Source organism: Quercus lobata, chromosome 11 (genome assembly GCF_001633185.2).
Source record: "Quercus lobata isolate SW786 chromosome 11, ValleyOak3.0 Primary Assembly, whole genome shotgun sequence".
Lineage (NCBI taxonomy): Eukaryota > Viridiplantae > Streptophyta > Magnoliopsida > Fagales > Fagaceae > Quercus > Quercus lobata.
The window spans coordinates 37,352,712-37,424,800 of NC_044914.1; the positions used below are offsets into that span (position 1 = coordinate 37,352,712).

General features: G+C 33.5%; 4 protein-coding genes and 2 long non-coding RNA genes across 13 annotated transcripts; 4 read left to right on the forward strand and 2 right to left on the reverse strand.

Annotated features, from left to right (window-relative positions):
* The first annotated feature begins 1,537 nt into the window (after positions 1-1,537).
* Positions 1,538-10,755, forward strand: LOC115968239. 7 transcript variants are annotated; one of them, XR_004086712.1, is made up of 7 exons: positions 1,548-2,146; positions 2,925-3,046; positions 3,202-3,285; positions 7,668-7,841; positions 8,597-8,684; positions 8,804-8,859; positions 9,910-10,219. It is a non-coding gene; the product is annotated as an uncharacterized LOC115968239 (long non-coding RNA). The 7 variants fall into 7 exon arrangements; XR_004086711.1 differs by adding an exon at positions 10,550-10,755 and having other exon boundaries at positions 1,549-3,046; positions 9,910-9,985; XR_004086713.1 differs by having other exon boundaries at positions 1,538-3,046; positions 7,651-7,841.
* Positions 10,756-20,967: 10,212 nt separating this feature from the next.
* On the forward strand, positions 20,968-22,329 carry LOC115966804. Its single transcript, XM_031085959.1, has 2 exons — positions 20,968-21,226; positions 22,067-22,329. The coding sequence occupies exons 1-2, from the start codon at positions 20,968-20,970 to the stop codon at positions 22,327-22,329; spliced, it is 522 nt and encodes a 173-aa protein (XP_030941819.1).
* Positions 22,330-28,044: 5,715 nt separating this feature from the next.
* LOC115967880 lies at positions 28,045-33,227 on the forward strand. Its single transcript, XR_004086578.1, has 3 exons — positions 28,045-28,161; positions 28,351-28,434; positions 32,812-33,227. It is a non-coding gene; the product is annotated as an uncharacterized LOC115967880 (long non-coding RNA).
* Positions 33,228-41,545: 8,318 nt separating this feature from the next.
* Positions 41,546-42,898, forward strand: LOC115966805. Its single transcript, XM_031085960.1, has 2 exons — positions 41,546-41,804; positions 42,636-42,898. The coding sequence occupies exons 1-2, from the start codon at positions 41,546-41,548 to the stop codon at positions 42,896-42,898; spliced, it is 522 nt and encodes a 173-aa protein (XP_030941820.1).
* A 3,298-nt stretch (positions 42,899-46,196) lies between these two features.
* On the reverse strand, positions 46,197-48,818 carry LOC115967878 (pentatricopeptide repeat-containing protein At5g39710). Its single transcript, XM_031087029.1, has one exon. It carries the CDS (start codon positions 48,678-48,680, stop codon positions 46,416-46,418), a length of 2,265 nt encoding a protein of 754 aa, XP_030942889.1. The 5' UTR covers positions 48,681-48,818; the 3' UTR covers positions 46,197-46,415.
* Positions 48,819-50,586: 1,768 nt separating this feature from the next.
* On the reverse strand, positions 50,587-59,120 carry LOC115967879 (CDPK-related kinase 5-like). Of its 2 annotated transcripts, XM_031087030.1 has the most exons (11): positions 58,356-59,117; positions 55,456-55,586; positions 55,120-55,161; positions 54,894-55,002; positions 53,395-53,473; positions 52,997-53,293; positions 52,735-52,847; positions 51,963-52,070; positions 51,817-51,879; positions 51,559-51,726; positions 50,587-51,069 (listed from the first exon to the last, which is right to left on the reverse strand). In XM_031087030.1, exons 1-11 carry the CDS (start codon positions 58,899-58,901, stop codon positions 50,929-50,931), a joined length of 1,797 nt encoding a protein of 598 aa, XP_030942890.1. In that variant the 5' UTR covers positions 58,902-59,117; the 3' UTR covers positions 50,587-50,928. The 2 variants fall into 2 exon arrangements, with proteins under 2 accessions (XP_030942890.1, XP_030942891.1); XM_031087031.1 differs by lacking the exon at positions 50,587-51,069 and having other exon boundaries at positions 51,595-51,706; positions 58,356-59,120.
* Positions 59,121-72,089: the final 12,969 nt, after the last annotated feature.

Consider the following 72,089-nt stretch of genomic DNA (forward strand, 5'->3'; position numbering starts at 1 on the left):
AAACAACTTCAAGGTATCTCTAATGAAGCTCCATTCAAGACGATCGTATGCTTTCTCCAAATCAAGTTTAATTGCCATATATCCAACTTTGCCTTTCTTCTTCAACATCGTATGAATAAGCTCTTAGACTATGATGGCATTATCAAGACTCTTCACCCTAGGAATAAAGGCTGATTGGAGCAGAGATATTAGATCAGGCAAAAAAGGCCGGATTCTACCAACTTTGATCTTGGTTACTATCTTATAGATGGTATTACTATCTGTGTTAAGCTTTTATTGCAGTAATTAAATGATCATCAAGCTCTCAATGAAATCTCTGTCTTGATAATCCTAAGCATGTGTGAAGGCAACCACCTCTTAGATCTCACAAGAAATTCACACACACAGCAAATAGAGCAACCTCAAAAACGTGGCTAGGGTTTCCCTTTTATACCTAGGGTAAAACATTAAACCATACACATCATATGGGCTTAGGACTGAGTTGGAAATTCTACATAAAAAATATTCTGCACTACTTTTGATCGGTCGAGCCTAATTCTCAATCGATCAAGCTAGACCGAATTGCACAATGAATTCTGCAGCAGCTTGATTCCAACTTTACATAAAACACATACTTTGAGCAAGTCTAAACAAGACTATAAAACTTGTTTTGATCATGGTTTGCCAACAATACAAATTAGAGTTCTAATACATTAGTTCCTAAGTACTTAGAACCTAACACAAATAATCTGGAACTACCCCTGAATTAAAAATGTTTTTAACCTCCTTCCTCACAGATTCACCAACAACCAGACAGAAACGGTGAAAGAAACCTGCATGAAGACCGTCTGGGCCAGGGGCTTTAAAGGGTTTAAAAGCCCAAAGACCCTCGGATATCTCTTTGTCTGTGACTGGGGATTCTAAGATACCTAAGGCTTCATCATTGAGATGGTTGTTCCAAGCAAGGGGGTCCCAGGCAGCCAAGGGAGCACTGGTGTGACCCGAGGTGAAGAGGTCCAAGAAACCCTATCTGATAAAACTTGCAATCTCCCTTTCCCCATTTAGCCAATTACCCATTCTATCCTTCATACATAAGATACGGTTCCGCTTGCAGTGCACAAGAGTTGAGGTGTGGTAAAAGGAGGTATTTCTATCTCCCTCAACCAGCCAAAGAATACGAGCTTTCATAACCCAGAACTCCTCTTCGAGTTTTACCACTTCCGCGTATTCCAATCTAAGCTTACCTTCTAATTCAATCAAGAATGAGTTGGGTCTTAGAGACAAGCAATTTTGAATTCCTTTAAGTCTGGCCAGAATTTTGTTTTTTCTCTGGAAACAAGTTGCCAAATTGGCTTTTGTTCCAGCTGATTGCCTTGGAAGAGAAGTTAGACACTGCTTGATGAAGGGAGGCAGAATTTGTCCAGGCATCTCGGACAACTTCCGGGAAAGTTGGGTGCGAAAGCCACATAGGTTGGAAACGGAAAGGCCTAGGGAGCTGAACCCCACCAATTTTCTCAAAGCACAATTTAATTGGGCAGTGATCTGAGTGGGGTTTTTCCAAATGCTGGACAGCTGCTTCGGGAAAGATAGAATTCCATTCAGCATTCATAAACACCCTGTCTATTCTCTCCTGAACCAACTGAGAAAGAGGACGGCCGTTAGACTAGGTATAGTGAGGCCTAGAGAAACCGATGCCAATCATTCTACAAGTGTTTAAGTAGTCTTGGAACTGAAGGGCTCTGTGGATATTGACAGAATTACCTCTAAACTTATCCTTCCCCATGAGCACTTCATTAAAGTCACCTACTATAACCCATGGCATTGAGTGAAGGCTTGCCACAGATTCCAGATTCTCCCACAGCAGCCATTTTTCGGCAAAGCGAGGACTGACATAAATTGCTGAGACGAGACAGGGGGTCTTGAAGAGGAATTAACAATCACGTGGATTTCTTGCTCAGTGGATGCTACTTCCAAAATTTCAACTTGGTCAGAATCCCAGAGAATCCACAACCCTCCAGAGAGGCCAATGGAATTCGCAAAAATAGCCCTATCCAAATTTATTCTTCCTGAGATCCTATTAGCTCTTTCACCACAAAATTTAGTCTCACCAACAACCATGATAGCAGGGGAGTGCATTTGAATCAGATCATTAACAACATCACAAAAGGTGGGGTTTAGGGCCCCTCGACAATTCCATATTAGCATATTCATTGATAATAAAACAATCATACAATCAACAGAAAATTAGCAAGAGGGGGAAGAAACAGCACCTCCTTGCTCAATTTGCATGGATGCCTCTGTTGCTTCATTCTCCTCAGAGCTGATTAGCCCATTACTCTCCTTCAGCTGACTCTGAACCTCCAAATCATAATCCCCTCCCTCTTCATCTGCCTTACCCGATTTTTTTGGTCGGAGAGACGGATCGATTCTTTTCAGAAACCTCGTAGAAATCTGTAAGACTTCTGTCTTCATGCTAGATGTGGTTTTCCCTTCAGTGGATGTACTGCACTTGGAGATTTCAAAGGGTGGCCGCCGCTCATGTTCAAACAGTTACTGGGATTGCGTCACAAATACCTGATTACCTGAGCTAGAGCAACCCATCTCCACATCCCCGTTAACTCTCCTCACATCCTGCATATCAAGCAAAGCCGTGGTTGCTAGATCTGCCGACGATTGTTTCTCCGAACAAGAGAGTGCTTTGTTTGCTTCTCATTTGCTAATTGGATGTTTCTTCAAGTTTTTATTTTTATTTTTTGTTTGTTAAAAAAATATCATTTTCTGTGTTATTGTTTGTGTTCTTTTGCTTCTATTTTTATTATTTATTTCTTTCCATTTGATCAAAGCTTGAGCTATGAATTCTGATGGAAGACTGCGAGGCTGCTACTAACATTTTGATTTTATTGTTTATGTGTTTATTTTTCTTTTGTTTTATCTTCTATTTCCAGTATTGGGTTAGCCAGGGCAACAAATGGTGTGACTTCTACAAAATCTTCATATCAAATAATCCTTCCAGCATCAGAATTCATGAGCTTGGTAAGCAGACTGCGCCCATGAGCAAATTGAAGCAGTGAGTTTTAAGAACAACATTTGCTTATATTAATATGGTAAAAATATATGCACATAGTTACATCATTTTCGATGATGGTGATTCGATTTATCATGGTTTTTTATATGCTGCAAATCTTGCTGATATTAATTTACTTTTTTCCTTCATATCTTCAGAAAGCAAAGCGTAGCAATCAGAAGGATATAGCAAAACTTCAAGAGGTCAGAGATATGCCCAAGCATTGAATGATCAAGATGAAGGTAATGAGATTAATTGTTGAGATGAGATCTGCTATATATATACGTGTGTGTAAACTGCATATGCTTGGGCTCAAAACATTTGAAATTAGAGTAGTTGTTGTACAACTGTTCATCATTGCAAGTTACTTGTCAAAAAAAATCTGCTCATCATTGCAAGTTGTAGTGATAGGCAAATTATGTTCACCAATATTGGAAGAGAAATGTATATTTCATTCAATTTATTTATATAGACCTTTTACTCACTTAGGAGAACCCTACCTCTAAAGATGTCCTTGACAATTTGATCAAGTAAAAGGTCTGGTTTTATTCATTAGCTGTCAAGTTGTATTGTCCTGCATAGTTTTTAGTTGGGCGTAAGGCTATTAAATGAACTAAACTTTGAGACTACTCAACTACTTGAGCTAACTCACGATGAAGCTATTAGGCAAGTATGGTGGTTGGAGTTTGGACAAGATCAAGCTGTGGAACAAGTTTGACTGGTTAACAAGCCAAGCATGATAATTACTAGTTTCATCCTAATAAAGATCCTAAATAGTTGAGTATACCTATGAGACAGTAAACCATAGCAAGCGAGAGTTATATAGCCGATTCATTATTAAGCTGGTGAGATTCTGAGGTGTGTTCAATATTTAATATGTAGTGACAAGTGTAGGAGCAGAAGAATGAATGCAGGAGCTGGCTCATTTATTTTAGACTACCGAGCTAGATTTGGCATGGTTCAAATGTCAACAAGCTGAGCTAGAAGCCTAGAACAGCCTTTTTTCTGAGGTTGTCTCAGCCGTAGGTAGGTATATCTATTTCCTCTCTTCTCTGGTAGCTTAGCAAATATAGGCACTGTATAGGTGTGTGAACATTCAACCAGTAATGTACCTCAAGGGCAGAACAGTCAGTTGGGAACCACTCATTAAGTAGAGGTCACTAGTTTGAATCTCCTGTATCTCATCTCCAGCTCTTTCAAACCATTTTCCTATTTTGTTGGAGGGTGGAAGTGTGCAAATAGGTAGAATTCCTTTCCGTTTTGAAAAAACGTGGTTGAGCGTGGATAATTTTGTCGATAAAGTGAAGACATGGTGGGCTTCCTATTTGTTCCAAGGAACCCTAAGTTTTATTCTAGCTAAGAAGTTGGTTGCCTTGAAGTTGGATTTAAAAAAGTGGAACAAGACGGAGTTTGGCAATGTAACATTTAAGAAGTAGGACCTTTGGAGCAAGTTGAATGTTTTAGATGCTAAAGAGGAGACCGATAGATTAACAGCTGAGGAGAAGTTAGTACAAGTTAATCTTCGTACAGATATTGAAAAGTTGACTCTTTTAGAAGAGATTAGTTTGAGACAAAAGTCTAGGGTGTTGCATTTGAAGGAAGGCGACGCCAATACCAGATTTTTTCATAGAATGGCTAATTCTAACAGAAAAAATAATGGTATTGAAAGCCTAATGGTTAATGGTATCTTGTCTTCTAACCAAGGTATGATTGCAGACTGCATTACTCATTTCTTCATGAATTTGTATTTCGAGCACCAGGTTGTTTGGCCTTTTCCAAATGTGTTAGTTTTTCCAATGATATCCGGTGATAATGCGGACTGGTTAGAGAGACCTTTTGAAGAGGCAGAAATCTTTGATGTTGTTCAGAGTTTTCATGGTGATAAATCTCTTGGTCCAGATGGCTTCCCAATGGCATTTTTCCAAACTTGCTGGGGGATTGTCAAGCTTGATCTTATGGCTGTCTTTCACCACTTTTTTGCTAAAGGTCAGTTTGAGAAAAGCTTAAACGATACTTTTATTACTCTCATCCCTAAAATACATGCAACAAGTGAGATTAGGGATTTTCGTCCCATTAGTCTTGTTGGGGGGGGGGGGTCTATAAAATTATTGCTAAAGTCTTGGCTAACCGACTTCGCATGGTTATGGGGGATATAATCTCAGCATCTCAGAATGATTTTGTGAGGGATAGACAGATCCTTGACCCTGTTCTTATTGCTAATGAATATCTTGACAGTAGATCAAAGTCTGGGGTGCTGGGGCTGATTTGTAAACTGGATGTTGGGAAGGCTTTTGACCATGTAAATTGGAGTTTTCTTTTGCAAATGTTAGAAAGAAGTGGGTTCTCAGCCAAGTGGAGACTATGGATTTTCTTTTGCCTATCTATTGTCCGCTTCTCTATCTTGATTAATGGCTCTCCTTGTGGGTTTTTTGGTAGCTCTAGAGGTTTGAGACAAGGTGACCTGTTGTCTCCTTTGTTGTTTGTGTTGGTGATGGAAGCTCTGGGAAGAATGTTGGATAAAGCAGTTCATGAAGGCCGCTTGTCAAGATTTAGTGTGGGTAACTCGAAGGGAAGATCCTTGGCAGTGTCTCATCTCCTTTTTGCGGATGACACTCTTATTTTTTATGATGTTGATCTAGAACAGATTTTTGATTTTCCGTATGATTCTTATTTGGCTTAAGGCAGTGTCGGGGCTAAAAATTAATTTAGGCAAGTTTGAATTGGTTCCGGTGGAGTAGTGCATAATATTGACTTATTGTTAAATGTCCTTAGATGCAAGTAGAGCTCTCTGCCAATGAAATATCTGGGTCTTCCTTTGGGTGCTAATTTCAAGGATAAGACTATATGGAATCCGATTTTGGAGAAAACGGAAAGGAAATTGGCAGGTTGGAAACGCTTGTATTTATCAAAGGGAGGTAGAGTCCCTCTAATCAAAAGTACCCTTTCTAATTTACCCACTTACTTTCTATCTCTATTTCCTATACCTACTAGTGTGGCTAATTGAATTGAGAAGCTTCAGCAGAATTTCTTATGGGGCAGTTTTGGTGATGAACCTAAAATTCATTTGGTTAAATGGGTTATTGTATGTGCTCCTATTTCTTCGGGTGGATTAGGGATAAGGAAGATAAGACTTTTCAATATAGCTCTACTTGGGAAGTGGTTATGGAGATTTGGGATTGAGAAGGATGCCCTTTGGAGACAAGTGATAGAGTTGAAATATGGATGTCTGTGGGGGGGATGGTGTACCAAATCTGTTAATGGTCCTTACGGTGTTGGTTTATGGAAGAGTATCAGTTAGGGATGGCCTTCTTTCTCATGCCATATTCTATATGATATTGGTGATGGGTCTAGGGAGTTTTGGCAAGACCGTTGGTGTGGAGAGACACCTTGCAGTTAGCTACCCTGACTTGTTCAGATTTTGCAAGAATAAGGAGGCTAGTGTGGTTGAGCTTATGAAATCCCCCAATGGAGTCCTTTTTTGGGATGTGAGCTTCTTTAGGGGTGTGCACATTCAGGAATTAAAGGCTTTGTCAAGTTTCATGGAAACCATATACGGTTCTTCAATAAGGGGGTTTGGTGGGGATAGGATGTGTTGGATTCCCAGCAAAGATAAGGGTTTCTTGGTGAAAGATTATTATAGAATTTTAGCTGGTCTTACTATCTTTGGTTTTCCTTGGAGAAGTATTTGGAAGCAGAAGATTCCCTTTAGAGTAGCTTTCTTTGTATGGTCTGCTGCCTTAGGGAAATGCTTGACGATTAATAATTTGCAAAAAAGGAAGGTGTGGATTTTGGATTGGTGCTCTATGTGCAAGAGTAATGGTGAATCGGTTGACCATCTCTTCCTTCACTGTCCCGTTGCTATGAATCTATGGTCTATGGTTTTGGGTTTATTTGGAGTATCTTGGGTTATGCCGCATACTATTTTGGGACTGTTAGTGTGTTGGCAAGGTAGCTTTGGTCGTCATTGAAATGATTATATATGGTCCACCATTCCTCATGGCTTAATGTGGTGTCTTTGGAGGGAGAGAAATAGTTGTTGTTTTGAAGATATTGAGAGATCTATTTCAGACCTCAAGCTATTCTTTTTTAGAACTTTGTTGGATTGGTTGTTTGCTTTGCAAAACCAATCATTCCTTCTTTTATTGATTTCCTAGATTCTTGCAATTTTTGTTTTTGATTTGTTGTCCCCTTGTTCACTCCCTGTGGACTAAGGTGTTTCCTTTTTGATATCAATATATCTTATTACTTATCAATATATATATATATATATATATATTTAGAGTTGTTATTTCATCATCACTCAAAAAAGCCAGCAAAATTATGCTTAACTTTGCAGTTGCTTTACAAATGTGTGAACCAAATAGATATGTTCTTGAACAAAATTCCATCCCCCTCCACCTCTAGTCCTATATTCTGTTTTAGTTTACCAGATAAGCCCTTAATCATACAATTAGATACTTTACTTAGTTCTCTATCTTTCCCCTTTCCTTTAAAATCTATTTAGGCTATATTATGTTAAATTTATATCTTTATCCTTCTCCTTTCCTCTAATATCTATTTAGGCTATATGCTGTTGAATTTATGTTTATGGAGAGAGAATGTAATAGGGAAGTGGGTGACACAGGAAGAGGCATATGCCACACCTCAGTTTTCCTCAAACTCTAAACATCAAGTGCCCACTTTGAAAAAGTTGTTGTCAGCTTCAGAGGCAGCACCAGTTACAGAAAATAAAGTTCAAAGTGGACCAGCACCTGGACTGTTGTTTCAGCTTCTTTAAATCCCATGAGATCCATTAAAGGTACTCCATCTTCAGTTGCTATTGGCAAGACAAAGAGGCAATCCATTAAAGGTACTCCATCGTCAGTTGCTTTTGGCAAGAGAAGAGGCAAGATGAGAAGCTAAAGGTTATATCCAAAGAAGAAGCAACTGACCTCAAAGCGAGGGAAGCGGCAAAGAAGAGAGTTGAAGAAAGGGAAAAACTATTGCTTGGCCTCTACAGGCCCTTTTTAATCTATATATATATATATATATATATATATATAAAACCGAAGCCTTTTCTAACTCCACAATTTTCCACGTCACCTTTTTTTTTTTTTTTTTTTTTTTTTTTTTTTTAACGTTTTGTTATGTTAGAATTTGTCAATTTAACTCTCCCAACAGTATACAATAATACAACTCTCCCATTAGCCTTCACGTCACTTTTTTTTTTTCTTTTTTTTTTTAAATTCTTTTTAACGTTTTATTATCTATATATATATATATAATATATATATATATATAAAACCCTACCCATACCAAGTAAATTTTTTCTTCCTACTCTCTCAACACTATCTCTCAAACGCAAACTCAGCCCTAACAAAACCCTCGATCAAACTCACTCCATCTCCTTCTTCTTCTTTAACTCTCTTATTCAATGCAGCTCCCTCATGCTTTTCTCAGCCACAATTCCTTTGGCTAATGTCAATTTTGATTCATGGTTATTTTGTTCTTGAGTTTTTATCATTTGGGGATTGATTATTTTTTGACCCCCTTTCTGGGCATTTAATTTTCAAGATTGACTTGAAGAATTTGGATCCTTTTCCGTTTCTGATGTTGGACGAATTTGGATCCTTTTTCGTTTTTGATGTTGGACAATTTTCAGGTATGAAGAATTCTAATCTGATCTTTTTCAAGTTTCAATTTTATTTGATTGATATGGGTTAAAATTCAGATTGAAATTGGTTTAAAGGGAATAGAGCCTCAAAGTTATTTGATTTTCAGGACTGACTTGAAAAATTTGGATCATTTTCCGTTTCTGATGTTGGACGATTTTTCAGGTATGAAGAATTCCAATCTAATCTTTTTCAAGTTTCAATTTTATTTGATTGATATGGGTTAAAATTCATATTGAAATTGGTTTAAAAGGAGCAAGGCCTCAAAGTTATGTTTTAATTATATGTCTTCAATTAGGTTTTCTATCGATTTAGGGATTTCAAATTCTACAGGTTTTGTAAGAATTAATGGTTTTTTTGTTTTTTTTTGTTTTTTTTGTTTGTGTTTTTGTGTTTTTAAAAGGCCTAAGAGTCGGCCTGATGATTGATGTAGATTGTGGTTTCAGAATTTTCAGTGATATGTATGGGCTATGTGTTGCAGATAGTTATGGGGTTTAATAATAATTTTAGGCACGGTTGATTTGATGCTATATAGTTATTGGGTTTTGTTTTAGAAAATCTTCTGTTTTGAAAGACTCTTATTGAGTGGGTACAAGTTGTGACCTCAAATTCTCCTTTGAGTTTTCATGGATTCACAGATATCATAAGTTAGATTTTAGGAGTTAACATTTTGAATTTGTATTTTTGGATTTATTCTTCCATAAGGTAAAACCATTTTCCTTTTTGTTTCAATGAATTTTTATAACCTATATATAAAAAAAGAAGTAAGGAACTATGTAGGGCAGTATATATACTGATAGTTGCCACTGTTACTCCCAAATTCTATGGAACTATGTTTTGAACTCTTGATTGAAGCTTTTAGGTAACTGCTAGGCTCCCTTTGATTTAATTGAAGTCGTGATTATTTATTTGATATTTGGTTTTTCAAATGGGAGTTTTTTTAATTTTTTTTGGTTTCTGTTTTCTGCTTAAGTATCATGCTTGGTGTGAGCAGAGTGTTCTTGCTGTCTCCACTATTACTGTCAATTCTTTCATCTCTCTCTCTCTCTCACACACACACACACACACACACATATTTATATATTATTTTTTCACCGGGAAATTGATATTATTATCCTGAGGACTTAATTGGGATTTATGTATTCTTTTTCAATCTAATTAGTGGTTCCATGTTTCATAGTCTAATTTGTTTTCGTCATATCCTCTATTGTTTAGGCTGTTTCTGCACAAGCATTGCAGGGGAACCACTATGGACTGTGGTTCAATGCTCACCCATTCAACACTAAAAATGGTTTGCTTTGTTCTCTCCAATCATATTTATGATTCATGTATAAATTCAGATATCTTTTAAAGTTTTATCTAGGAGAATTGTATCAATGATGAGTTCAAAGCTAAGTGTGTAAATTACATGATATGTCGTGTGTGTAGTTAGTGAGAATATTATTTCCTTAGGAATTTTTAGATATTGATGTGAAAGCCATCTTAGTAGTTGTGTCTCTATTTAATGCTGCTTTTATTTGCTTATCCCACTTTGAAGACCATTTTTAAAAAAAAAATTAGTTTATTACATACCATGTGTTGGTTTTAAAACTAATGCTTGACGGGTAGTTTTATGTTATTAATATGTTACCTAAACTTTTGATGATGGATGTGTCTATTTCAACAAACAGTTTCTAATAGATAACAAAGTATACTTGGATTAGCAACCTATATACATCTCTTTATATGTTTGTGATCGGTGACATTAAGTAACAACCATATCTTAATATCAATTATATACCATTTTATTTTGAGTTGTCTTTCTTTGTAGTTGGATTGTCATCTCTTTTACCTCATTGAATGTTAGATGTTGCAGGTTCTTTCTATTGTTATGATCCAAGGGGAAACGGTGTTTATTATCATCCCAAATTATTGTCTACAATAGCCAGGATTTCAGTGTAGAGCATATTTAAAGAGTCCAAATTGAAGTGTTTCAATTATAGGAGAGAGTCCCTTTTTTTTAATATTCTAAACTGCATTCAAATAAAATTCAATAAATTGATTGATATGCTTTTTTATTGCTATTTTTTTTCCTAATAAGTAAAAGAAAGAAGAAACATAATGGAAAACTTTCATTTGTTATATATTTTTGTTCTTTTACCATTTTTGCAATAGTTGATATTGTTCAATTTTCCTTTAATCAAACGTGATTCCAGTTTTTAAGTATGTTGAGTCATATTATGAGTAGAAAGCCAGCCTATTCATTTTAAAGTGAGTTTTTAAGCAAAGAAAATATATATTATTTTTCTCAAATTATTCCATGCATTGCACGGGTTAGCGACTATGTACAATCAAAGTGGAAGAGACAAATAGTTGTTAACATCTACTTACACAATAGTTTTCCCGTGCATTGCACAGGTTAGCGATTAGTTTGAATTCATCTCGGAACAAGGGGTATGTTTTTAGCGTTTTTTATTTTTATTTATTTATTTATTTATTTATCCCAACGTAGAAGTTGATGTGCTACTCCACACAATAGATAAAATAACCAAAATGATTGCTTCCATTCAGCTACCTATTTCCTCCTCATAATTAACCCCATATGATTATGAGCGTGTTATGTAGTGCACAATCATGTTGTGAGCTAGGATTTAGGGTCTGATAATGCAATGTTGGCCTATCATTTGCTTATCATTTGCTTACTAGTCAGAATAAGTAAACTGTGACTATTTCTTGCACTGCGTAATTATTATTATATTGAAACATTAATATTAATATAAATCTTGTGAGGACATAAGATGGCAAATGAAATGGCTTGAGAGGAAAAAAAATGAAAAAGATGTGATGGAGAGGTGTGCATTTGCATTTGGCGTGCCATCTGTTGTGCATAACATTATAGAGATAGTTGAGTGACTTGGGTCACAAAGGTTGTGTACAATGCTTTTGTGGGATGTGGGGTCTAGGAGAGATTGTTAGTAGGCAACATTTCCCTAATTTTGGAGAGGTTGGTTCTTGGACTTGATTCAAGATGTATAACAGATATTTATCTTGATTGTAAAATACATCACTGAAATCATACGGAATGTATCCTTAATTTATTTTTGAAAAGTTCATTTGTAGAAGTTTCCTTGCAAATGAACACCATTCTTAGAAAATCCAAAGCAATTGATTAACTTCATTCCTGTTTTGGAAAGAGTTTTCCAAAGTGAAACATTTTACATATTTCCAACAACCATAAAATAAACAAATAAAAAAAAAATAAAAAAAAACAAACAAACAAACACAAACACAAAGCAGATATTCTACCTCTACCCCTATTATCCCAAGGCATCCAAAATATAATTCCCATAATAAAAAACAAAAAGTTGGAAGTTTTTCCCATAAGAAAAAGGTTGGAAGTTTTATGGACTTGCTCAAAGGGTGAGCTCGAAACCACACCCAACTTATGATAGCCGCGTCATGGTGGTGCATGACCTACATTGCCGCACAATTGACTGCACATCCTCGCGCAATCGACCCATGTCTCACTGAATGTTCTTGCGCAATCGATCCATGTCCTTGTGCAATCGATCCATGTCTTGCTGCACATCCTCTCGCAATTGCTGCACGTCCTCTCTCAATCGACCCATGTCTTGATGTAAACGATCCATGTCTTGTTGCACATCCTCTCGCAATTGCTGCACGTCCTCTCGCAATCAACCCATGTCTTGATGTAAACAAAGCATGGCACGCTGTGCGTCCTCCATCAACATAACCAATCTAGTAGCATGATTCTTTCGTTTGTTTTGGGTATTAGCAATAGCAAGATCTTCTTATAACCAAAAAATATATATATATATATATATATACTAAATTAAATTATAGGCTTGATTGTTCAAATTGAATCTCAAAATCGCAAAATTATATACCTTCATAGGCTTGATTGTTCCCTAAATCAAAAGATATGCAGCTTCCCTCATCAAATTCCTTCGAGTCTGGAAACTTGCAAACGCAAACATACATAAAAGATGCGGTTTAGTTTTATGTGGAATTAGTTTTCAAGGCTTTCTAACATGAACCAACCAAATGGTATAAGAGATGGAGGGAAAACGTCTGCATGATTCACCGTCACTGTTGGAGAAGACAATAATATACAGGCACAGCCCCATGGGAGGAGTTTTACTTTTATATTGTTACCTATGTCCACGAAGGGGAGTTTATATGGTTGGCTTGGCTACTATAGAGACTAGGGGATAGACTCACTTGCTCCCAAATCTACAGCTTTTTAATCCTAATAGATCCTTCTTGAAATTTTTCAAGCCATAGTAGCCAAACTCAACCCTAAGAAGCCCATCACAAAGTAAAATTAATATCTTGTAAATAATTATTAGTCTATATATCACATGGCAAAATTTATAATATTCTACAATATAAAAATTAAATAAATAATAGAAGAAGAGGAAGAATGAAGAATTACTCACATTGATATGTGCTCACATGGCATAATTTATAATATTCTTCCATAAAAAAATTAAATAAATAAATAAATAATAAAAGAAGAGGGAGAATCAAGGATTACTCACATTGTTATTGTTATGAATTTCTCGGTAGCAATAGCGCAAACTGAAAATTATGATTTTCTTGGTAGCAATAGCACAAACTATGAAAATTATAAAGATGACTTCCGTAGTAAGAGATTGGGAGTCTAAAGTCTAAAGTCTAAACCCACTAAGAGAGAAATTTGTGGGAGAGGTGTGTGTGTGGATTTTCTTTTTATAGACAAACAAATTGGATTTTTACCAAGAGGGAGAGAGACGTGTGTGAAGATAAACAAAGAGAATTCCGAATTTTTGATAAGTGATAGAGTTTTTACGTAAGTTAAAAATTATCCATAAATCAATTTGGTTTGAGAAAATGTATCTAATAATTAATAATAAGAAAAAATAATTTAATAAAATGAAGTGTTGGTAATCAACAATTAATTAAATTTTTGTGTCTATATAAAGAATTGATAAAGCAGTGGAGGAAAAGTTGATGTGAAAAAAAAAAGTTTACCTATCAAATATGAACAAAATAATAATAATAATAATAATAATAATAATAATAATAATAATAATAATAATAATAATAAGAAATTGATAGGAATAAAAAGAAGATGTTTAAGTAAAAATCAAATACGAAAAATTTATAATAAAAAAAAAGTGATAAAACAATAGAGAATTTTATCTTTAAAAAATTACTACAATTTACAATTTAGTGTAAATACAGATTTTCAGTTCAATTTTTAATTAAGTAGAGCGCTATTGATAAGAACAAAAGACTCGTCTACAATTAAATGAAAAATTTTCTTATTAAAATATCTTTTACTAAAAATTTGATAACAACAGTTCAATAAATAATATATTTTTAAATGTTGTGAAAATATATTAAGATCATGTTAACGGATACCTTAGAGTAATTATTAATAAACCATAATAAAAAAGTTTTAACACCACTTTCATGAAAAATATAAAAAGATGTCGACAACATTTATTATTTTATTATTGTCCTAATAAAATATTTCTAAAGATAGTTCCTAAACATTTCCCAATATATTAAACAATTCATTTGCACCACAGATGCCATGATGAAATCTCAAAATCAAAGGTTAATAACTCTAATTGTATGATACCGAGATGAATTAAAGTTAGTAATCCAATTGGTTTGACACACCTAACGATGTCATAATCTATTAGTAGTATTTTGTTTTGTAAAAGTCCTAACTTTTATAAAAACTTATTGGCTATTGCACAATAGGACTTGTGCTGTATGAAAGGGGTGATTATAGAATACTCTTGGAGTACTATAAATGCATACTTCTCCCTTTCACATAATTGTAGGTCCCACTAATTAAATTTATGGTGAGACCCACAATTCATGTGAGAGGAATGAGTATTTATGGTACTCTCGAAGTATTTAATAATTTTCCGTATGAAAGAAGAAATAGAGTTGGGAACAAGAATAACTATTAGTTAACGATAAGACTGCCGTGCACCCTTGATGCGGTGGTCACTACACAACTATAAATGCTTGTGGGGTATTGAGGGTAAGGGTCAAGGTTTAAATCTCTAGGGGGGAGCTTCACATACATATACACTTAAATTATGTTAGAGTAGAAATTCTATTTTGTATAAAAAAAATAATAATAAAAAATCAATGATAAGAACAAATAAGTAGTAAAATTGTTTATATAAAATTAAAAAAAAAAAAATTTAACTCGTGCGAAGCTCCATATAGTTAGCAAATATTAAATATTTTCACTTATTTCTAAAAATATAATAGAAAAAAAAAATCTTCACTTTATTCAATGCTACAATTAATTAAAAATGAATTAAAGAAATCTTCACTTTATTCCTGGATCTGTCCCTTAAAGCATCAGTACCCGTACTGCCATATGGTATATGTGGTATATTTTAGTATCAAAGCATAAAAACGTCCCATTACCTGGTCTTACGATTTTAAAAAATTTACAATTGTGCAACAATATCATCCTAAATTTATGATAGTACTGTAACAACGTTCTAAACCTAAATAATATTTTTTTTATTCCCTACCTAAACATATTTGCCTCTTTCTCTCTCTTCATTGTCTCATCTCCTTTCTCTTTCTCCATAACAATTTGGCCTCTCTCTCTCTCTCTCTCAAGGTGGTGGGCAAATTCTGGCATGGGTTTAACATGGGTCTGGTGGTGGTGCAAGTCTGGTGGCGACGGCGTGGATTTGGTGGCGCAGTGGGTCTAGTGGTTTCAATGGCATGGTCCTCTGATGGAGGCACTCAACCTTGCCTCTGATGATGGGATGCTCAACCTCGTCGATGGTGGGTTGCTCAACCTTGCCGATTACTGGGTTGTGATTTTTTTGGTGTGGGCTCGGTGGTGGGTTATGGTGTGTGGGTGGTTTGAAGGGCTATAGGTTACTTGGATTTGTGTTTTATGGTGCGGTAGTGGAGGCATTGATCTAGTGGCAGTGGTGGTTCGATGTGGCAGTGAGGCATGGATGGGTTGCTAGGTTTTTTTTAGCGATCTATTTCCTATCTACCACTCAAAAAAAAAAAAAAAAAAAAAAAAAAAAAAGTGCTGTAGCTGCTAAAAACACAAGTATAGGTCCTAAAAACTCGGCTATAGGTTAGCTATAGTCGCGTTTATTTTAAAAACAGCTAAAAAAATATGGCTATAGAGCGCGTTTTTAGTAGTGACCATAAATCATCCTTTTCCAGCGGTGATGGGCATATTTATGGTGGTACCCAATTTAAATATCTTATTCAACCCCTTTTTTATAGTGATGAGTACAAAAAATGAAATTTTAGGAGGAAAAAACCATGGTTTTAAAAATCAAACCGAATTGGCCGGTTCTATTAGAAACGGACCTTAATCTAGTCTGGTTATTATTAAAAACCCAAAAATAAGGGAAACCACATAACTAGAAAACAGTGCACTTAAACTAGTTTTAAGCTTTTCTTCATAAATACTTTAGTTGTTGTGTTTTTTAAATAAAAAATAAAAAATTAAAAATTAAAAATAGAGATCTTGAAAATGTTCTCAAGCATGAAGTTGTGAAGCCTGAGACACCCACAGTGACCCAAAAACATCAAAGTTACTATATTTGTGTTGAGGTAGAACCGAAGAAGCCCAAAGATAAGCAAATTTGTAATGATATGGTTTATTTGCTTTAGTTGAGGCCTTTTATTTTTGCTACTCTTGCCTCTTGCACATGCACATATTGACACGAGAGAGAGAGAGAGAGAGAGAGAGAGAGAGAGAGAGAGAGAGAGAGAGAGAGAGAGAGAGAGAGAGAGAGAGAGAGAGAGAGAGATGAAAATTTAGCAAAAAGTGAGATGGGAAAATTATATGTACATTGTTGAATCAAACATATGCATGTATGGATTTCAAAATGTCTGGTAGTTGGGATTAATGAGTAGGATATGTGGTGGGAAAAAAAGACACAGAAAGAGTGATAGAGCTGAAACTAGAAACTAGAAACTACTTTTAGTATTGTACCATAAGTCCTATCTCAAAAACAGAAAAAAGGGACTACTTGTCATTGTAGTACAACTAGTAGTGGGCTCAGCGGCGGGCTTTTTTTTTTTTTTTTTTTTTGATTAGAAACTCTGGAATTTTCATTAGAATGAAACAGCATTCATGCTTGATACATCTTTTGAGACCTGCATAGCTATAACGGGTGGGATATCCTCAACCCATACAAGACTATCTACAACTATAATGGCATTTTTTGCCATGAGATGGGCAGCCACGTTCCCACTACGACGAACATGGACTGTAGACCAAGTATTGAAGCACTTGAGGTCTTGCTTGGTTCCTTCAATCACCTTTTGGATCGACCAAGGTGGGGGAGTATCGCTTAAGAGGGCTGAGATTACTGTTGATGAGTCGCTTTCAAACACAACATCCTTCAATCCCAGGTCCCACGCAAATTGAATCCCCACCTGCATTGCTATAGCTTCAGTTTCCAAGGCCTTAAGTGGAAGCGCCAGCCTTTTACTCATTGCCCCCATCAGCTGCCCCTCTGCATTCCTAATCACTACACCCATACCACAGCAGCCCCTCTCCTTACAGACAGCCCCTCTCCTTACAGACAACCCCGTCCACATTAGCTTTATACCAGCCCTGTTTTGGCGGTTTCCAAGAGGGAGTAAATGGTCTAGATGACTTACATGGGGGGGGGGGGATTTTCATAACGAAACTCCTTCACATATTCCTCCATATCACAGCAAAGTCTATGAGCGAGTTTGCGTTGTCCCCCAAACTTGACCGTATTCCTTTGATTCCATAATCCCCATGCCGTGGCCACAAACAGCTCCCAGTCAATCTCAGGCTTTCTGTTCCCACACAACCTCCAAAAACTCATCCGTTGGGTAAGGCAAGAGAGGTAAGTTGAGTCTTGATTCTCCCCAAACATCAACAGCAAATTTACATCCCCATAGAACATGTTCAACAGATTCACATTACCCGCAATAGTCACACCCCACCTCAATATCAACACCCCTTGATTTTAATCGGTGTTTTGTTGGAAGAATATTCCTACATGAGCGCCACATGAACTGTTTCAGTTTGTTTGGACAGTTTAGACTCCAAACCAGCCTCCATAATGCACACATCCGCGTGTTGTCTGAAGTACTTCCCCTATCCGCTTTGTGGTTTTGGGTTTTTAGCCACTGTTGATCTACCCTATAAGCACTTTTCACTGAGAATTAGCCGTTTATGGTCCATGCCCATATCACAGAATCTTCAACAGGCTGAGGGCTTACTGTCATTCCCAGAATCGCATTTGCTTCATGAGGCAAGAAAACCCCCCCCCCCCCCCTTAGGGGCAGGCTTTTAATCACCTATAGACCTCAATTTGACGGACCTGAAATGTGAGCCCAACCCTACCAAATTCATGAGGATTGAACCCAAAAATAAAAAGGACCAACTGGTGAAATTGTGGCATATCGTAAGAGTATTCACATAAGCTCATATAGAAATTTCAGTTTATTTTTATAGAAAACCTTTTTTTTCTTTTTTACATAATTATTTTTCAAAAACATTTATATCAAATTATTTATTTTACACTATAATTTATTAAAATATTATTTCCTTGTAAAATTTTTACTATTCTCTGTGTATATGAGTAAAGAAGCATATTTGTATGTGAATAGTAACTGTATAACTCATCTTATTTTACACAAGTTTACATAAATTGATGTGAACTAAGAGAACCTGATTAGTTTCCCTCCCCACTAATTATAAGGGGAAAAAGTGTTTCAAGAGCTTTAAACATTTTTTGGCAAAAATTGCCAAACGATAGGAATTTCTCTAAAGTTATTTCAAGGGCCCTTTAAGCTGAAAAAAACTTTAAGATTAAAGTTAAATTTTGAAACGGTTAGGAAAAACTGTAAGACTTTAAAACTTATAATTTCAAAACTTTTTTAAAAAACTATTCACTGTAATATGTTATACACTTAAAAGAGTCCGGATTTAGTAAAGATGGGGTATAAATTTATGTTTTACACCATCTAATAAAAAATTATCATATCAGTTTTTACTTAAAACTCAATTTATTTTATCATATCTAAAAATATCTCAATAAACTCTTAATTGGATTGAATTTTCAAATAAGTACTAGAATTGATTAGGTGTGATTGTATTTATTCTTTAACAGGTGATAAGATGATGTAGTATGTTAGGATTAAAAAAGGTAAAACTTGAGTTTTACATTACATCTTCATAGTATTTAATATACTAAAAAAAAAAAAAATCCCTTTTCATTTAAAATTCTAATTTCTAAAACAATACGAAATGAGCACATAGTATACAGTAAGAGCTTGAAATGAATTAGCGATACAGTATTGGTTTGGTGGCTTTGGTCTATCTAATCCAAAATTTAAACCCAAAATATGGGTCATAACTCATTGAATTTAAAATACTCTCACGAACTGGGAGTCTTATAAATCAAAAACATATTTAAATTCTATTTGCAAAAATAATTTGCATCAAATCCCCCCCCCCCTATTTCAGTTGTAAAAAAATAAAAATAAAAATAAAATAAAATTTACTCCAAAAGGAACGAATTATTTTCCAAAAGTTGAAGCAAAGAGCCCTAATCTTCGAGGCCCAAATATATTTGTAACAATTTTTTTTTTTTTTTTTTTTGAGAGAGAGTTTCACAACCTATGGCTTCCGCTCCTAATAATAACTCTTTATCATCAAATTAAAACACCAATCGGTTTTTGACGTAGGCAGAGATTGAACCTACAATAATAAAGTTGTTGATGTTGGTTTTTTTTTTTAATTTATTTTATGAATCACTAATAAGGTTGTTGAATTTTATTTTATTTTTATTTTTTTTAGAAATTGGTTGTTGAAACTTGAATTAAACACGAAAGAATGAATCCATTTTTCATGATAATTTTACCGAACAAATGATAATATTGTATGCGCTATAAAACCATCATCACCATCACCACGTCACCCCCAAAGTATAATCAGTTGTTTAGACTTTTTTTGATAACCAGTTCTTTAAGACTTTAGTTTTCAGTTCTCACCCACGTTTCTCAGTGCATTTCAGTTAAAGCCGCAATCCTTCCCTGAATTTGCATTTAGCATTGACTTTTCCTAGGTCAAATTTCTTACCTTAGAAAGATTAATTCATAATGGAAAAACGTTTGTTGCATTTCTGGGTTGCCACTTTTTTTGTTGAAAGAATTTCCTTCCATTTTCACCAACCCAATTGCAGATTTGCAGCTCTTAGGATATTTGCTTATTGGGTAGTTGAGTGCTTTAATAATATTTTTTAATTCTATAGGATAGTAAAGAAGGATCTATTTGGACCTAAAAAATGTTTAATTTAAGAATAAGGATCACGATAATTCATATAAAGTTATTTTCATATTGAACTTCTTTTTATTATAAAAGAAATTATATCACGTTATCAATCCACTAATATCACTAAAATAATGGTTGAATAGGAAATTTAGGGTTCAATCCCCACCTACAAAAAAAAAAAAAAAATCAATTAGTGTTTTGGTTTGATTATAAATAGAAAAAAATCACAATAGCAGATGTCATAGATTAAAATTCTATTAAAAAAAATCAAAAGAAAATCTCGCAAACCCAAAAGGAGGCAAAGAATCCCAAAGGTCTTTCTAACCAAACTTCATATTTAGAATCATTCAAAAATATTCCCTAATTAGGAGAAATTATTAGGTTGAATTCCACCTGAAAGACCTAATAATTCCTTTTAAAAAGTTATTTTCATCTTAACCTACTTTTTATTCTAAAAGAAATTATGTTATGTTATAAATCCACTAATAATATCACTAAAATAATGGTTCAAATCAAAAGAAAATCTTGCAAGCTAGGTTGACCCCATTTCCAAAAGGAGGTAAAGAATCCCAAAGGTCTTCCTCAACCAAACTTCATATCTAGAATCATTCAAAAATATTCTCTAAATAGGAGAAATTATTAGGTCGAACTTCATCCAGAAGATCTAATAATTTCTCATAAAAGAGCTTAGCTCAATGCTTAGAATATTTAACCTACCCAATCTTGAAAAATGTCAATTTGGCCATTTTGCACAATCCCTTTCTCACTACTCTCCCTTCCTTCAATTCCTAGGGGTAAGTGCTCACTACCTTCCTCTCTAGTCTTCCTTCCATGGCTATAAATTCCAATGAACTCATCATCTTGTCAATGCCAACATCTATTTTTACACCATCTCCTTTATAGTATCACCCTATAATTTCACCCCTTGAGTTGCAGCTAGCACTCTAGTAGAAGTTATGGGTGATTCAACTTTTTCATTGAGCCTCATCTTGATGCTAACTGCTTCCATGTTGGCTGTTAGTATGGCCAACAAAGATTGGCATTTTGGCTTTAACTATACCAATTGGCCTTTCAAAGGAGGCCCTCCCCAAAGCCAAAATGATATACCAGGACCCAGAAAGATCGTTGTAGGTGGCTCAGAGAACTGGCAATTAAACTTTAACTACACCGATTGGGCTCTTAAAAATGGCCCCTTTTACCTAAATGATACTCTAGGTGAGTTGCCATTCCTTGTTTATTATTATTGTTTGTCAAAGTGCCATCTAGGTTTTATCATCAACTCATGCTCTTTTAACAAGTGTCCTAAAGACGTCAATTAAGAAATACTAATAAATATTCATGTATGAGTTGTGAGTTTTTTAGAAAGAAAAATACTTGTGTTAATAATGTGTTGGTTTACATGAACAAATTCACTATGATTGTTTGTACTTTTCCTAATAGTAGGTGCGTAAAATTTAACTTTTCTAGATAAAGGGGAAAAAAAAAAGGCTAAGGTACAAAACACATTCCTAAAGTTTGGAGGGTTTTGAACTTTATACCCTAAAATTTATGAATTTAGATTTTATCCTCTAAATTTATTTTTTATTTGTATTAGCAACCTTTCTATCTATATTCTGTTAAATACCACATAAGCTTGTTATATGTGTTTAATTATTTCAATAAAATTACTTTACATCATTTTTATAATGCCATGTCATTTTTATTATGCCACATGGCATTGTTTTATTAGACGAACAAACACAAGTGGCAAATGGAAATATGGACACATTGATTGTTGATGCAAACGGAATATAATTTCAGGGGGTAAAATTAAAATTCTGAAACTTTAGAATATAAAATTTAAAACCCTCCAAACTTCAAGAATGTGTTTTGCACCTTAGACTTTTTTGTTTTATTTTTTATTTTTTATTTTTTATTTTTATTTATTTAGAAAAGTTAAATTTTACACACCCTAAAACTTCAAGGGGTAAAATTCAAATGCGGTGGCTCCCCATATCATATGCTATAACTTCTTCTTTTTTTACATTTTTATATGATGCAATGTGGTTGTTGCAGTGTTCAAGTATGATCCACCAACGAACGACTCCACAATTCCTCACAGTGTATACTGGCTACCAAACCTCTGGAGCTTCTTAACGTGCGATTTAAGAAGGGCAACAATGGTGGCCAATACAACACAAGGAGGGGGCGAGGGATTTGAATTTGTGCTGAAAAAGTGGCAACCCCACTATTTTGCTTGTGGTGAGCGTAATGGCTATCATTGCAAGGCTGGGCAGATGAAGTTCTTTGTCATGCCACTGTTTCGCCAATGGCATTGATGACGAAGTAGCTAAGGATGTTTTATTGCTACGTGCTACCTACTACCTAGCTAGGGTTTTTTCCCCCATATTTACTTTCTAAAGTTGTTGGGAGCAAGATTTGTTTTTAGATTATTTCCTTAAGATAAGCAATGAGTGCTAAATAAATCTATGAGATGAGAGTGAATAAGTGTACTTCTATATGGTGATAGTCTGATAGTCCTGCATTGATGCGATGCTTTGATGTAATATTGACTTCATATAGAAAAGCTTTTGAATTTTATGCAATTGGAAAGATTGATCATGTTTGGAGATTAAATTCAATAAAAATTCAGCGTAAATGCTTTATTTATGCTCTACAATAAAATTGTGCCACATAAGAATATATATATATATATATATATATATATATTTCAAATAAAAGAATAGAGACTAATGCATGTACGAGCACATGAGTTTCTAAATTTTTTTTTTTTTTTTTTTTTTTTTTGAGTAGTAGTTTCTAAAAATTTATTCAATCAATATAATTTGAATAATTGAATATTAAAAACAAGACAATTACTGTAACATTTTCTAAAGACTTAACTGAAGAAACACCAGAGGAAGAAAGCTATCAAATTAAGATGTTGATGGAAACAGCTGGAAGAAAGGGCCGCTGAAAAAGCTAACATCGACTGAGAACCTTCCATGCCGATTTGATTCATAGTCAAGAATAGAGATGACATCAATGCCACCAGTGGCCAAACCGAGTTAAGCAGGCCACAACATGGGCAATCACTTGCTTAGTATGAGTGTCATATGCAGTGGCGGAGCCACGTTGAGACAAGGAAGGCCTTGGCCTTCCCTAAATTTTTTTAAATTTCATTTATTGCCTTAATAAATTGAAAAATTATATATAAGTTGTTTGAGAAAAAAAAATATTATGGGTTCTTTACCCAATCAAAACTCAATTGTCTCTCACGTATCTTAATATTCATTAAGAAAAACCCAAAAAAAGATTTTTTTTTTTTTTTTTTTTTTAAATCCAGTCCATTCCTTGGTCCATTAGCTCCTCCAAGTTCCAAAAATAAAAATCTTTGACATATATAAGTTATTTACTTAAAATAAATATGAATAAACAAAAAATTTCTTACTGCTGTCGCCACTGCTGTCTCAGCACTGCAACGAACTCAACAGTTTTCTTTGGTTCTTTTCATCTGCTACGCCCTAGCCTCCAGATTAGTGGCCAGTAGACCAGTGGTAATGTGGTATATTTTTGTTTATTTGTATTCAGTTTTATCTTTTGCCGAGATCTCTATCTGTTTGGATAAAAAATACTAAAAACTATCTCTTTTAATAAAAAAAAGTGTTTATTTAGCTTGTAGATGACACCATACGGTACCAGTTTATTGGCTTGTTGCCGGCACCTTTTCCTACTATTTTTATATTATATTTTACTTTTCAACAGAGGCTACTAACTTATCTGTTTACTTATTTTACCATATTAATGTTATTGCTATTTGTTATACATTTGTTTATATATTTATGTTTGATCCTCTATAAATAATTTTGTTTGTAGAATGTGTAGTTATAGACTATTGAAGCATTAATATAAAAAAAAATTTACATAGGTTTTTTCTTTTATTTTTTGAGCATAAATAATTTTTACATTTTTTAAGTGAAAAAAGTGACTATATAATTAGTATTTAAAATTTAATATTCAGGTTTTAATATATATATATATATAGGTAATTTAATGAGCAACCAATCTACAATTGATACATATTTTAAGAGAAAAAATGTTTAAGATTTGGAGAATACTACACAATTCTCTATCTAGAATAAGAATACTGATGTTGAACCCCTATACTAGCTCAAAGAAATGAAATTAAGGAATATTTCTTTCTTTGAATGTGATATTGAAATGAGTATTTGAATGATTGTTTAATGGTATATACAAAAATAAAATAAATAAAGATTAAAAAAATTAGTTCAAGATCAATCATAAATAGTTTTAGTACCATGAACAATCCTATGACACAACCTTAGTGAGTTAAAGTTTACTTATATAATTTTCTTTTTTTCATTTTACATAAGAAGATGGTTATATTTAACTTGGCCCCCTAGGAAAAATTCCTGGCTCCACTACTGGTCATATATATATATATATATATATATATGTATGTATGTATGTATGTATGTATTAGACCTTGTTAATTAAGGTTGTTATTAAGTCGATTATATCGGTTGGAGTAGGTAGAGTTGGTTTCAATTCTGTTAAAAGTGGTTAAATAGGTTCAATTGGTGTAATTCTCACGAACTTCTGCTATGATTCAACTAGTGCATGTTACAGTTGCATGTTACAGTTACTCTTTATCAGGACCGGCTCGATATCAATTAACTAAATATAAATAATATTAACCAAATCAATCAATGTTAATTTGATAAAGTAAACATATAACTTGATGAAATAATAATATCCAAGTCAAAGTTAATGTCATATATAAAATCAAATATCATGGTTCAAGTATAAATTTTAACAAAAATAAATGATTATTGTTTTTTTTTTTTTTTTTTTAAAAGTGAGATTATTTATCTTGAAAAAGTTGATGTATGAGTCTAGATACCTCATTTTGTACCATTAATAACCTTTGGTCCCAACCCCAATAATGAGGTGGACATATGTCAATCAAAACTTATTATATAATTACAATTGGTATTACTCAAATAATTAATAATACTTTCAACCCAAACTTGTATTTTCTCATTCTTAAGCAGGTACACCGAATTGACCGAACTGATTTGAAATAGACCAAATGGACAAAATAGACCGACGTGGACAGAATGGACCAAATTGGACCAAATAGACCTAAGTGTACTAAATGGACCAAATTGGACTGAATAGACCTAAGTGAACCAAATTATACCGGATTGACTGAAGTGGATTGAATGGACCAAATAAACCATATTGGAACGAAGTGGTCCAAACAGGATGAATTGACCAAAGTACACCGAATGGACTGAAATAGACCGAAGTGAACCCAATGGACTGAATTGGACTTTTTGGACCTAATTGGACTAAAGTGGACCAAAGGAGACCAACTTGGACTGAAATGGACCTAAACAGACCAAAGTTGACTGAACCGGACCGAATAGATTAAGATGACCGAAATAGACCGAAATGGATCGAATACCGATTTGAAATTAGCATAGCCAAAATTGTGTTTAAATATAAACTCAAATTTTTACTTCCAAAATAATCAAGTATTAACTCAAACAAAAATCAAACCAAAACTATGAGAGAGAGAGAGAGAGAGAGAGAGAGAGAAACCACTTTTTCCAAGAGAGAATAATAAGAAATTTATATAAAACAATATGAGAAGCAAAAAAAATAAAAAATATATTAATAAACACCAAATTATCCAAGTCATGTTATGTTATGTAATAAAATAACATTATATTCTTAAATACTACTACCACTATCCCAGTTTGTTTATCCTCTATTCCATTTTGGAATATCCCAAAATATTGTCCCGTTTCTAAAAATAAAGATTATTGATTTACTAATGTTCCTATTATACCCTTACTTTATTTTCAAAACTATTTGAAAAGAAAACTAACTAATATTTAAAAAAATCAATTAAATTGGAGTACCTTTTTAGTTGCCTCATTAAGAATAACTCTTTTTAAAAAAACTGATAAATTTATTTAAAAGTAGTTTTGTAAACTAATACATTTTTATAAGGCAGACAAGATAATAAATTATGTTCCTTTTAAAAGTTTGACTTTTCAAATAGGATAAACAAATTGGGATGAAGGGAGTATCTTTATAATGCAATTGGATAATATCTATGATCAAGAGAAGAAAAAAAATAACAACTTAAAAACAAAACTTAATCATCAACCCAAAGTAGAGTTCCAAATAATACAAAAATTCATTAACCTAAAGTAGTGATGCAATAAAAAATAAAATTTAAAATCCACCAAAAAATGAAAAAAAAAAAAATTAACAGAGAGAAAGGGAGAGAAATAACCTTTTGTGTGTGAGAAAATTATGTATAGAATGTGATAGAAAATTGTAAATTTATAATAAAGTGAGGGGAATAAGAAAAACCAAAAATAAAGAAGATAAAGGAATTGAGGAAAAGTGATATTAAGGTAGATAGTAGTAGGGAGATGAAAGGGTAAAAGGGAGGGGAAAAGTTTGAGAAAGTATAACAATAAGTTGGTAAATTAAAATGAACAAAAAATTTAAAAATGAGAGAAAACGTTGAAAATGAGTAGATGATATGGCTGCTGATATGACTCAACAAGAGCGTGTGTATATATATATATATATATATACATAAAATATTAAACCGTAATACGCACAATTACTATCTATTTCAATATATTATAACTCTAAACTAAAGTTTCTTTAGAACCAATACACCTTGGGAAGCTGTCGGGAACCAATCATTCTCAACCTAGCTTCAAGTCTCTCGTGCAAGCCAATCTTGATCAAGTGATTTCATCAACACAAGTGGCAAAGCAATCATGGTTTTCAAACACATCAAGTTTAAAAAAGACTCATTTGCTCATTTCCCCAAGCCACCACAATCTGCACTTCAATTGAATCTTTGGATTTTTTAAAACAACGAGCACACACCCATGTGGATCATTGGCTCAATGCTTTCTGGGTTGCGTCCCAATAGCCCAATTGTTTGGGCTACGTTCACTTGGCCATCTATTTTGCCTTCTTTTATCAATTTTAACAAGGGTTTGACCCAACCTTCCTCCATGTTAAGTTTCCCAAGACAATCTAATCTTTCAGGCTGAAAAACTTGTTCAATGAACCGTATATGGAGCGTTTAATTAAAGTTGGGGGTGCACAGGTCAAGACCCCGTGCAGTAGGGGTATTTTGAGAACTTGCACGAGTAGGGTTATGTTATATATAAACACTATTGTAACCCTAGTTTCTCAGATAATGGATTATTAACAGCTCACTCCTATAGACATAGGCATGTGTACTCTTACCTCATTTTTGTTTCTGGACCACTGACCAAAGGGTCTTATGGGAGCATTTAATTAGAGTTGAGGGTGCACAGGTCAACACACCCTTGCAGTAGGGGTATTTTGGGAACTTGCACGAGTAGGGTTATGTTATATATAAACACTATTGTAACCCTAGTTTCTCAGATAATGGATTATTAGCAGCTCACTCCCATAGACATAGGCATGTGTACTCTTAGCCTTTTTAGCCTTTCCAAATTGAGCAAGTGCCTACATTGATTCCTGAACAAGTATTGAAGTCTAGTTAGGCCTTAGATTTTTTTGGTACAATTTAGATACAATATCTTAAAGGTACAGTAAATTTAGGTTCTCCAATTAAATCCAAACATCTGATTTCATCAACCAATAAAAGAAAAATAGTGTTATCTTAGTAAAAGACAATTAAATTCAATGCAACCAGGTACTATACCTAAGTTTTAGATATTTATTAGTTGGGAAGAGTGTATTTCTATCTTCTTCGAATGTATTGTGATTCTAGAGAGTGCTTTGTTTGCTTCTCATTTGCTAATTGGATGTTTCTTCAAGTTTTTATTTTTATTTTTTGTTTGTTAAAAAAATATCATTTTCTGTGTTTTTGTTTGTGTTCTTTTGCTTCTATTTTTATTATCTATTTCTTTCCATTTAATCAAAGCTTGAGCTGTGAATTCTAATGGGAGACTGCGAGGCTGCTCCTAACATTTTGATTTTATTGTTTGTGTGTTTATTTTTCTTTTGTTTTATCTTCTATTTCCAGTATTGGGTTAGCCAGGGCAACAAATGGTGCGACTTCTACAAAATCTTCATATCAAATAATCCTTCCAGCATCAGAAGTCATGAGCTTGGTAAGCAGACTGTGCCTATGAGTAAATTGAAGCAGTGAGTATTAAGAACAACATTTACTTATATTAATATGGTAAAAATATATGTACATAGTTACATCATTTTCGATGATGTTGATTTGTTTTATCATGGTTTTTTATATGCTGCAAATCTTGCTGATATTGATTTACTTTTTTCCTTCACATCTTCAGAAAGCAAAGCGTAGCAATCAGAAGGATATAGAAAAACTTCAAGAGGTCAGAGATATGCCCAAGCATTGAATGATCAAGATGAAGGTAATGAGATTAATTGTTGAGATGAGATCTGCTATATATATATGTGTGTGTGTGTGTGTGTGCGCACAGCATATGCTTGGGCTCAAAACATTTGAAATTAGAGTAGTTGTTGTACAACTGTTCATCATTGCAAGTTACTTGTCAAAAAAAACTGCTCATCATTGCAAGTTGTAGTGATAGGCAAATTATGTTCTCCAATATTGGAAGAGAAATGTATATTTCATTCAATTTATTTATATAGACCTTTTACTCACTTAGAAGAACCCTGCCTCTAAAGATGTCATTGCCAATTTGATCAAGTAAAAGGTCTGGTTTTATTCATTAGCCGTCAAGTTGTATCGTCCTGCATAGTTTTTAGTTGGGCGGAAGGCTATTAAATGAACTAAGCTTTGAGACTACTCAACTACTTGAGCTGACTCACAATGAAGCTATTAGGCAAGTATGGTGGCTGGAGTCTGGACAAGATCAAGCTGTGGTACAAGTCTGACTAGTTAACAAGCCAAGCATGATAATTACTAGTTTCATCCTGATAAAGATCCTGAATAGTTAAGTATACCTATGAGATAGTAAACCATAGCAAACGAGAGTTATGAAGCCGATTCATTATCAAGCTGGTGAGATTCTGAGGTGTGTTCAATATTTAATATGCACTGACAAGTGTAGGAGCAAAAGAATGAATGCAGGAGCTGACTCATTTATTTTAGACTACCGAGCTAGCTTTGGCATGGTTCAAATGTCAACAAGCTGAGCTAGAAGCCTAGAACAGCCTTTTTTCTGAGGTTGTCTTAGCCGTAGGTAGGTATATCTATTTCCTCTCCTCTCTGGTAGCTTAGCAAATGTAGGCATTGTATAGGTGTGTGAACATTCAACCAGTAATGTAACTCAAGGGCAGAACAATCAGTTGGGAACCACTCATTAAGTGGAGGACACTAGTTTGAATCTCCTGTATCTCATCTCCAGCTCTTTCAAACCATTTTCCTATTTTGTTGGAGGGTGGAAGTTAGCGAAGAGGTAGAATTCCTTTCCGTTTTGAAAATATTTGGTTAAGGGTGGATAATTTTGTCGATAAAGTGAAGACGTGATGAGCTTCCTATTTGTTCCAAGGAACCCCAAGTTTTATTCTAGTTAAGAAGTTGGCTGCCATGAAGTTGGATTTAAAAAAGTGGAACAAGACGGAGTTTGGGAATGTAACGTTAAGAAGCAGGACCTTTGGAGCAAGTTGAATGTTTTAGATGCTAAAGAGGAGACCCATAGATTAACAGCTGAGGAGAAGTTAGTACAAGTTAATCTTCGTACAGATATTGAAAAGTTGACTCTTTTAGAAGAGATTAGTTGGAGACAAAAGTCTAAGGTGTTGCATTTGAAAGAAGGGGATGCCAATACTAGATTCTTTCATAGAATGGCTAATTCTAACAGAAAAAATAATGGTATTGAAAGCCTAATGGTTAATGGTACCTTGTCTTCTAACCAGGGTATGATTGTAGATTGTATTACTCATTTCTTCATGAATTTGTATTTCAAGCACCAGGTTGTTCGGCCTTTTCCAAATGTGTTTGTTTTTCCAATGATATCCGGTGATAATGTGGACTGGTTAGAGAGACCTTTTGAAGAGGCAAAAATCATTGATGTTGTTCAGAGTTTTTATGGTGATAAATCTCCTGGTCCAGATGACTTTCCTATGGCATTTTTCCGAATTTGCTGGGGGATTGTCAAGCTTGATCTTATGGCTGTCTTTCACCACTTTTTTGCTAAAGGTCAGTTTGAGAAAAGCTTAAACGATACTTTTATTACTCTCATCCCTAAAATACATGCAGTAAGTGAGATTAGGGATTTTCGGTCCATAAGTCTTGTTGGGGGGGTCTATAAAATTATTGCTAAAGTCTTGGCTAACCGACTTCGCATGGTTATGGGGGATATAATCTCAACATCTCAGAATGCTTTTGTGAGGGATAGACAGATCCTTGACCCTAATCTTGTTGCTAATGAATGTCTTGATAGTAGATCTTCATGAATTTGTATTTCAAGCACCAGGTTGTTCGGCCTTTTCCAAATGTGTTTGTTTTTCCAATGATATCCGGTGATAATGTGGACTGGTTAGAGAGACCTTTTGAAGAGGCAAAAATCATTGATGTTGTTCAGAGTTTTTATGGTGATAAATCTCCTGGTCCAGATGACTTTCCTATGGCATTTTTCCGAATTTGCTGGGGGATTGTCAAGCTTGATCTTATGGCTGTCTTTCACCACTTTTTTGCTAAAGGTCAGTTTGAGAAAAGCTTAAATGATACTTTTATTACTCTCATCCCTAAAATACATGCAGTAAGTGAGATTAGGGATTTTCGGCCCATAAGTCTTGTTGGGGGGGTCTATAAAATTATTGCTAAAGTCTTGGCTAACCGACTTCGCATGGTTATGGGGGATATAATCTCAACATCTCAGAATGCTTTTGTGAGGGATAGACAGATCCTTGACCCTAATCTTGTTGCTAATGAATGTCTTGATAGTAGATTGAAGTTTGGGGTGCTGGGGCTAATTTGTAAACTGGATGTTGAGAAGGCTTTTGACCATGTAAATTGGATTTTTCTTTTGCAAATGTTAGAAAGAAGTGGGTTCTCAGCCAAGTGGAGACTATGGATTTTCTTTTGCCTATTTATTGTTCGCTTCTTTATCTTGATTAATGGCTCTCCTTGTGGGTTTTTTGGTAACTCCAGAGGTTTAAGACAAGGTGACCCGTTGTCTCCTTTGTTGTTTGTGTTGGAGATGGAAGCTCTGGGAAGAATGTTGGATAAAGCAGTTCATGAAGGCTGCTTGTCAGGATTTAGTGTGGGTAACTCGAAGGGAAGATCCTTGAAAATGTCTCATCTCCTTTTTGCGAATGACACTCTTATTTTTTGTGATGCTGATCTAGACCAGATTTTGATTCTCCGTATGATTCTTATTTGGTTTGAGGCAGTGTTGGTGCTAAAGATTAATCTAAGCAAGTCTGAATTGGTTCCGGTTAGAGTAGTGCAAAATATTGACTTATTGCTAAATGTCCTTGGCTGCAAGCAAGGCTCTCTGCCAATGAAATATTTGGGTCTTCCTTTGGGTGCTAATTTCAAGGATAAGACTATATGGAATCCGATCCTGGAGAAAATGGAAAGGAAATTGGTGGGTTGGAAACGCTTGTATTTATCAAAGGGAGGTAGAGTCACTCTAATCAAAAGCACCCTTTCAAAGGGAGATTTGGGATTGAGAAGGATGCCTTTTTTAGGGGTGTGCATATTCGGGAATTAGAGGCTTTGTCAAGCTTCATGGAAACCATATACGGTTCTTCAATAAGGGGGTTTGGTGGGGATAAGATGTGTTGGATTCCTAGCAAAGATAAGGGGTTCTTGGTGAAAGATTATTATAGAATTTTAGCTGGTCCTACTATCTTTGGTTTTCCTTGGAGAAGTATTTAGAAGCAGAAGATTCCCTCTAGAGTAGCTTTCTTTGTATGGTCTGCTGCCTTAGGGAAATGCTTGACGATTGATAATTTGCGAAAAAGGAAGGTGTGGATTTTGGATTGGTGCTACATGTGCAAGAGTAATGGTGAAACGGTTGTCCATCTCTTCCTTCACTATCCCATTGCTATGGATCTATGATCTATGGTTTTGGGTTTATTTGGAGTATCATGGGTTATGCCACATACTGTTTTGGTGTTGTTAGGTGTTGGCAAGGCAGCTTTGGTTGTCATCGAAATAGTTATTTATGGTCCATTGTTCCTCATGGCTTAATGTGGTGTCTTTGGAGGGAGAGAAATAGTTGTTGTTTCGCAGATATTGAGAGATCTATTCCGGACCTCAGGCTATTTTTTTTAGAACTTTGTTGGATTGGTTGTTTGCTTTGCAAAACCAATCATTCCCTTCTTTTATTGATTTTCTATATTCTTACAGTTTTTGTTTTTGATTTGTTGTCCCCTTGTTCACTCCCTGTGGACTAGGGTGTTTCCTTTTTTATATCAATATATCTTATTACTTATCAAAATATATATATATATATATATATATATATGTTTAGAGTTGTTATTTCATCATCACTCAAAAAAGCCAACAAAATTATGCTTAACTTTGCAGTTGCTTTACAAATGTGTGAGCCAAATAGATATGTTCTTGAACAAAATTCCATCCCCCTCCACCTCTAGTCCTATATTCTGTTTTAGTTTACCAGATAAGCCCTTAATCATACAATTGGATACTTAGTTCTTTATCTTTCCCCTTTCCTCTAAAATCTATTTAGGTTATATTCTGTTAAATCTATATCTTTATCCTTCTCCTTTCCTCTAATATCTATTTAGGCTATATGCTGTTGAATTTATGTTTATGAAGAGAGAATGTAATAGGGAAGTGGGTGACACAGGAAGAGGCATATGCCACACCTCAGTTTTCCTCAAACTCTAAACATCAAGTGCCCACTTTGAAAAAGCTGTTGTCAACTTCAGAGGCAGCACCAGTTACAGAAAATAAAGTTCAAAGTGGACCAGCACCTAGACTGTTGCTTCAGCTTCAGTAAATCCCATGAGATCCATTAAAGGTACTCCATCTTCAGTTGCTATTGGCAAGAGAAAGAGGCAATCCATTAAAGGTACTCCATCGTTAGTTGCTATTGGCAAGAGAAGAGGCAAGATGAGAAGCTAAAGGTTATATCCAAAGAAGAAGCAGCTACCCTTAAAGCAAGGGAAGTGGCAAAGAAGAGAGTTGAAGAAAGGGAAAAACTATTGCTTGGCCTCTACAGGCCCTTTTTAATTTGAATTCATCTCGGAACAAGGGGTATATTTTTAGCCTCTTTTTTTTTTTTTTTAATTTATCCCAACGTAGAAGTTGATGGGCTACTCCACACAATAGATAAAATAACCAAAATGATTGCTTCCATTCAGCTACCTATTTCCTCCTCATAACCCCATATGATTATGAGCATGTTCTGTAGTGCACAATCATGTTGTGAGGATTTAGGGTCTGATAATGCAATGTCGACCTATCATTTGCTTATCATTTGCTTACTAGTCAGAATAAGTAAACTGTGACTGCTACTATTTCTTGCACTGCGTAATTATTATTATATTCAAACATTAATATTAATATAAATCTTGTGAGGACATAAGATAGAAAATGAAATGGCCTGAGAGGAAAAAAAAAATGAAAAAGATTTGATGGAGAGGTGTGCATTTGCATTTGGCATGCCATCTGCTGTGCATAACATTATAGAGATAGTTGTGTGACTTGGGTCACAAAGGTTGTGTACAATGCTTTTGTGGGGTGTGGGGTCTAGGAGAGATTGTTGGTAGGCAGCATTTCCCTAATTTTGGAGAGGTTGGTTCTTGGACTTGATTCAAGATGTAGAAGAGATATTTATCTTGATTGTAAAATACATCACTGAAATCATATGGAATGTATCCTTAATTTATTTTTGGAAAGTTCACTTGTAGAAATTTCCTTGCAAATGAACACCATTCTTAGAAAATCCAAAGCAGTTGATTAACTTCATTCCTTAATTTATTTTTGGAAAGTTCATTTGTAGAAATTTCCTTGCAAATGAACACCATTCTTAGAAAATCCAAAGCAATTGATTAACTTCATTCCTGTTTTGGAAAGAGTTTTCCAAAGTGAAACATTTTACATATTTCCAACAACCATTAAAAAAAAAAAACACAAACATAAAACAGATATTCTACCTCTACCCCTATTATCCCAAGGCATCCAAAATATAATTCCCATAATAAAAAACGAAAAGTTGGAAGTTTTTCCCAAAAGAAAAAGGTTGGAAGTTTTATGGACTTGCTCAAAGGGTGAGCTCAAAACCACGCATGAGGTGGTGCATGACCTACATTGCCGCGCAATCGACTGCACATCCTTGCGCAATCGATCCATGTCTCACTGCATGTTCTCGCGCAATCGATCCATGTCTTGCTGCACATCCTCTCGCAATTGCTGCACGTCCTCTCGCAATCGACCCATGTTAAGAGATTATTTGATAAATCTAAAACCAATCTAGCAGCATGATTCTTTCGTTTGTTTTGTGTATTAGCAATAGCGAGATCTTCTTATAACCAAAAAAAAAAAATTACTAAATTAAATTATAGGCTTGATTGTTCAAATTGAATCACAAAATCGCAAAATCATATACCTTCATAGGCTTGATTGTTCCCCAAATCAAAAGATATGCAGCTTCCCTCATCAAATTCCTTCGGAACTTGAAACCTGCAAACGCAAACATACATAAAAGATGCGGTTTAGTTTTATGTGGAGTTAGTTTTCAAGGCTTTCTAACACGAACCAACCAAATGGTATAAGAGATGGAGGGAAAACGTTTGCATGATTCACCGTCACCGTTGGGGAAGACAATAATATACAGGCACGGCCCCATGGGAGGAGTTTTACTTTTATATAGTTACCTATGTCCACGAATGGGAGTTTATATGGTTGGCTTGGCCACTATAGAGACTAGGTGATAGACTCTCACTTGCTTCCAAATCTACAGCTTTTTAATCCTAATAGATCCTTCTTGAAATTTTTCAAGCCATAGTAGCCAAACTCAACCCTAAGCAGCCCATCACAAAGTAAAACGAATAATTAATAGTCTATATATCAAATGGCATAATTTATAATATTCTACAATATAAAAATTAAAAAAATAAATAAATAATAGAAGAAGAGGAAGAATGGAGAATTACTCACATTGTTATGTGCTCACATGGCATAATTTATAATATTCTTCATTAAAAAAATTAAATAAATAATAGAAGAGAGGGAGACTGAAGGATTACTCACATTGTTATTGTTATGATTTTCTTGGTAGCAATAGCACAAACTATGAAAATTATAGAGATGACTTCCGTAGTAAGAGATTGGGAGTCAAAACCCACTAAGAGAGATTTGTGGGAGAGGTGTGTGTGTGGATTTTCTTTTTATAGACAAACAAATTGGATTTCTGCCAAGAGGGAGAGAGACGTGTGTGAAGATAAACAAAGAGAATTTCGAATTTTTGATAGATGATAGTTTTTACGTAAGTTAAAAATTATCCATAAATCAATTTGGTTTGAGAAAATGTATCTAATAATTAATAATTAATAATAAGAAAAACTAATTTAATAAATTGAAGTGTTGGTAATCAACAATTAATTAAATTTTTGTGTCTATATAAAGAATTGATAAAGCAGTGGCGGAAAAGTTGATATGAAAAAAAAAAAAAAAAAGTTTACCTATCACATATGAACAAAATAATAATAATAATAATAATAATACTAAAAGAGATTGATAGGAATAAAAAGAAGATCTTTAAGTAAAAATCAAATACGAAACATTTATAATATATAAAAAAAAAAAGTGATAAAACAATAGAGAATTTTATCTTTAAAAAATTACTACAATTTATAATTTAGTGCAACCACAGATTTTTGAGTTCAATTTTTAATTAAGTAGAGCGCTATTGATAAGAACAAAAGACCTGATTACAAACAAAAAAAAAAAATTCTCATTAAAATATCTTTTACTAAAAATTTGATAACAACAATTCAATAAATAATATATTTTTAAATGTTGTGAAAATATATTAGGATCATTTTAACGGAAACTTTAGGGTAATTATTAATAAACCATAATAAAAAATTTTTAACGCCACTTTTATGAAAAATATAAAAAGATATCAACAACATTTATTATTTTATTATTGCCCTAATAAAATGTTTCTAAAGATAGTTCCTAAACATTTCCCAATATATTAAACAACAATTCATCTACACCACAGATGCCATGATGAAATCTCAAAATCAAAGGTTAATAACTCTGATTGTATGATACTGAGATGAATTAAAGTTTGTAATCCAATTGGTTTGACACACCTAAAGATGTCATAATCTATTAGTAGTCTTTTGTTTTGTAAAAGTCCTAACTTTTATAAAAGCTTACTGGCTATTGCACGATAGGACTTGTGCTGTATGAAAGGGGTGATTACAGAATACTCCCGGAATACTATAAATGTATACTCCTCCTTTTCACATAATTGTGGGTCCCACTAATTAAATTTATGATGAGATCCATAATTCATGTGAAAGGAATGAGTATTTATGGTACTTCCGGAGTATTTAACAGTTTTCCATATGAAAGAGGAAATAGAGTTGGGAACAAGAATAACTATTAATCAACGATAAGACCGCCGCGCACCCTTGGTGCGGTGGTCACTCCACAAGTGTAAATGCTTATGGGGTGTTGGGGGCAAGAGACAGGGTTCAAGTCTCCAAGGGGAGCTTCACACACATATACACTTAGATTAGGCTAGAGTAGAAATTCTATCTTGTATAAAATAAAAAAATAAAAAAAATTAATCAACGACAAGAACAAATAAGTAGTAAAATTGTTTATATAATTTTTTTTTTTTAATTTTAACTCATGCGAAGCTCCATATAGTTAGCAAATATTAAATATTTTCACTTATTTCTAAAAATATAATAGAAAAAAAATTCACTTTATTCAATGCTACAATTAATTAAAAATGAATTAAATAAATCTTCACTTTATTCCTAGATCTGTCCCTTAAAGCATCGGTACCCGCACTGCCATATGGTATATATTGGTATATTTTTGTATCAAAGCATAAAAACGTCCCATTACCTGGTCTTACGATTTTAAAAAATTTACAATTTTACAACAATATCATCCTAAATTTATGATAGTACCGTAACAACATTCTGAACCTAAATAATATTTTTTTTATTCCCTACCTAAACATATTTGCCTCTCTCTTCTGAACCTAAATAATATTTTTTTTATTCCCTACCTAAACATATTTGCCTCTCTCTCTCTCTCTCTCTCTCTCAATGGTGGGCATATTCTGGCGTGGGTCTTACATGGGTCTAGTGGCATGGATCTGGTGGCACGGTGGGTGTGGTGGTTTCGATGGCATGGTCCTCTGATGGAAGCACTCAACCTTGCCTCTGATGATGGGCTGCTCAACCTCGTCGATGATGGGTTGCTCAACCTTGCCGATTACTGGGTTGTGATTTTTTTGGTGTGGGTTTGGTGGTGGGTTATGGTGTGTAGGTGGTTTAAGGGGCTATAGGTTACTTGGATTTGTGTTTTATGGTGCGGTAGTGGAGGCATTGATCTAGTGGCAGTGGTGGTTGGATGTGGCAGCGAGGCATGGATGGGTTGCTAGGTTTTTTTCAACAATCTATTTCCTATCTACCACCCACTACAAAAAAAAACTGGGTTGTAGCTGCTAAAAACGCAAGTATAGGTCCTAAAAACTCGGCTATAGGTTAGCTATAGTCGCGTTTTTTGAAAACATAGCTAAAAAAATGTGGCTATAGAGCGCGTTTTTAGTAGTAACCATAAATCATCCTTTTCTAGCGGTGATGGGCATATATGGTGGTACCCAATTTAAATATCTTATTCAACCCCTTTTTTATAGTGCTAAGTACAAAAAGTGAAATTTTAGGAGGAAAAAACCATGGTTTTAAAAATCAAACCAAATTGGCCGGTTCTATTAGAAATCGGACCTTAATCCAGTCTGGTTATTATTAAAAACACACACACACACACACACACACACACACACACACAAAAAAAAGCGAAACCGCATAACTGGAAAACAATGCGCTTAAACCGGTTTTAAGCTTTTCTTCATAAATACTTTAGCTGTTGTGTTTTTTAAATAAATAAATAAAAATTAAAAAGAGAGATCTTGAAAATGTTCTCAAGCATGAAATGGTGAAGCCTGAGACACCCACAATGACCCAAAAACATCAGAGTTACTATATCTGTGTTGAGGAAGAACCAAAGAAGCCCAAAGATAAGCAAATTTATAATGATATGATCTGTCTGCTTCAGTTGAGGCCTTTTATTTTTGTTGCTCTTGCCTCTTGCACATGCACATATTGACGAGAGAGAGAGAGAGACATATGAAAATTTAGCAAAAAGTGAGATGGGAAAATTATATGTACATTGTTGAATCAAACATATGCATGTATGGATTTCAAAATGTGTGGTAGTTAGGATTAACGAGTAGGATATGTGGTGGGAAAAAAAGACACAGAAAGAGTGATAGAGCTAAAACTAGAAACTAATTGTAGTATTGTACCATAAGTCCTAACTCAAAAACAGAAAAAGGAACTACTTGTCGTTGTAGTACAACTAGTAGTGGGCTCAGGGGCGGGCTTTTAATCACCTATAGACCTCAGCTTGACAGACCTGAAATGTGAGCCCAACCCTACCAAATTCATGAGGATTGAACCCAAAAATAAAAAGGGCCGACCGGTGAAATTGTGGCATATCGTAAGAGTATTCACATAAGCTCGTGTAGAACTTTTAGTTTATTTTTATAGAAAACTTTTTTTTTCTTTTTTACATAATTATTTTTCAAAAACATTTATATCAAATTATTTATTTTACACTATAATTTATTAAAATATTATTTCCTTGCCAAATTTTTACTATTCTCTATGTATATGAGTAAAGAAACATATTTGTATGTGAATAGTTACTGTATAACTCATCTTATTTTACACAAGTTTACATAAATTGATGTGAACTAAGAGAACCTGATTAGTTTCCCTCCCCACTAATTATAAGGGGAAAAAGTGTTTCAAGAGCTTTAAACTTTTTTTGGCAAAAATTGCCAAACGATAGGAATTTCTCTTAAGTTATTTCAAGGGCCCTTTAAGCTGAAAAAAACTTTAAGATTAAAGTTAAATTTTGAAATAGCCGCGGTTAGGAAAAACTGTAAGACTTTAAAACTTATAATTTCAAAACTTTTGAAAAAAACTATTCACTGTAATATGTTATACACTTAAAAGAGTCTGAATTTAGTAAAGATGAAGTATAAAATTTATGTTTTACACCATTTAATAAAAAATTATCATATCAATTTTTACTTAAAACTCAATTTATTTTATCATCTAACAATATCTCAATAAACTCTTAATTGGATTGAATTTTCAAATGAATACTAGAATTGATTGGATGTGGTTGTATTTATTCTTTAACAGGTGATAAGATGATATGATATGTTGGGATTAAAAAGGGTAAAACTTGAGTTTTACATCACATTTTTATAGTATATTTTTTTCTTTTTTTTTGGTTACCACATCTTTATAGTATTTAATATACTTAAAAAAAAATAAAAATAAAAACCTTTTCATTTAAAATTCTAATTTCTACAACAATACGAAATGAGCGCATAGTATACAGTAAAAGCTTGAAATGAATTAGCGATATAGTATTAGTTTGGTGGCTTTGGTCTATCTAAATCCAAAATTTAAACCCAAAATATGGGTCATAACTCATTGAATTTAAAATACTCTTACGAACTGGGAGTCTTATAAATCAAAAACATAGTTAAATTCTATTTGCAAAAATAATTTGCATCAAATCTCCCCCCTATTTCTGTTGTAAAAAAAAAAAAAAAATTTACTCCAAAAGGAACTAATTATTTTCCAAAAGTTGAAGCAAAGAGCCCTAATCTTCAGAGGCCCAAATATATTTGTAATAAATTTTTTTTTTTTTTTTTTGAAAGAGAGGTTTCACAACTTATGGCATTCGATTAAAACATCAATTGGTTTTTGATGTAGCCAGAAAATGAACTCACAATAATAAAGTTGTTGATGTTGGTTTCTTTTTTTAATTTTATTTTATGAATCACTAATAAGGTTGTTGAATTTTTTTTTTTTTTTTTTAAGAAATTGGTTGTTGAAACTTGAATTAAACACGAAAGAATGAATCCATTTTTCATGATAATTTTACTGAACAAATTATAATATTGCATGCGCTATAAAACCATCATCACCATCACCACGTCACCCCCATTTTTGATAACCAGTTCTTTAAGACTTTAGTTCTCAGTTCGATCTCACCCACGTTTCTCAGTGCATTTCCGTTAAAGCCGCAATCCTTCCCTAAATTTGCATTTAGCATTGACTTTTCCTTGGTCAAATTTCTTACCTTAGAAAGATTAATTCATAATGGAAAAACGTTTGTAGCATTTCTGGGTTGCCACTTTTTTTGTTGAAAGAAGAATTTCCTTCCACTTTCACCAACCCAATATTGCAGATTTGCAGCTCTTAGTATATTTCTTTATTGGGTAGTTGAGTGCTTTAATAATATTTTTTAATTCTATAGTAAAGAAGGATCTATTTGGACCTAAAAAATGTTTAATTTAAGAATAAGGATCACGATCATTCATATAAAGTTATTTTCATATTGAACTTCTTTTTATTATAAAAGAAATTAACCACATTATCAATCCACTAATAATATCACTAAAATAATGGTTGAATAAGAAATATGGGATTCAATTCCCGCCTAGAAAAACAAAAACAAAAATCAATTGGTGTTTTGGCCTGATGATAAATAGAAAAAATCACAACTACAGACGTCATAGATTAAAATTCTATTAAAAAAAATCAAAAGAAAATCCCACAAACCACCTTGACCCTATTCCCAAAAGGAGGCAAAGAATACCAAAGGTCTTTCTAACCAAACTTCATATTTAGAATCATTCAAAAATATTCCCTAATTAGGAGAAATTATTAGGTTGAATTCCACCTAAAGACCTAATAATTCCTTATAAAAAGTTATTTTCACCTTAACCTACTTTTTATTACAAAAGAAATTATGTTATGTTATAAATCCACTAATAATATCACTAAAATAATGGTTCAAATCAAAAGAAAATCTTGCAAGCTAGGTTGACCCCATTTCCAAAAGGAGGTAAAGAATCCCAAAGGTCTTCCTCAACCAAACTTCATATCTAGAATCATTCAAAATTATTCTCTAAATAGGAGAAATTATTAGGTCGAACTTCATCCTGAAGATCTAATAATTTCTCATAAAAGAGCTTAGCTCTATGTTTAGAATATTTAACCGACCCAATCTTGAAAAATGTCAATTTGGCCATTTTGCACAGTCCCTTTCTCACTACTCTCCCTTCCTTCTTTGGGGTAAGTGCTCACTACCTTCCTCTCTAGTCTTCCTTCTATGGCTATAAATTCCAATGAACTCATCATCTTGTCAATGCCAACATCTATTTTTACACCATCTCCTTTATAGTATCACCCAATAATTTCACCCCTTGAGTTGCAGCTAGCACTCTAGTAGAAGATATGGGTAGTTCCACTTTTTCATTGAGCCTCATCTTGATGCTAACTGCTTCCATGTTGGCTGTTAGTATGGCCAACAAAGATTGGCATTTTGGCTTTAACTATACCAATTGGCCTTTCAAAGGAGGCCCTCCCCAAAGCCAAAATGATATACCAGGACCCAGAAAGATCGTTGTAGGTGGCTCAGAGAATTGGCAATTAAACTTTAACTACACCGATTGGGCTCTTAAAAATGGCCCCTTTTACCTAAATGATACTCTAGGTGAGTTGCCATTCCTTGTTTATTACTATTGTTTGTCAAAGTGCCAAATAGGTTTTATCATCAACTTATGTTCTTTTAACAAGTGTCCTAAAGACATCAATTAAGAAATACTAATAAATATTCATGTATGAGTTGTGAGTTTTTCAGAAAGAAAAATACTCGTGTTAATAATGTGTTGGTTTACATGAACAAGTTCACTATGATTGTTTGTACTTTTCCTAATAGTAGGTGTGTAAAATTTAACTTTTCTAGATAAAGGGAAGAAAAAAAAGGGCTAGGTGCAAAACACATCCCTAAAGTTTGGAGGGTTTTGAATTTTATACCCTAAAATTTCAGAATTTAGATTTTACCTTCTAAATTTATTTTCTGTTTGTATTAGCAATCTTTCTATCTATATTCCGTTAAATACCACATAAGCTTGTTTTATGTGTTTAATTATTTCAATAAAATTACTTTACATCATTTTTATAATGTCATGTCATTTTCATTATGCCACATGGCATTATTTTATTATACAAACAAACACAAGTGGCAAATGGAAATATGGACACATGGATTGTTGATGCAAACAGAATATAATTTCAGAGGGTAAAATTAAAATTCTGAAACTTTAGAGTATAAAATTTAAAACCCTCCAAACTTCAAGAATGTGTTTTGCACCTTAGACTTTTTTATTTTTTATTTTTTATTTATATTTATTTAGAAAAGTTAAATTTTACCCATCCTAAAACTTTAAGGGGTAAAATTCAAATGTGGTGGCTCCCCATATCATATGCTATAACTTCTGTTTTTTTTTTTTTTTTTTTATATGATGCAATGTGGTTGTTGCAGTGTTCAAGTATGATCCACCAACAAACGACTCCACAATTCCTCACAGTGTATACTTGCTACCAAACCTCTGGAGCTTCTTAACGTGCGATTTAAGAAGGGCAACAATGGTGGCCAATACAACACAAGGAGGGGGCGAGGGATTTGAATTTGTGCTGAAAAAGTGGCAACCCCACTATTTTGCTTGTGGTGAGCGTAATGGCTATCATTGCAAGGCTGGGCAGATGAAGTTCTTTGTCATGCCACTGTTTCGCCAATGGCATTGATGACGAAGGAGCTAAGGATGTTTTATTGCTACGTGCTACCTACTACCTAGCTAGGGTTTTTTCCCCCATATTTACTTTCTAAAGTTGTTGGGAGCAAGATTTGTTTTTAGATTATTTCCTTAAGATAAGCAATGAGTGCTAAATAAATCTATGAGATGAGAGTGAATAAGTGTACTTCTATATGGTGATAGTCTGATAGTCTTGCATTGATGCGATGCTTTGATGTAATATTGACTTCATATAGAAAAGCTTTTGAATGTTATGCAATTGGAAAGATTGATCATGTTTGGAGATTAAATTCAATAAAAATTCAGCGTAAATGCTTTATTTATGCTCTACAATAAAATTGTGCCACATAAGAATATATATATATATATATATATATATATATATATTTCAAATAAAAGAATAGAGACTAATGCATATACGAGCACATGAGTTTCTAAATTTTTTTTTTTTTTTTTTTTTGAGTAGTAGTTTCTAAAAATTTATTCGATCAATATAATTTGAATAATTGAATATTAAAAACAAGACAATTACTGTAACATTTTCTAAAGACTTAACTGAAGAAACACCAGAGGAAGAAAGCTATCAAATTAAGATGTTGATGGAAACAGCTGGAAGAAAGGGCCGCTGAAAAAGCTACCATCGACTGAGAACCTTCCATGCCGATTTGATTCATAGTCAAGAATAGAGATGACATCAATGCCACCAGTGGCCTAACCGAGTTAAGCAGGCCACAACATGGGCAATCACTTGCTTAGTATGAATGTCATATGCAGTGGCGGAGCCACGTTGAGACAAGGAAGGCCTTGGCCCCCCCTAAATTTTTTATTGCCTTAATAAATTGAAAAATTATATATAAGTTTTTTGAAAAAAAAAAAAAAAAAAAAAAAATTGGGTTCATTACCCAATTAAAACTCACTTGTCTCTCACGTATCTTAAGATTCATTAAGAAAAACCCAAAAAAAGATTTTTAAAAAATCCAGTCCATTCCTTAGCCCATTAGCTCCTCCAAATACCAAAAATAAAAATCTTTGACATATATAGGTTATTTACTTAAAATAAATATGAATAAACAAAAAATTCCTTACTGCTGTCGCCACTGCTGTCTCAGCACTGCAACGAACTCAACAGTTTTCTTTGGTTCTTGTCATCTGCTACGCCCTAGCCTCCAGATTAGTGGCCAGTAGACCAGTGGTAATGTTGTATATTTCTGTTTCTTTGTGTTCAGTTTTATCTTTTGCCGAGATCTCTATCTGTTTGGATGAAAAATACTAAAAAGTATATCTTTTAATAAAAGAAGTGTTTATTTAGCTTGTAGATGACACCATACACATACAGTACCAGTTTAGTGGCTTGTTGCTGGCACCTTTTCCTACTATTTTTATATTATATTTTACTTTTCAACAGAGGTTACTAACTTATCTGTTTACTTATTTTACCATATTAATGTTATTGCTATTTGTTATACATTTGTTTATATATTTATGTTTGATCCTCTATAAATAATATTGTTTGTAGAATGTGTAGTTATAGTTATAGACCATTAAATCATTAATATAAAAACAATTCTACATAGGTTGTTTCTTTTATTTTTTTAGCATAAATAATATTTTACATTTTTTAAGTGAAAAAAGTGACTATATAATTAGTATTTAAAATTTAATATTCAGGTTTTAATATATATATATAGGTAATTTAATGAGAAACCAATCTACATTTGATACATATTTTAAGAGAAAAAATGTTTAAGATTTGGAGAATACTACACAATTCTCTATCTAGAATTAGAATACTGATGTTGAACCCCTATTCTAACTCAAAGATATGAAAATTAAGGAATATTTCTTTCTTTGAATGTGATATTGGAATGAGTATTTGAGTGATTGTTTAATGGTATATACAAAAATAAAATAAATAAAGATTAAAAAAATTAGTTCAAGATCAATCATAAATAATTTTAGTACCATGAACAATCCTATGACACAACCTTAGTGAGTTAAAGTTTACTTATATAATTTTTTTTTTTCTTTTTACTTAAGAATATGGTTATATTTAACTTGGCCTCCTAGGAAAAATTTCTGGCTCCACTACTGGTCATATGTTATATATATATATATATATATATATATATATGTATGTATGTATGTATGTATATATGTATTAGACCTTATTAATTATGGTTGTTATTAAGTTGATTATATCGGTTGGAGTAGGTAGAGTTGGTTTCAACTCTGTTAAAAGTGGTTAAATAGGTTCAATTGGTGTAATTCTCACGACTTTTGCTATGATTCAATTGGTTTTATTTATGTATAGAATGTGATAGAAAATTGTAAATTTATAATAAAATGAGGGGAATAAGAAAGATAAAAAATAAAAGAAGATAAAGGAATTGAGGAAAAGTGATATTAAGGTAGATAATAGTAGGGAGATGAGAGGGTAAAAGGGAGGGGGAAAGTTTGAGAAAGTATAATAATAAGTTGGTAAATTAAAATGAACAAAAAATTTAAAAATGAGAGAAAACGTTGAAAATGAGTAAATGATATGGTTGCTGATATAACTCAATAAGAGCGTGTATATACATATACATAAAATATTAAACCGTAATACGCACAATTATTATCTATTTCAATATATTATAACTCTAAACTAAAATTTCTTTAGAACCAATACACCTTGGAAAGCTGCCAAGAACCAATCATTCTCAACCTAGCTTCAAGTCTCTCGTGCAAGCCAATCTTGATCAAGTGATTTCATCAACACAAGTGGCAAAGCAATCATGATTTTCAAACACATCAAGTTTAACAAAGACTCATTTGTTCATTTGCCCAAGCCACCACAATCTGCACTTCAATGGAATCTTTGGATTTTTTAAAACATCGAACACACACCCATGTGGATCATTGGCTCAATGCTTTCTGGGTTGCGTCCCAATAGCCCAATTGTTTGGGCTACGTTCACTTGGCCATCTATTTTGCCTTCTTTTATCAATTTCAACGAGGGTTTGACCCAACCTTCCTCCATGTTAAGCTTCCCAAGACAATCTAATCTTTCAGGCTGAAAAACTTGTTCAATGAACCGTATATGTAGCATATTTTTTGGCCGTCCCAAATAAAGGCGGCAACTCCAGCAGCTTCGTGACTTCGTCGACATTTTTCAAACGATTGCAGATTTTAGTTTTTTTTATTAAATATTTGGGTGAGTGAGTTTTTAATGGGATTATAAGTACGTGTGTTGGTGGTTACTCTTTTATTTGAAAAAAATTGATGTGTCCTGTCTTATTGGAGAGGTAAAAAGTTACTCTTAAGTTTGCAAATTATGGAAGAAAAAGTATACATGCATACATACATAAATACATTTATAAACAGAGGGGTAACTCTTGATTTTCTCATTAATATCTTCAACTTGAGTTAAATCACTCCTCACCCTTCTCACAGGGCATCATTTCCTCTATTGAACATTAAAAATGTGTTCAGTCATCTTGTGTGGCTTATTGAAAATTCCATCAAACATTTTATCCCCCAGCATAAGCAGTTCTCCCACTATTTGGTAGGAGGCCATCCTTAGCCATCTCAGTGAGTACATTAAATACTGCATCCATGTTCCCTTCTTTATGGTTAATTTCAACAAGTACTTTTGCAAGTTCAGCATCAGTGAGCCTACAACTTTTCAATATGTTCCTTATGACCTGACTCAACTCCTCATTCATACCTTCCTTGAAAAGTGCTTTAAACAGAGCAATAACAGTCACAGTATGAGGAACAAAACCAGAATTCAACATTTCCTTGTACAGATTATACGCCCTCTGAACATTTCCACCTCTACAATGCCCATGTATAATAACATTATAAACTGCTTCATCAGGCCTGTGTTTCCTCTGAAGCATTGACTGAAAAACTTGATCTGCTTCACCCATCAAACCCTTCATACAAAATCCTTTTACAAGAGCTACCACGCTCTTAAATTCATTATCACTACAGTTTTCTATTAGAGTATTGTATGTGACATCATTTGGGACAGACTCCTCATAGAACAACTTGAGAAGAAGCCTTTTTGCTTCCCTTGTCCGAGCCTGCTTGTTAAGTCCATTAATAAGCACACTGTAGGTAACAGCATCAGGTAGAAAGCCCTTGTGTACCATCTCATCATGCAACTGAAGTGCCTTATTTAAGTCCCCTTCTACACAATAGGCATTTATCAAAGTTGTGTAAGTAAATTCATCAGGGCGCAGGCCCACGTTCAGCATCTCTTGGTAGAGATCACAAGCTTCAATTAGTCTTCTTTGCAGGCAGAGACCATGAATAAGTGTTGAGAAGGTAACAGCATCAGGCAAAACACCTTTCTCAACCATCACCAGCTTCATTTGAAATGCCTTCTCTACTTCCCCATTTCGACAAAACCCAGAAATAATAGTACTATAACTCACCACATCTGGAGCCAAACCTTTCTCCATCATATCTCGTATAACTCCTATGGCCTCTTCTACCCTCCCCAAAATGCAGTGTCCATTAATAAGAGCATTGTAAGTCACAATTGAAGGTGAGAATCCTCTCTGAGTCATTTCATTTAGAAGCCGGTAGGCTTCATTCAAGATTCCCTCTTGGCAGAACCCATCAATCAACGTTGTATAAGTCCTCCCATTTGGTACAAGTCCTCTAACACGCATCTGATCAAAGAACTCCATTGCACGATTTAAATTCTTAGCCTTGCACATACTATTAATCAACGCAGTATATGTAACAACATTTGGTGACAATCCATTACTCATCATTTCCGAATGTAAAACAAGTGCTTGGTGAAAATTTCCTTCCTTACAATATCCATTGACAAGTGTATTGTAGGTCACCTCATCAGGAACATAACCCTTTTTACTCATCTCCTCAAGAACCTGACACGTCTCCTTCATCCTCCCCTCGCGACACAACCCATTGATCACCACATTATACGAAATCAAATTCGGCTCCAAACCCTTCAATGCCATCGACCTCAACAACCCAAACGCCTCATCAACCCTCCCCAACTTACAATACGCATCAATCAACGTATTATGGGTAACCACATTCGGCAAACACCCTCTCTTCTCCATTTCACCGAAAAACCTCAAACCCATTTCCAAATTCCCCGCCACATAAAAACCCCGAATCAAAATATTAAAAGTATACACATTCGGCGAAACCCCACTCTCAGTCATTTCATCAAACACCTGCTGTGCAAACTTAACCGACCCTTTCGACCTTATAACCGCGTCAAGAATCGCATTATAGGACAACACACCAGGCATAAAACCCTGAGATTTCGCTAAATTAACAATGTTCAAAGCCTTATCAATGAAACTCAAGTGGGAATAAGACTTTACCACCAAGTCAAAAACCGCAGAGCTTGAATTGCAAGAATGGTACGAGTCCTTGAGGCATTGAAAGACCAAACTGCCCTTGTGGTCATCGTGTGAGGTACTGAGTGCCACGTCCTCGGCAAGAGACTGGGCGGACTTGTAGAGCTTGAAGCGAGTGAGAATGTGGAGAGTGAGGCACTTGCATTGAAAGGTGAAGAATTTGTGGGGTTTGGCCCAGCTGAGGAATTTTAGGGTTAGGGTTTGATCGAACTGGGACTTGAGGAGTAAATAGGAAGCAGCTTCAGGGGTAAAATTGGAAGAGAGACTTTGGAGGTCGTGGTGAGGGTGGCGTCTGAGGTACACGATTGCTTTGTCGGCGAGGAGTGTGTCGGAGGAGGAGCAGAGGGAAGAGAGTGAACGGTGAATCGGAGGTTTTAGGAAGGGCATTTCGGGAATTGGAGAAGTTAGCTAAGGTTTATCAGACATACATACACTCACTGACATGAACATGCAAAGCAAAGCCTCAGCTGCTCAAGGACGACAAATTTTTTTTTTTTTTGGTTTTAACTTCTCTTTTTAGGTAAGAACATTTGGTTTCTTTTTCAAATACTCAAAATGGAATAAAATTAGTAAATAGAAAATAACAATACCAATTATTACATACATAATGTAAAATCATATGTCTCCGATATTCCTATTGAAAATTATACTTGTTTTTTAAAATAATTTAAAAAATTCGATAATTGGGAGATGAGAATCTAGACCTTCAACATCTCTGTTGAACTACTCTTTACAAAATTCTAGTAGTACATGTTTAGAAATGATAGGTGTAAGTGGGTAAGAGCTCAGCCTATGCTGGACCCAAGCCCGGAGCTGAATAAGACCCAACCCATATTGGGCCCAAGCTCGAGGCCATTAAAGTTAGGTCCGACCCAAGTTTAATGGGTTGAGCTGAAACATAGATCCACATGTCCCTAGCAAAATAAGCCCGAAACAAGGCCCACTATCCTCGAAGAGGGATGGTAATGCCTTGGGAAAATCCAATCGCCAAACACAAGATTCAGCGTCAGGTACAAGTTACTAGAAAATCATTTCAATGGCATAACTGTGAACTTGATCACTGATACATGATTAGACACACTAAAACAGTAGCCCAGACTCAAGAAACCACCCAAGTCCCATAAGTGGAGGGACCCATGTAAGTGCCAAAGATTCTGTAATCATGACAAACCCACTAATTGCAAGCCTATAAAAACGAACCAAGGGAGAGGAGCAAGAGGTTGGAACTCAATTCAAGGGAGAGAAACACAAGAGTAAAGAGTAAGGTGAGAACACAATCTTAGGGGTAAGGAAGTCCAGCTCGGACTTCAAGAAAGGAAACTCGGCTATCTAATAGTCTCCTTGGCTAGCTAGGTTTCCAGGTAAGTCATTACCAAAATACCATCTAAACACCATCAATTGCCAAATTTACTATTGAAATTTCTCATTGTAGGCTAAACCCAATTTAGAATACAAATTAAATGGAGGTTTAGGCTCAACTAGCTTAAGGTTGTTGGGAAAGGACCACTACAAAAGGGATCTTTAAAAATAGAGTAATGCTATGTTTACAATATTTTTAACAAAAAATCATAGGTGGTAAGCTAAAATTCAATCTCCATCCAACAACAAATTGTTGTCTATACAAAATTTGCTTCCGTTGTTTCTTCTACTACATAAGCTGCATTTAAAAAAAAAATTAGAGTGAATCAACCTAGTGAATGATTTGGTTGCAGGTAGTCTCGATGCCCTCTATTTGGTTCTGAAGTCGAAATTCCTAACTCTTTGTTTACAATATACTGACATGCACATTTGCCATCAACTGTGCAAATGGTTTGCATACTTACAATGACGAGACAGATGTCCTATTATGTTCTAAATTCTTTTTGTTTTCTGCCTAAGAAAGTTATACATCAAATTTCCAATGAAACTTAAATCGACAATTATGTTCTAAATTTTCTGTTTCTGCCTATAGAAGTGATACATCAAATTTTCAATGAAACTTATACCAACAATTTTTAACTTCGAAGATGGCTAAATTGTTGGAAAGTTGTGAGAAATGTAGTAAGCTGTTATGGACATGTTGAAGTCATGACTTTGTATGTAAGTGCCTTAATAAGTAGTAAGATGAGAGGGTCTTGCCGTACAGTCAAATTTAGGACAAACTGTGATTTCAAAACTGTGTGGATTGGATTTGATTGGAATGTGATACCAATTATATGGAAAAGGTTCTATATATTTTGCACTTAATAAAACGCGGAGTATTCTGTTTGAAAGGTAAATCACGTAGCAAGACTGAGATTTGACAAATGGAGCATGTACAAATCATCAATGTGAAATTATAAGACCATATTGTAGCCTCTTTTATAGGCAAACTAACTACAACTTTACACCGGAATACCAATATTAACTCCCATGGCTTTAGAATTAACAAATAACAGCACCTGCAGTTTCTACACAGGTTGACTCCTCTCAAAGAATTGGCACGAGTGAACGCCCCTAGTCTGAGTGGATGAGGGTTGTCTAGAACCACACTTGACAGAAATCTTGACTTTCGAGAATCAATCAATAGTTGTGGTAAGTGTTGATTTTCATGCATTTGTTTGATAGAAAAGCATAGAGAAAAACGGTCCTTCATAAGAGCTTATGTGGTATGACTTCACTGTGTCTTTGTCAGGATTCGGCTAGATACACCATGTAATAATTTCACAAAGCCGAGAAAGCTTAACTTCCCATCAGTGTGCCTTATCCAATCATTAAGAACAGCATGAACTGGAATAGAGGGGCCAAGGCCAAGCTCCTGAAACAATGGTCATAGTAACATGGTTACATCCAAAATTTTGAGCTTAAAGTTTTTCAGTCATAGCGAACAATAAGAAAGTAAGCAAATCATTGTTCAATACTCTTGATGGGCTGTCAATCTTTTTATAATTAACCGTTGTAGCTATAAGAGGTTAGTTGTCTCCAACAATGGATATGTACACTGGCAATTTTAGAAAATGCGGATGGATCATCTATGCAAAATTTTAAATATGTAGCATTTGAATTTAAAGGATTAATAAACTTCAGTTCTAACTTCTAAGCATTCTGAATAATCTTTGTTAATTGAACTTTCATTTAATTCTTAACTGCCGAAATTTCAACTTACTGATGCAAGTTCCTCAATGACAAATTTAATTCTTAACTGCAGAAATTTCAACTTACTGATGCAAGTTCCTCAATGACAATAGCCCTGTTCCCATAACTAACATTGCCACGACATTATATACTGAAGAAAATTTCAACTTACTGATGCAAGTTCTTCAATAACAATAGCCCTGTTCCCATCCTTCTCGAAAAGTTCATATGCACAGCGGGCATGTTGCTCCCAGCGATCAAGTGCCTCCAGCTGATGCACACTTAATGTAGCTGCACAAAATTCTTCAAAATCCATTCTTCTGTATTGAAGTGCATTAAGCTGTCATGGCATGGCAATTAGGAACTCATATAAGCTACCTATAACCATATAAATTCATAGAGACGCAAACAAGTAGCAACTGATTATTACCGATGAAAGAAAATCAGGGATGCGAGACTCCTTCATTGCATCTGTTGCATTTTTCATCAAGGCCTGTCCAGAAGAACTGAATGAGAAACACTTCAAGTATCTGGTTATGCAGTCTCATAGAGAGAGAGAGAGAGAAAGAGACTGACCATTCTAATATTCTCTAAGGTTATGGTGTTATTTTTGTTTGGCTCCAATTGAGCAAACTGCTCCTTCAGATAAAAAAGTTCATCTACAGTCAACGTTTTAGACAGCGCCTGCCAGAGGACACAGATAACATGTTAAATAGTTTGTTAATTTATACGCAAGAAAAATTCAACAAATTAAATATGAAACATGCTCTAAGGTATTGAGAAAGGGCATGGTCTCAAAACTCTAGAAAACCATAAAGAGTTACACTAAGTTTGAAAATTATGGAAGAAAAAAGAATACATGCAGACATACATAAATACATTTATAAACAGAGAGGTAACTCTTGATTTTCTCATTAATCTCTTCACTTTGGTAGTGGTAGTGGTCCAGAGCAAACCCTTTAACGTAATTCTTTGTGAAATTCAAGTAAAAAGGAGATAGCATCTTTCCTCAGTCAAAATGGAAATATTCAATATTTTAACCAAATTCATCATTATGTGATAAGTTGTGACTCTTCGAGAGGGAAAAGTATCTTATAAGATGGTTTCATGAGATACCCTCTCCTTCAAGAGATGAAGATAAGATTTGTAGAGGAAACCAAAATTTTAGATTCTAGACTTGTAGGACTTGTAGAAATAATAACTCCACTGATTAATAAAGAGAAACGACTGCTCAATCAACTTATTCAAAAGGCCAGAAATTTAAGGATGAAGTACTTTCATTCCCATATGGGAATGACCTCAAGAAAGTAATATTTTAATTTTTCCATCAGTAGAAACATATACACACCCTCAAAGCAGCCTTACGCAGCGATGATGATCGCATATAAGTCCTCATGAGTCTAAATGTTAAAATATCGAGAGGTACTTTTACATCATTATAATTTCGGATCCAAGGATGACCTGCACCCAAAGATGGAAAAGAAAAGAAATAGAGAAAGATTAAGGTCTGGAGGATGATATTAGAAGGTTAAAAACTAATAATCTTAGAAGATAAGACCAAAGGAAAAACAAAACAAAATAAACGAATCTTAGAGGAAATGACAACTCACTTAGTGCCTGAGCAGCTGACATTCGTTTTCGTGGGTCCTTATTTAGTAGACGCTTGACAAAGTCCTTTGCTTCTGAAGATAAAGAAGGCCAAGGTGCTTCATCAAAACTAGGATCAGCTTTCAAGACTGCCCGAAAAATTCCAGATTCAGTCCTAGCCCAAAATGGGCGACTACCACATAATAGAATATAAGCTATTACTCCTACACTCCATACATCAGCCTCTGTACTGTAAGATCTATGTAGAACTTCAGGGGCGACGTAATATGCACTTCCCACGATGTCATTAAGCCTATCATCTGTAACCCACCATAAGCATTAAAACTGCATCCAAATTCTCAAGGCAGGACATACTGATAGCAATTATGGACTCGTATGGATCTGGTTTAAGAGGACAAACCTGGCTTGACAAAATCCGATAAGCCAAAGTCTATGGCTTTCAACTTGGAGTTCTCATCCTTAGAAGTATACAAGAAGTTCTGATCCAGGAAAAAGCTATGTTTAGATTACAACATAGACTACAAAAATTACCTAAATTTATTACCCCAGATCTGCTTACCAATTATCTACCATTTAAAAATAAAAAAGGATTTGTAATTCATGTTATATGGCCAGGCACATTTCATCACATCCTTTTTCAGCAGCAAAATAATGCAAATCAGATAAAAATGGAGATTAAACACATGCATGGTTTTTTGTTTTTATTTTCAATTTATAACTAAATGAAATTTCAGGAAGAAAGAAAAAAACAAATATACAAACAAGCATATAAGAGCAAGTTAAAACAGACCAGCAAGACCGTCAGGCTGGCAAAATTTAAGATGATAACTGACTCAACTGCAAAAATGACATAAAACAGCACTTGGAGCAATGGAGGAGAAATTAAAATCTCCACCAGAAGTTCTTTATAGCCTTGATAATAAGCATACAGAAAAATCTCCAAGCTGTCTGTGACTGCAAATTAGCAGAAGAAATTGTACATTTTTGGATGGTTTGAAATGCTACACAAACCCAACTTTTTGCATAAAATATAATTTGAATCTGACAAGGACATCATTTTCTTTTCCATTCTTCCTCATTTGTCACAGTACAAGCTAGTCATGATACTAATTTAAAATTTATTTACTTGTTTCCCTTTCCTACAATACCGAAAAAAAATTCATAAGTAAAAAAAAAAAAAAAATGCAGTCTCAGGTATAGATCTCAGATAAACATGTTGGAGTTAAAATTCTACCAATTTTCTGCAGTCTCAATGCCAACTTCTATTACATTAGAGAAAACACACATGCAGCAAAATCTGCCAAAATGTCTGAACCATTCAAGTAAAACAGATTTTTTTTTTTTTAATAAGTTTGACGGGCAAGCGGACAGACGTTTCCTCTAGAAGATCCAATTTTTTTTAAACATTTTGGCTAGAATTTGATTGCAATGGTAATAAAGAATCATGAGGCATGACATCAGGCAATTACTTTGAAGAAAAGTTGCAGAATAAGTAGCACAATTTGAGTGGTCAAACTCATTTAAGGGATTTTTGACAGTCAAAAACCCAGACAGCTGAACATAACTTACCAGTCTCTTTGTTTGGGAATGGCAAACATGCAGTATGAAATTTAGTCTTTTGGGAAAAAAGGTGTTGCAGTTATAACCAATCCTATAACCAATCCTAACTTAGCTATTCTCAAACCAAATAGTACAATGATTGAGAGTGGAATCACCAGGTCCACCACAAGAAATATTCAAACAACCCAACAAGCCAATTTTAAGTCTAGGAAACTCTCAAATCAGTAACTCCATCCACACATGCAATTCCTACACTTAGCTATTATTAAGAAACTCAACCTTCTAGTGGACATATCATGATATAATTGTATGGAAAGGAAAACATGATAAGCGTTTCACCTCTGGTTTAAGATCTCGATGCACCACACCCTGAAGATGACAAAATGCAACCACATTCAGTATCTGTACCATGACAGCCTTTGCATCATCTTCTGAGAATTTCCCGCCCCTACAATTTTTTTTTTTTTAAAATTATAAAAAGAGCAAGGGAACATCTAGATGGCAACAATAATGCACATCTGAAAGCCCCAAAGAAAAAATCTATGAAAAATAAATAAATAACTACCTTGAAAGTATTTTGTCTAGAAGCTCCCCTCCTTCACATAACCTGAAATGTTCACAATAATAAATAAATTCCATAAGGTCAGAGCTGAGCTACATATAGTGAGCAATCATTAAAGAGATTTCATGTTAAAATTTTATATTTAGCCAATCAAACCTACAGAGACTGTATGCTTGCATTTAATAGAGGCACAAGAATATTGGAAAATAAATAACGTTATTAATAGCTCGCATGAACCATCCAGGAAATATGAATTCATTATTCACATCAATCAGTTGTTATATATGCAGCAGAAAAGCAAGATCCAATGATAGAAAGCAGTGTGTGTTCCAAGCTTACTCCATTACTATGTAGACGTTTTCATGGTCTTCAAAAGCATCGTAGAATTTTACTAGATTGTAATGTCCTGTCAAGGCTCGCAATATTTTCACCTCCCTTCTCACATCCTCAATTGCAATCGCTGTTGTCATCTGGCAACAAAGATGAGAACACCATGAGAAAAAAACTAATGAACAATCCATAAAGAAGCAATGTAAAATTTGGTAATTATATTGAATATCCAGTTATCCACAAGCTTCAAAATTTCCAAAGATTTAGTAATATATAAAATTTTAAAAGATAAATAAACAAAATCTAAACAAAATGTTTGCAACCTAGCCAAGATGTAAAGGAACAGAGCAGGCCAAGAGGATAAAAGCAATCCTTTACTTATCCACAATCTTTAAAAAATGGAAAAAGTTAATAGCCAATCCTACAAGATACATAATAACATAGCAATACATGGCTTCCACTTCCTTCTCTAATACTTCAAACGCATCACACCTATCCCCTTTTAATCTTTTCAAGAAGCAGGACCTTAAAAGTCATTTATAATTTAGTACTCCATCAGATGCTACTAGATTTCAACTTGGACTTCACTTTCAGCCAACAAGATCATGCACCACTTCTTTTGCTCTCATTTTATATAGTTCAGCACTCTTAAATTGAGGTACTAGCAATACCAATAAATTCAGCCTAGCTTCAACCTAGTTTCAACTTGAACCCACAACCTCACCTTCAACCTAGCTTATACAAGGGCAGGAGGTGCCAATTGACCTAGAGCTCATTGGCACATTTCATGAGAAGAGTTAAACTGTGTGTTCAATGGGAGAGCCAGAAGGATTGCATCAAAGTCCAACCCTGTCATCTTAACCACAATGACTTGACTCTCTACTACCAGAGAAAATACCCTATTCCTGGCTGAGCTCCTTATTAATTAGCTACATTTATACCAGCCGGAAGTTTCTTTACTAGCTCTATTTACACCACTAATCTTGTATATAAGCTACATTTATCTAATGCAACTTCATAATACCTTCAGTCTTCTAATTAAAATAAACTTCCAACTGCCATCTCTGACTCAACTTATAGCTTATAACAGACCCTCCCCACCCCCCGGCAGGCGGGGAAAAAGGTCAATTCAATCATCTATTTGCATTATTATGTAGCATTGAAATTGCACGTTTAAACTTTTCTCTGTTTAAAATCCATTATCATTGCCGTGTTCCAGTGTTATGCTCTTTGGCTGATGTGGTTTTCCTGGAAACAAGAGCTATTTCAATGCATAGCAGAAAGTCCCACATTCTATCTGCTGCGCATTTGGGATAGAAATATGAGAACTTTATATGACGTAGAAAGTGAAGCTGTTAGGTTGAAGTTGATCTTTCTCCGATACTATTTGTTGCAGGCATTTGGATAGACAATCATTTGTAAAATTTCCATATTTCCTTGTACTGAAATCGTGATTACTGTCACTTGTGCACGCATTAAGTTTGCATGGGTGGTTTTTAACTTTTTCACATTCAGTATTATAATCAATCAAAAAGTAGAAAATTATAATGTATAACATATAATTAGTTAAGTCATCGTGCTCAAATAATAGTATTTCTACTTATTTGTAAACACCTCATGCTTCATACCAATCAGATCACACACAATTTAGAGTTTATACAATGTTTCTCACTTTCTCTCCTTTTTGATGAGGTTCAAGGCACCACAGTGGGGCCCATTTGCTAGCAGAATATTATGAGCCTAATTCAGTGTGAACCAAACATGAGCTTTGGGCTGTTTATGGTTGCTGTAAGCATGGGCTGGTGGTGGGCATTAGTTGATTGATTGTATACATAATTTAGCTTAATTGTAGGCCCTTCCTAAGACACCATTTAAGGACTATGACCCTTTTCAATGATTACGTCCACCAGCAACCATTGGACTGCCTGCCATTCTGATCCTTAGTAGGAAAGGTCACATCTTAGGCGACAGACGTAGACAAATGCTACACAAGGAGGTCACTTAAAAATATACATTAATAGATAAATAAACTATAGTTTTATTCCTGTTTATCCTGTATGCAATTTGCATTTGCTACCAAACATAAAGTTTGGTCATTCAAAAAGAGTACTTTTCATGACGAAATGTAGTCCAGAAATAAAATATTCCAATATCCCAATCAAGGCCGCTAAGCATAGTAACAAACCACTCAAGGGTGGTGTGGTGGGCCAATTGATCAATTTCTATCATTGACCAAAAAGAGAACCAATAAACAAACAAGATGGTCACTTTATGCGTCTCATACTCAAAGTTCAAATTGAATGGAGTCCTACACAAACACGAGTATAATCATACCTAATATTCTTTATCTAGAAACCATTTTTTCCCCCAAAAAGGTAAATTCTTTGAAAATAACGCGGGTTCCCCTAACATCAGCCTCAATCCTCATACCACATTCAAACCACAAAAGTCCTAAGACAATTGGAATTAACACACGCACTCCCAAATATATATATATATATATATAGAGAAAAAAAAAAAAAAAAAAAAAAAACCCAATAACACGCAAGAAACAAGAACATTTCAGCCACCAAGAAAGACAAGCAAAAGAGGAAAAAAAAAAAAAAAAAAAAACACCAAAGAACCCAACTTTTTTTTTTTTTTTTGATAAGTACCAAAGAACCCAACTTGCAAGCAATCCAATAAGCTTTTAACTTTAGTGGTTTCTAGTTAGCTCTAAAGTATTCTGAGTTCAAATCCAACTAATGGGTTCAATCCTATCTATCAAAAAATAAACTGTGGACAGCTCACAGACCTCTTGATTTTTTCAAAATGTCCACCGTTCGAATCCGACAATGGGATTTGAAGTCGTGGGTTTAAATGGAGAGTTTTAACTTAAAAATAAAATAAAATGATAATGAGAGTTAAACCTTGGATTTAGGAATGACTTTGACAGCAACTTGCTGACCCTTGTGCTCACCCTTCTTGAAAGTAGCCGAGCAAGTATACCCAAAATGCCCTCGTCCCACTTCTACTCCAACTTCCAATCTAGACGTGAACTCTTTCGAAAACCCAAACCTTTTATCCAACACCACCTCTTCCTCTTCCTCATCTTCCGGAATCGCCGCCGCCGCCGCCGACGACGACTTCACCGCCTTCTTCCCTTGTCTCCTCAACAGCACCGCCCTTATGTGTTTCGCCGGAGACGGCGGCGGAAACGGCCGCTTGAAGAAACGTAAGGGCGTGGAGGTGGCGCTGTTGGGCTTAGTATGGGCCGGGGACTTTTTGAAGTAGTGGGCCGGGCTTGGGCTCGGGCTGAAGAAGGGAAAGAAGGGAGATTTCTTGGCTCCGGCGTCGTTGTGGGGCGGCGGCGGTGGTGGGGATTTTGGGAGATGGGCAGGGGTGGCTTGGTCATTTGGGTCGTCTCTGGAAGCGTAGGGGTTGGGTTTTTGTGGCTTGGAAGTGCAAGCACCCATGGTTGTGTGGGTAGAGAAGAGGAGATGGCGGTGTGGGTTGAAATGGGTTGATTGGTTATGGCATTGTGATTGGGAGAAGAAGAGATGAGAGAAGAAAAGGAGTGATGTTGGTGGTGGTAGTGGTGGTAGAAGAGAAGCAGTAGTAGAAGTGTTCTCTTTTGGGCATAAGAGAGTGTGAGATTTGATTAAAAGAGTCAAGAGTATAGCTTGGAAGATGATGAATGTGATGTGAGCTGGACAAGTCTCACTGGCCACGTGTCTTTCACGTGAGCCTCCTCTTTAGTTTTTTGTGTTGGTGGAGGTGTATTAAACTATTAATTATTATTTTTTATAGTTTATTTTTTAATAATTAAGAAAATAGTAATTATGAATGATAAATAAAGAAAGGTGATAAATAGGATTTAAGGATATGCAAGTAGTTTCATATGCACTCGTCTCATGCGTTTTATATGAGACCGACTTGTCGATCTCATGCTTTTATGATGGGACCTACATACTAGCTTCACATAAGGCGTCTAATACTTTCTCTTCTTTGTGACGCTTAGACTTGGATTCCAACTCCACTAATTTTCACTTTGTTAGCAATCAAACAAAACCTAACAATGATCACCAATTACACATGCCATGCATAAATCAAATAAGAAAACAAAAGAAATTTCTCCTTGTATGTACATTTACCATCTAAGGATAAAACTTACTTAAATAATAGAGAAAGATGCTAGTTTGAGAGATAATATATGGAAAAAATGGTAGTCACAAATGGTTATAGGTTGGTTTTCCAACCAATTAGAAAACAACCATATCAACATCATCTATTAATTGGGTGAGTTGATCGAGTGAGATTTCTTTCCACCTAACGTCTGACCCAAAACTCGAATTTTAAAAGTTGTGCACTTGTTAACTATCTAACCCACTAGTCAAAATCGCATGTGACTCTTTACGCTAAGTTGAGTTGATCGGTGGGTTGGTTTCTCGAGTCCCCAAGCTATCCTAATCATGGAAATATTAATATGACATAATCATAGTAGTTTAAAGTCCACTGAAAAATTCTATATATTAGGTACTTAAACAATGAAGAGGATAAAGACTTTACTTATAACTACATTTAGCGATAAAGCACCTGATAATTTCAAATAGCGAGTATGGATTAATATTGTGACATTTGAAGGTTCGAACTAAGAACCAACATTGCAAATTGTACACCCACAACCACCATCCACCTTGTCAAGTCAAGCCATTTGGCAACGACGACTTCCATTGAAGTTGGCAATAATGGTTGATATTAATGTTCTTAAAACGAAATTGTGAGTTTAGCTATCAACATAAGATTATAAAAATCGCTTGAAAAACTGACTACCCAACCCTCACCCCCTTTTCCTCAAATTCTCCCCTCTATCCCAAAAGGAAAACTCATTCCCTTTGATCATTCCATCTCTTTCATTCCCTTTCATCGCCACGCTTGTAAGTTATAACTATCAAACTACACTCATAAATTTAGGTCAATAACCAGCAACTATATAAAAAGAGTCACTCACACTAAACGAGAAGATAAAACTATATATTACATTCAAATTGGATTGTCATGTGAAAAGTTCCAAGACCTCATTTCGAAAGTCCAAATATATTAGTTATATAAATCTATGGCAATTACAATATACAAGTTTAAAAAAAAAAAAAAAAAAATCATGTTTAAATGCAATTTACTCTAATCCAAACATTTTCTAATAATATCCAATTTTATAATTAATTTTACCAATTAAATCACAAATATATGATTCATATGATGAAATTATGAATGTTGTCGTCCATAATTAACATGTACGGACCTTTACAAACATGTAAAGCCAAATTAGCAAAAGCATGAAGGGTCATATCAATATATATATCAAATCCTATGCAATGCACATGCCATCATTTATTTATTTATTTTTTTTTTGCTGAATATGCCATCAATTTTATTAACATGCACGTACCTATATATATATATATATATATATATATTTTTTTTTTTTTCCATAACCGACTCGGTGTTGACGTACCAACCATGTGCACAACCTTCCAACGACACATCATTAGCAAGCAATTAATCGTGAAGTTTGTCCTACTTGACTCATGATTAGCACATCAACCAGCATCATAAACATTTTACAAAATTTTTCATTATTATATATAATATTTTTATTATTATTAACATAAAGTGATTGTGACCACCGGATAATTGGTCTAGTAGAAATCAAAGGTTTGAATCCCACAATAGATCATCTAGATTCTCTGCTCACGCAGGCTCGACCCTAATAAATAAAGTATTATTATAATCACACTTAAGTGAAAACCAACCTCATAAACATTTTACTAAATTTTTCATTATTATATATAATATTTCTATTATTATTAACATAAAGTGATTGTGACCACCAGGGTAATTGGACTAGTAGAGGGTGAGGTTTGAATCTCACAATGGATCATCTAGGTTCCTTACTCATGCATGCTTGGATCAAGCAAGTAGAGTATTACTATGATCACGTTTAGGTGAAATACGTCAACTCAAGTAGCCCCTTTACCCATTTTTCTATATTTAAAAAAAATAAGTAAAAGTGATTGTGATCCATGATATTAGTTTATGAAAAGAAATTAAAAATTTAAATCGCAACTTTTGACGAAATCTCTGGGATCAAGAATTTGACGATTTTTTATATTAATGCAGCAAGTAATGGTTTTATCAGCTATACGGAAAGTGTAGATTTTATATTTTAAAATAAACGAAAAGTGTCGATTAAATAAACTTAAGATCTTATAATATTTGTAATTTTGGCTTATTCTAGAAAAAGAACTTAAAGAAGTCAACGATCCCAGGATTGAAAATAAGAGGTGCATAGAATAGTGCATCGGTTAAAGATTCGTATCCTTATGTTTTTATTTAAAAATGATCCACCAATGCAACTTTTTTTTCTTTTTTTTTTTCTTTTTCTTTTTTTATAGAAAAACAATTGCAAAATTATTAAGAGAAATACTAATGGATCTCTTAAGGACATTTGTTACTTGTTAGTGAACCATTTTAGAAAAAAAATTATGGAAAAATAGAAAAATAATAATTAATATTGTGACAGTTTTTTTTTTAATTTTATTTTTCATAAAAGTGATTTTTTTTTAAAGAGTTTTAACCTATGATGTCTGTTCTTAATGATAGTTATTTATTATCAGATCAAAACACCAATCAATTTTTGGTGTAGACGGAGATTGAACCCCAAATTTCTTATACAACCATCAGAGACTTTACCGGTTGAACTAACTGAAACTCACCTCATAAAAGTGATGTTAAAACTTCACTAAAATGATTTATTAACAATTACCTAATTAAGAGCCCTCGCTAACAAAACATAATTATAAAAAATTATTTATGATTCTCAAAAAAAAAAAAAAAACAACGTTGTTGAATCGAATTATTATTATTAATTTTTTTTGGAGAAGAAAGTCGTTGCATCAATTGACTACATTCTCTTTGTCTTGAACGACTAACCTTCATTAAAGGTTTTGGTTTATTATTACATTAGTTTCCTATAATTTGTAGCGGTTTCAAATTATATCATAAATTAAAAAAAAAATGAATTAAGACCATAAATTTTTTAATTCATTTCTACCAAAAGTTTTTTAATTCGTGTCTTCAATGAATCATTATCGTTTTTATTAAAGAGTTACTATTGGCTAAAAATAGTAAAAATTCACATAAATTGTGATTAAAACTTATAAAACACACACCAAAAAAAAAAAAAAAAAAAAAAAAAAAAAAAAAAAAAACATGATTGAAACTGTGGGGCCAAAGAAAGTGCAGCCCCGGCCCAGGCCCAGTTTGTCTTAAGGTCTGCGGCCCAAGCCGAGGAGAATCATTGCCGAGGACGACCTACTCCTCGGCGCTTCACTAAACGCCCAAAGACAGGAACAAAATGGGTGTAGGGGCAGGGCCAGGGCCAGGGAAAAGGCAGCCAACACAGTAATACGTAATTCGGCATCTGACAGGCCCATGCCCATGCCCATGCGCCTTTCCAGCAACTCCCAACCACTCTAGGTATGGGTAGACTGGACAAGTCTGAACCCCAAAAAAGGGTAAAATCAACACGTGGACACAGAAAAAAGGAGGGAACACCAGTATAAAAGGGGGAGAAAAGGAGGAGGAAGCAGATCATCTATGCCTCCGGGCCATACCTTTGGAGCCCACTCTCTACAAATGATATTGTGAGGGCCTTTTTTTGTATGAGCACAATACTGTCTTGGGATCGTAACAAATTGGGCACCTACAGAAACCTATCAAAAAAAAAAAAAAATCCTTTAATGTAAAAGTATAAGACCTGATACACTACTAATCATTTAGTTATTTTCACAAAAAATTATAATAAAACTAATGCCACGATAATCTATGTTATATCATACATTATATAATAAGATTCATATATATATATATATATATATATATTTGTTGGAGTTGTATCAAGTAGACACACTCTCACATTCTAAAAAAAAAAAAATAGACACACTCTCACTTTCTCAAAAAAAAAAAATATTTAAAAAAAAAAAAAACACTCTCCTTTTGTTATTATACATTCAAAATTTTAAATAAATTAAATTAAAATCAGAACATTTTTAAATCTTTTTAATTTACACCTTCAGTGAGTCAATATTAACTAAAAGTAATAGAAATTCACATGAATTGTGATTAAATTTATCCCAAAAAAAATTGGTACTCCATCAATTATTATATTGGTTCTTGATACCAAAATATCCAGAATATAATTAATATTATATAAGTTAATGCCATGCTCAATTCATATCACATCAATTATTATGAAAGTTTTGTCTTATTCTAGTTCCAATTAGGATTTCCTTGGAATTATCCTTAAAATAAAAAATAAAAAACTCTTGGGACCATTAGGATTATGAAGAGCCCCTTAATTTGCTAATTTTTATTCATATTACCATTTATTAACTTATAATCAGATCATTTTAGAGAATAGAACCATCAGATACTTATAGAATCAAGCAAGTATGAAGAAGACTCTCCCCTGATTACCTATGCTTGAGAAAACTGTTAAATTATATCAGCAAAACATAGCAAGGTATGGCAGTTATTTTATTGTTGTTTATTAGGCCACACCCAGATTTGAGTTGGCCAGGGAAAAAGGATTTGCAAAAGCCCCCTTCCACGCCGCTTGGCAATGTCGCCAAACGATACAAAAGTATGTCGGGGTTGCATCAAACAGACATTATATTCTTCTGTTGTTATACACTTATACGTTGAAAAAAAAAAAAAAAAAAACCTAAAACCATAAACTTTTAAAGTATTTTCAATTCGTTCTACCTTTTTCGGTATATAAAAAAGAAAAAGAAAAGTATTTTCAATTCTTGCATGCAACAAGTCATTATTACGACCTCCCGTTTTCCACCAAAAAAAAAAAAAAACTAAAAGTAATTGAAATTCATATAGATTGTGATTAAACTAATTAAACATACACAAAATTATTTTGGCGTGAGTTTAAGAACTTAGAAACACTATCAATCATTTTTTATGACTGGCCCCATCATCCCTTAAAAGTTATCAGAACTTTCGATTGGAGTTTGTGGTGTGTCTTTGTGTTAAAACATTATCCCCTCTCCTTTGTATGTTTGTCTGCATGTGTTTGCTTCTGGAAAAAAAAAATCATTTAATTATTATCAAGGAAGTATTCACCATAATATTAATTATATATAAGCTTATATCATGCTCAAAATTTATATCATATCATATATTATATAATAAAAACTGTATTTTTACACTTTCTCCAAAAAAAAAAAAAAAAGTATTTTTACACATTTGCGTTTGCATCAAGTAGATGACCTCTCAGTGAAATGCTTGGAGATGATAGTAGCGAGAAGGGCCGTGATATTTGCAGAAGAAATTGGATTGCATCGTTTCATTTTGAAGGCGATTCAGAGATGGCTATAAAGGTTTTACAAATGGGTGATATGTTATTTTCATCTTTTGGTCACATTGTTAGGGAGACCCTAATTCATGTTAGCTCCTTGAGGAGTTTTTCTTACTATCACACTGTTAGGCAAGGCAATGTTATGGTTCATGCCTTAGCCCAAAGAACAAGACTATCTTTTCCTTTGTTAGTTTGGATGGAGACTGTTCCATCAGAAGTTGATGCTTTTGTTTATGCTAATTTTCTAGCTTCTCAATGAAATTCAAAGCATAGTCTTTTTCCTCAAAAAAAAAAAAAAAAAAAAAAAAAGTAAGTAAGTAGATGACCTCTCCATTTGTTACTACACGTTAAAAATAATATGAAACTCTATTGTTAAAAATTTGGAAAGTCTTTTTCTCAAAAAAAAAAAAAAATTGGAAAGTCTTATAAAATACTACACCCATTAAAATTATAGTTTTTAAAATTATTTAATAATACTGTATTATTTCAATACTCTATCACAGTTTTTTTTTTTTTTTTTTAAATAATATAAGTTGGGTCATATACGTTGTAGTTGTAGTTGCACTAGTTACTATTTAGCTCAATTTGAGTATTACAGATTATACAATATAATTTCACCATTAATATAATTTACTATAAATGAAACTTTATTACCAAAGATTTAATCCAATTGAAAACTACTTCAATTAAAACTCAATTATAAAAATTTCAATAATTTAAAAAAGGATTACGTTCCTTATTTTTAATTATTTTATAATATATTGTGATCTCTATTTTTTGATAAAAACTGGCCTTATATGATGTATATTCATTAAGTAGGTTAAAGTAATTTCTTCTTCTTCTATTTCTACTATCTATTTTTTTAATCAATTTTAAATTATATCATTGAAACATTTTCTTCAGTTTATATATAATTTTTCATTAAGTCGTCCCATGGACATTATAATAATAAATGTAAAAATAGGTTAGAATTTTATGTTAAAATACACAAATCCATACGATATTCTTGATTACAAATTTACAGTACTTGTTTTTTTTTTTTTTTATTGACTGATACAGGCCTTGTTATAATTATTATTATTTTTTTTTGAAGGCCTTGTTATTATTATTTACTAATACAGGTCATCTAAATTATTCTAATTTATATAAAATTAACGTTATCAATTCATTTCCAAATTTTCTTCTAAAAAAAAAACCATTTTTAAATCTCAGCTAAAGATTATCTTCCTTTTCAAAAAAAAAAAAAAAAAATCTAAAGATTATCTTAACTTCCAAGGCCTAATAAATCATAAAGAATTGTCTAAAACAAGAATACAAAATACAATGAGAATTAAATGTTTTATATAAATATATATATATATTTTTTTTTTGAAAAATAATTACAACATACTGTTAACATTAGAACTCGAACTTTTTCCCTCTAAACTCTCAAGCACTTTATGCATGGAGATGAGACAATTCAACTATAAGGCATTTGTCAAATATTTTATATATTCAGTAATCCGAACAGATTATATTTGGAAGTAGCCTTGCTTTTATGATATTTTATTCAATTTAAAAAGTACCGTTTGGAACGTACGCTGCTGGTGCTGGGAGTTTTATTTTATTAATAAAAGTAAATTATATTAGGTATGATCTATATTTGACACTTTTGGAGTTTGTCATTTCAAAATATTCTTCTATATATAGGTCCCACTTCCATTAGTTTTATTTCCACTATTTTTTTTTGCTGAAAAGTTTTATCTCCACTATAGTTGTGTGGATCGTTGACTATGAATGGCGATGGCACTCTTCCACATATAGCTGATACTTGCATGGATAAAACATGTTTATGTGTATCTTCGGAAAGTTTGTTTTTATATTGATTTATTAGGTTTTGAAAAATAAAGTAATAAAAATATAACTATATCTCTTTAAAAAATAAAACCTTAAAAATTTGTAAAAAAAATCCAAATGATCTGAATAAATTGAAAACAAACTGGAGAGAGAGAGAGAGAAGCATAGAAAAATAAATGCTTTTTCCTTTTTAATTAATGCAAAGGCAGTTATAACAAGTGCACTCAATAATGTTAAAATTGTAGGAAAAAAATATTGAAACAGATGCATGTATTTTTTTTTTAAAGAATTTGACTATACATTTACTGAAATATTAAATAGCTAAAATAATGTGAACGATTTTAATGACGTGAAAAAAAATTCAATATATCCATTTCAAAATAAATGGATAAAATTATAAGAACTATACAGTGAATTTACCTAACTTGTCTAGATGATCATAATTTGGTATAAACCTTTAAAAAATAAAAGGAAAAATATGACATATATCATCCTTGTGGTATGCCTTTAAAATATGAAGCTATCCTAGGTTGTATTTTGTATCACTTACTTCCCTTTCTATTTGTTTTATGAGGCATTTACCTCCTACGTGATTTGCTTTGTGATACATTTCCACTAATTTTACGGAATTTATGATGTGACAAGTGCCAACAACGCCTATTAGGAAATAATTAAAGAAAAAAGATTGGTCTACCTTAAAAAATACACAAACCCAAAAGAGAATTGAATGTGAAAGTGTGTGTGTGTTTCTCAAATAAAAAAAGAATTGAATGTGAAAGTTGGAGAGGGAACAATGAATGTGAGGGTAAAATTATATGTCTTCAATTTTTTCTTTAAATGTGACGTTGGCACTTGCCGCATCATTAAATTCTACTAAAATTAGATGAAAAGCAAACCGCATGGGAAGTAAGTGTTATAAAATAAACCACATGATAGTTCCATATTTAAAAGGCATACCACATGTGTGGTAGTGGTATGTGTAATTTACTCAAAAATAAAAATCTACATCCCACAAAAGTGTCTTATGAAGAAATTAATAAAGAGTATGACTTCAGATAAAATAATTGAATGAAAAGAATACATGTGGCCAACTTTGATTAATTTGTTGAAAATCCATAATTAACTCCAACTAAGGCTGTGGGTTCCAGTTAGCTCAATTGGTAAAGTCTCTGATAGTTTTATAAGAGATTTGAGATTCAATCTCTGCTTATATCAAAAACTGATTGGTGTCTTGATTTGATGATAAAGAGCTATCATTAAGAGCGAACGCCATAGGTTGAAACTCTAAAAAAAAAAAAAAAAAAAAAAAAAAAAAAAACTCCAACTAAGGCTGTGTTGTTGGTGTTGCACATCCCATAAGATAGGGAAAAAATATTTTGTATAAAATAATACAACGTCATCCATATTAAAATCCAATAAATGAGAGATTTTGTGACATGTCTCATATTTATTAAATTTTGATACTGTTGACATGGTATCATTTGATAACAAATATCTTCTCTAAAAATAGGATTGGAATTTAGATGCTTATAAACATATTTACAAATAAATATTAGAAACTAGACTCATCACACGAGCTTTGCGAGTACAATAATGCTTATTTATTTATTTATTTGCTTTGGTGTTATAATGATTAAAAGTGATATATAAATAACCACGTGTATTTTTTTTTTTTTTATTATAAAGAAAGAGGTAAGGTAACGTGGAATAATGTTTAAAAATGAGTTAGAGAACTATAAGAAGTTGAAACCCAATGGAACATTTGAATTTATTGATTGTTATAAGAATATTGATAAGAAAAAAAGTTTGAGATTTGAACAAAAGAAAAATGATATACGTTAGTGTGGATGGATGAGGATTTGTGATAACTATATAGAATTTGGATAAGGAAAATTTGGAATGTTTTAAAGAATTTTTTTTTTAAAAAAAATATAGAAAATTCAGGATAAGAATAAGTTGTTTTTACTTTTTACGTGAGGTAGGGTTTTTTTTTTTTTTTTTTTCTTTTATAAGAAGTAATTTTGTTTTTTGTTTTTTAATAAAAATAATTGAAGTATTTGAATTCAAATAAATAACTGTAAGGACCAGATTTGGTTCCTAGCCCAAATGATGGATGGACTCAGGCCTAAAAAATTCAAAACAATGAATTTGTAGAGAATAGATTGAAAAACTGAGATAAAATGAGTTGAAAGACAAATAAAGTGGGTTCAAATGACAAGAACAGAAAGATAGATTGATTTAAATTAAAGAAAATCGCCCTCGCACAATCTAAGGAGATCAGTTCTTATATATTTCTTTTAAGTTTGATTACAAGTTTGTTTCCTGTTTGTTACAGTGTTTCTTTCTTGATTTCTTGATCTCTCTCTCTCATTGCCCTCTTCTTTCTTTATACTCTATTCCCCTTTCATCTTTACCCTCTACGTGCAGACCAGATGGTCAATGTTGATACTTGTCCCATCAGCACCTTCCTGAAGTCTTTGTGTAGTAGTTGTAAGGTTGAAAACCACTGTTCAAGTATTACTTCTATATTAATACGGTCAGAGAGTTAGCAATAAAGCATTTAATGTGGTGGTAGCAGTTTTTCCTTGAGATATTTCATGGCCTCCTTTTGTCTTGTCCTGTCCTGTCCATTCTGGATACTTATCTGCATCAGTGGAATCATCCAGGACGTTGCTCTTGGTGTCAGACCCTACCTTCTGACCTCGGCTTTGCTTAGCCAAGGAAGTATTCGTCCTCGGACTATCTTCTTAGTTGATCGTGATCAGATTTCAACTATTCACTTACCAATATGGACTCTTATAAAGGTATTTACTCGTCCTCGAACTATTTAATATCCTCGAATTGGGCCCCTGGCCCAATATACTTTACAGATATGTACTCTTGGGCTTATCACCCCTACAATAACAAATACAAATAGGAATTAGACATTTGAATACAAAGGGCGGTGAGAATAACGGTCTTTTTTTTTTTTTTTTTTTTTCCCATTTTGTACATGAGATAGTATTGCTATTTTAATATTTTTTGTAGGAAAAAAAAATTAAACTAAAGGGTATATTATTTTCAAAATTTGTATGAGAATATTTTGATACACCAAAAATTGAAGACGAAATATGCGAATCCTCTTATTAATAGTGTAGAAAATAATTTTTTTATAATTTTATTTTGGGTCAAATATAGATCAAAGAGGCCAGCAAACTTTCCCCCTTTATTTTCTTTCCAAAGAAGAAGACAAACAATCCCTCGTCTCTCAAAGATATAATCCCATTTCAATTTGCTTGCCTATGCCCTCACTCACACCTATAACCTATAGAATGGACCTTCTCAACAAAAGGCCAAAGGTGAATGAAGAAGATTGAAGAGCTTGAAATTGGCATCCCAATGCACATTTTGATTTTTGACCAACTACAAATCAGTGTTAGTGTTAGTCCAACGGTTCTCTCTTTTTCTTTCTCTCATTTATAACTTTAAGCAATTCCTTGTCTTGTTCTTAACTTTCGAGATTTCTTTTTTGTTTTTGGACTTTATTCTTTCCAGGAATTGGCGGGAGTCTGAAGCAAACTTGCACAAATTTTGTATTTGAGTCATTTGTGATTTGGGCAACAACTACATTATTAGCTCTCTTTTTCTTTTTCTTTTTTCTTTTTTTTTTTAAAAATTATTTTTTTAAACATTTTAGATGGAAGATAAGGAATTTGAACCACGTATTTGTTAGAAATATTTAACCTTAGTCACGTAAAAGTAGGAATAGGACAAGATTTAATTTTTGGGATCCAAATATGAGCAAACAAAAAATTTCACTGAGACTTATTATTAGGTTATATTAAGATCAGTTTCTCAAAAAAAAAAAAAAAAGTTATATTAAGATCAAAGACTAAATGTACAACATAATTTTCTTTTAATATATTTCAATTCAATCATCTATTAAAATGGTATTAGGCTTAACTTCTTCAAATTCCGAAAATTGATTCTATACTAAATTTCACAATAATTTATCTTTAATGTACAAATTTAAATTGTCAAATATTGTAAGTGATGTTCCCATAATTTATAAATCAAATGAAAGTCATCTTTATCTTATACACATACTATCTATAAGAGGATTCCTCTCTTTGGACTGGATTTTTATATGGTTTAGAAATACCCCTAAACCTTATGTTTAATAGGAAAAAAACTTGAGAATAACCAGATAAAAATATATCTCTAACTCCACTGAAAATGCCTACAAAATAGAACACTTTTTTACTAATCCATATCTTCAAAACAAACTTATATAATTTTTTTTTTAAAAGAAAAATTATGACACTAGGCAAGTGTGTGTATGTGTGTGTATGTATATATATATATATATATATATATATATGTATTATCTATACTATCCATAAGAGGATTCCTCTATTTGGATTAGACTTTTATGTGATTCAAAAATACCCTTAACGCTCTGTTTGTTTCAGCATTAACATTTTCTGGAAAATGGTTCATTTTCCAAAGAGCATTTTCTAGAAAATTGTCTCATTTTCCAGTGTTTGGTAACGACCTTGAAAATGAGCTTGAGAATGTTTTCTAGTGTTTGGTATGCAATTTTTTAAAAATATTTATTGTATAATTTAAAACATGTATATTATGTAAACCAACTAATGTAATCATTATAAATAAAAAACTAAGAATGAATTTGGTTTTCATACTAAAATTTTGACAATAGATACAATCAAAATTAACTAATTGGCAAATTTTTATGATCTCTACCACTCATTTTGCTCATATATGGACAGTAACGTATGTACGCACGTACACACACACACACACACACACACACACACACACACACACACACACACACATACATCAACCATTTGTCTATATATATATATATATATATATATATATATATTTCACAAGGGAATACATTTTCAATAAGTATAAATAACAATAACTTTTAATTGTCTACTCTTTTTGTTGGTATACTAATTGTCTATTATGGTCAATCACAAGTCTTCAATATTACTCTAAATTATGTATTTACATAATGTACTGCATAATATATTATCTCTGCATAGTATCTGCATAAAGTATCTTCCAACAAAAAAAGTATTTGCCAACAAATGCAATTCCCCTAAATAATTATCATTCATTATAGAACAATATTATTAGTCCAAGGTAAAGATTGTCCCATGTAGAAGCAATTTAGAGCAATATAGGTACTATGTTTAAAATTTTCATCTTTTACTTCATTCATTCTTTCTTCTTCTTCTTCTTTTTTTTTTTTTTTTTTTTTTTTTTGCAGTTTATGTACGAAAAAGAAGTAATTTCTGCCTAGAATCCATCAAACCGAAAATTTCTTAGAGAAAAAGGAAAATCAAGCTTGAAATTCAAGGCAAAGAATTGGGATTTTGGTAGAGAG

What these genes read in the sequence shown, in the direction of transcription:
- LOC115966804 (XM_031085959.1), top strand. Translation starts at nt 20,968, where the DNA reads ATGGGTGATTCAACTTTTTCATTGAGCCTCATCTTGATGCTAACTGCT. An exon ending in TTACCTAAATGATACTCTAG is followed by an intron (nt 21,227 to 22,066) that starts GTGAGTTGCCAT and finishes TGGTTGTTGCAG; the next exon opens with TGTTCAAGTATGATCCACCA.
- LOC115966805 (XM_031085960.1), top strand. Translation starts at nt 41,546, where the DNA reads ATGGGTAGTTCCACTTTTTCATTGAGCCTCATCTTGATGCTAACTGCT. An exon ending in TTACCTAAATGATACTCTAG is followed by an intron (nt 41,805 to 42,635) that starts GTGAGTTGCCAT and finishes TGGTTGTTGCAG; the next exon opens with TGTTCAAGTATGATCCACCA.
- LOC115967878 (XM_031087029.1), bottom strand. Translation starts at nt 48,680, where the DNA reads ATGCCCTTCCTAAAACCTCCGATTCACCGTTCACTCTCTTCCCTCTGC.
- LOC115967879 (XM_031087030.1), bottom strand. Translation starts at nt 58,901, where the DNA reads ATGGGTGCTTGCACTTCCAAGCCACAAAAACCCAACCCCTACGCTTCC. An exon ending in TCCCTGATTTTCTTTCATCG is followed by an intron (nt 51,727 to 51,816) that starts GTAATAATCAGT and finishes ATGCCATGACAG; the next exon opens with CTTAATGCACTTCAATACAG. An exon ending in TTATTGAAGAACTTGCATCA is followed by an intron (nt 51,070 to 51,558) that starts GTAAGTTGAAAT and finishes CCATTGTTTCAG; the next exon opens with GAGCTTGGCCTTGGCCCCTC.